Below are 72,089 nucleotides of genomic sequence, written 5' to 3'. Positions count from 1 at the left end.
CATTTGTTGGAATGGAGATGATCTCAGGCATATACCAGAATGACACTTTGAGTACAATTGGATTAAACCCAATTATTGTTATTCTGTTAATACAAATATATCCAATAAATCCAAAAACAATACAGTAGCTTACAGTTATGTCTAAGTTGTGGTCTTTCATATTAAGACCATTTAACTTCATGAAGAGAAACTTTATTCAATCACTATTTCCAGTTAAGGGGCACTGACTCTTTGCCCAACCACTTTGGCAAGTATTTTGGGAGGATTTAGTAAAGGTGAGGATATGCACACCCAAAAATTCAGCAACTTCTATTCAAAATATCTATTTTAATGAAATTCTGACATGTGACAAAAGAGAGAAGAATATGGATATACATTACAGCAGTGTTCCAGTAGAAATGTTAATTTAATTTAATTTTAATTACTGGGTACGGAATAAAAATTGATTATACCAAACTATATTATTTTTCACTGTCACTAGCAACACTTAACAAATCAAGTTGTTTCACTGGTATTTTAGCTATTTTAATTTTACCATTCTGGTGGGCCTGTATCTCATTGTGGCTGTTTGGGAAAATGGTATTTCTGGAAGGAAAAAAGGTTTTCTCTGAATTTTTCTTACATCATCTACTCAGTTCCTAAAAAACAATCCAGTGTCACAGTTTAGAAAATATTGTTTCCTCTCCTTGCCTCAAATATCACCAACTCGTTACTCTTCAGCTGCCTTTAACTTCAACTTTTCACTTGGAAGACCTCCACGCCACTAGTGTTATTCAGCGCTCTCCAGAGAAACAGAATCAATAGGATATGTAAGTGTTTGTGTGTGTATCTGTGTGTATTAATATTAAGCATGCTTTTTATGGAGATTGGCTCGCACAACCATGGAGATTGCCATGTCTGAATTCTGTAGTGCAGACTGCAAATTAGAGACTCTGATAAATGTGACATTGAGTTCCCAGGAGAAACAGGCTTGTGAAATTAAATATAGAAATTCCTGTTTGTGACTTCTGAAACCCCAGTTACCCTTTAAGGCCTCCAACTGATTGGATGAAAAAACACCTCACATTGCAGAAGGCTGTCTCCTCCATTGATTGCAAATGTAATCAGACAGGATGTAACCAATTGACTAATTATTGAAATCCATCTACAAAATACACTTACAGTGACAATCAGGCCAGTGCTTTCTTGACCAAACAGCTAGACACCATAACCTAGCCAATTTGACCCCTGAAATTAACCATCACAGTCCACCCCTGTTCATTTGGCAACCATAAACATCTTAAAACATGCTAATTCTAAATGAAGACAATAAAATAGAATTATCTAACATAATTTTCTTGTCCCATTCACTGACCCAAACCATCATTTCTGAAGTTTCTGGGCCATGAGTACTCTTGCTTGGATTTGGGTTGATTCAGTTTATGACTTTATTCATAGGGTATGGTAGAACTAGGAGACACCCTAAGGTATCTCTTATGTTCAGGCATACTCTTTACCTACAATGTGAAGTAGCACTCCTATGTACCCTTGGTAATCAGGACCACTCACCCCAGCCAGAACAATAATTTCCTTCTTGGCCTGTTGATGCTGAGGCATAGAAGCCCCAGCATGGGTGGGGGCAGGCTTGCATTCCAATCATAGGGAATCACTGTGTATCTCTTTGTGGAAACACTCCTCCTTTTTGAATGATTACCACTAGAGCAGCAGATGATAATGCCACAGAAATAGGAAGCCCCAAATTTTCTAGTGGATCACTGGAAGTAATAGTGCCACTTTCATTTTGAATCATTGACTCCTATATCTGTGAATCCTGGCTATGGAGATTAGGTTGGAGACTGAGTTAGAGCACATACAGCAACCTGGAGAACATTGTCCCTGTGACTAAAGTGGTACTGTAATTGAGGTTTTAAAGGGGCATTCTATAATTCTGTCAGCCTAGCTGCTTCAGAATAAAGAGAACATTTTAAGTTCTGTATATTCTGTGAGCATGGACCAAGTGTTGCCCTTTGATCAGAAGAAATGTTGTGTGCAATGACATGACACTGGATAAAGCTTTTGTAAGTCCACAGATGGTATTTTTAGCAGAAGCATGGCATACAAGGAAGGTAAATCCATATTAAGAGTGTCAATTTCAGTAAGAACAAAACAGTGTTCCTCCCATGATGGAAATGGTCCAATGAAGTTAATCTGCCACAAGGTAGCAGACTGGTCACCTGGGTATTACCGTGGGGACTCGTCGTGGGTCTCTGCAGCTGGCACATTGGGCACTCAGCAGTAGCCGTAGCCAGGTTGGCCTTGGTGAGTAGAAGTCCATGATGCTACGCACATGCATAAGCTCCATCCCTACCACCATGACCACTTTGTTCATGAGCCCATTGGGCAATGACAGGAGTGGCTGGGGAAAGAGCCTGATGAGTATCCACAGAATGAGTTATTAAAATCAACCACAGCTGAAATTTTCCTGTGATAAACATTCACATGGAATGCAAAAATTTTCATGTTTCCTGCTAGAAACACACATCTATGTACATCGCTCTCCTACACACCTCTTTGCCACCAATTTTCCAATCATATTCTTTCCAAGTCCTTGACCAAATAGTCAAATGTACTCCAGGTATTTATCCTTCTAAGCAAAATGAACAAAGTCACATTGCTCTCAGTTCAACTTAGTAAGATTTCCCTTCACCCCTCTCTTTCAGGGATGTCACAGAATTGGGTTCTAGCACTGCAGCTGTCCACTCATGGGTGTTCCCTGCATACAGTGCAGAATCATTTGTAAACCAAGCTGGAGTTTCCTTTTCCTCAGTCAACTAATTGTAGGCAATTAGTTGAAAGACAATAGCTGAAAGGCAATAGCTGTGGGCTGGAAGATAAAAGTTAATGTGGAAGGAGTAGGGGCCATGATCATTTAGATCATTTCCTTGTGTAGCTTACTTGGGCCATTAAGGTCTCCTTGAGCTCCAACTCATATACACCACCTCCAATTTATGATGCAGTACTCCTGTGCAAACCCGATTTATGGCTTGATGGGTCAGACAACACCCAGTTTATGATGGGAAACACAGGTCTCACGGTAACTTGGTGGCCCATGGTTAAATATTCTGTCTCTACTAAGGTGCAGTGGCAGGCCAAATCTGTTTCTCAGAATCAAAGTAGTTATCTGCTTTGTTTCAAAACCCTAAGGGCTCCAGAACCTGTAGGAACCCTCCAAAACCCTAAACTGCATCTCTATTAACCACTGACACTTCAAGAACCGTTGTATCAGCTAGATCATGAAGTCCAAAAGTCAGAGCAGCTGCATGGAATCCTGGGCCTGTTGCAGAGCCTTCTTTCATTCCAGTCCCCACTCAAAACTAGCAACTTTTTGGGTCATATGGTAAATAAACTGGAGCACAACCAAGTTATTAATATGTTGCTTCCAAATTTCAAATGAGTGCACTATGCAGCCTTTTTGTTTGTAGGTAGGCCAGATGCAACATGTTATTTTTCACCTTAAAAGGAATATCTTGACATGCCCCTGGATGTTTAGAAATTTCACTGTCCTAGAAGGCCCCTGAAGTTTTCTTAGATTTATCTCCTACCCTCTAACACACAAATGCCTTACCAATAAATTTTGAGTAGTTGTTACTTGCTGTTTACTAGTTTCAGTAAGTATGATGGCATCAATACAGTGGACCAGTGTCATGTCTTGTGGAAAGCAATAAGATCAAGGTACCTGCAGACTAGAGTCTGACAAAGGGCTGGAAAGTTGATATATTCCAGAGATAAGACAAAGAAGGAGTAACATTGGCCTTCCCAGCTGAATGCAAATTGTTTCTATTGGCCTTAACAAACAGGTATTAAGAAAAACACACATATCATATCAACAGCTGCATGCCACACACCAGAGGTTAGGTTTATTTGCCCAAGCAAAAGCACAACTATACGATGATACTGTGAACAACTGATTGTACACTTTGGGTGATTGCATGTTATGTGATTGTATCTCGATAAAATTGCATTAAAAAAGCAACAGGAAAAACAGACATCTTACCAACCATAGTTGGAGAGTTCAATACATCATTTTCATCAATGGATAACACATCCATATAGAAGATTAAGAAGGAAACAAAGAACTTGAATAATATGATAAATGAACTAAACTTAATAGAAATATAGAGAAGATTGTCTCAAAATAGCAGGATACAGATTCTTCTCCAGTGATATGGGTCATTCTCCAAGATAGACCACAGGTTGGGTCAAAAAAGTCTCAATAAATATTAAATGATTAAAATAATGCAAAGCACTTTCTCTGATCCTAATGGAATGAAGCTGGAAAACAATATCAGGCAGAGAACTAAAATATCCACAAAATATCAATGGGTCAAAGAAAAATTGCAAGAGAAACAAGTAAATATCTTGAAATGAATGAAATAGGGAACACAACATATCAAAACTTATGGGATGTGGTGAAAGCAAGAATGAGAGGAAAATGTATAGCCCTGAATATCTTTATTAAAAAAGAAAAAAATTGCTAAAATCAGAGACATAACTGCACATCTGGAGGAAATAGAAAAAGAACAGCAAATTAATGCCAAAGCAAGCAGAAGGAAAGAAATAACAAAACCAAAAGTTGGTTCTTTGAAGTGATCAATAAAACTGGCAAACCCTTAGCTAGAGAGACAAAGAAAAAAAGAGAGAACATGCAAATAAATAAATTAGAAATTAGAGAGGGGACATTACTACTGATACACAGAAATAAAAAGGATCATACGAGGATTCTATGAGCAACTGTATGCCAACAAATTTGACAACCTACATGAAATGGACAAATTCCAAGAAACACATGAATAACCTACACTGACTCTAGAAGAAATAGAAAGAATCAACAAACCAATTGCAAGTTAAGAGATTGAGTCAGTCATCAAAACCTCCCAACAAGTAAAGCCCAGGACCAGGTGGATTGACAAGTGGATTCTACCAATCATTCAAGGAAGAATTAATACCAATCCGGTTCAAATTCTTCCAAAAAATAGAACACCATATAACTCATTCTATGAGGCCAACATCACCCTAACACCAAAGCCAGATAAAGATACTTCAAGGAAATAAAATTACTAAAAAATTTCTCAAATGAATATAGAGAATAAAATACTTGCAAATCAAATCCAACAATGCAATAAAAGAATCACACAGCATGATCAAGTGGATTTTATGCCAGGTATGCAAGTATGGTTCAACATAGGAAAATCAATGAATGCAATACACCACATAAAAAAAAAACTACATTATCTCCATTGATGCAGAAAAGACATGTGACAAAATCCAGAATCCTTTCTTAATGGAAACACTTAGAAAAAAGGAATAGAAGGAAACTTCCTCAACATGATTAAGGTCATATATGAAAAACTGTCAGTTAACATAATACTCATTGGTGACAGACTGAAACCTTCCCCAATGATCTGGAACAAGGCAAGGATATCCACTGTTACCACTTTTATTCAACATTGTGCTAGAAGTTCTAGCTCGAGCAGTTAGGCAAGAAAAAGACACAAAGACATCTGAAATGGAAAGGAAGATGTAAAACTTTCATTTTTTGCAGATGACATGGTCCCTTATTTAGAAACTCCTGGAAAATCTACTACAACACTACTAGACCTGATAAACAAGTTCAGCAAAGTTGCAGGATACAAGATCAAAATGTAAAATTCAGTAGTATTTCCATGCACTAGTAATAAGCAATCTGAGGAGGAAATAAGAAAAAATTCTATTAAAAATTGCAGCTAAAAAAATCAAATGTCTAGGAATAAATTTATACAAGTATTTAAACACCTGTACAAGGACAACTATAAACATTGCTAAAAGAAGTCAAAGAAAGCCTAAACAAATGGAAGGTTATTCTGTTTCTATGGTTTGGAAGTATAAATATTATAATAATAACAATTCTACCCAAATTGATTTACAGGTTCAACAAAATCCAAATCAAAATTCCAACAGTCTACTTCAGACATGGAAAAGCCAACTATCAAATTTATTTGGAAGAGTAAAGGGCACTGAATAAACCAAAAACATCTTGAAAATGAAGAATGAAGTTGGAAGGTTCACATTTCCTGACTTTAAAGATATTATAAAGCCACTGGGTTCAAAACAACATGGTACTGGCATAAAGACAGATATATTGACAAATGGAGTTTAATTGAGTGTTCTGAAATGAACCTCATATCTATGTTCAACCGATTTTTGATAAGCTTACCAAGTCTACTTAATTGTGAAGGAATAATTTCTTCAATAAATGGTGCTTGGAAAACAGGATATCCATATGCAAAAGAATGAAAGAGCACCCCTTTCTCATGCCATAAACAAAATTTAATTCAAAATGGACCAAAGGCATAAATATAAGAACCAGGGGTATAAAACCCCTAGAAGGAATTGTGGGGATGTGTCTTCAAGATCTTCTGGTAGGCAATATTTTCTTAAACTTTACACCTAAAGTACAAGCAACAAAAGAAAAAAATAGACCACCCAAAGTACAAGCAATAAAAGAAAAAATAGATAAATGGGAATTCCTCAAAATTAAGAACTTTTTTGTAGCAAAGATCTTTGTCATGAAAACAAAAAGGCAAGCTACACAATGGCAGAAAATATTTGGAAACCATGTATCCTATATGATTTACCCAGAATTTATAAAGAAATTCTCCCACTAAACAATAGACAAACAACCTAATTTAAAAATGGGCAAAAGACTTGAGCAGATGTTTTTGCAAACAGGAAATAAAAACAGCTAAACAGCACATGAAAAGATGTTAAACAACACTAGATCTTAGGGAAATGCAAATCAAAGCCACAATAAGATATCATTTTACACCTGTTAGAATGGTCACTGTTAATAAAAAAGAAAACTGTTAGCTTTGGAGGGTATCACCCTGGGATAACTATTGCTTGAGCAGGGCTTTCTTCAACTGTCTTTCTTTGGTCTCTCTTTTAAGCTTCCTGCTTCTGTTGGAATGACACCCAGCTATTAGGTTGCACTAATTGCTAGCTGATTGCTTTGTTACTATTTTTTGATACTGGCTTGGCACATAAATTGTTCTACAGTCTGATCCAATTAAATGTGGGCCAAACTCACATGTACTTTTTGAGACCAATCTTTGAAGTTTGTGCTGATGCTAGGAGGGATTTTCTTAGCTGTCTCTTTCTCTGGTTCACCCTAGTACACTTGATGTCCTATAGTTAACTGTTGCTCTCATAGAAAAACAGACTTCTCTTAAAATGCTTAGCACTGAAATCTTCAATGCTTTCAAGAGAATTATTATTCTTGAACTTCCCAAAATTCTGTCCCAAATAAAGTAACTTCCATTTGGAAGACCTTTGATTCTGTCCTCTGCCTCTCTCTAAGGCAAAATGTCTGCATCTTTGCTCCAGAGGTTGGAGGACAGTGACCTGCTTGTCTTAGCGTGACCTCCTGACTTGTGTGCAAAATTCTCAGTGGGAGTGGTAGACTCTATTCCTCTTGGCTTTCCTCTCCCAGCATTGAGCCTCCACCTTATAAGTGACTGAAGTGAGAAAGATTAAGGCCTCAGTATTTGCAACCATGATTCTTTTTTAAAACCATTTGTGAAATGTGACTTAAGTAAACTTCTCATTTTCCTTAGAGACGTAATCAAAATAAAACTGCTCATTTTAGTTTTGCAAACAAACAGCAAAGAATACTAGACAGTGATTATTTTTCATAAAGGTTTCCAAGACCATTGCCTGCTTTGGGCTCTATGGTTAATTAAAGTCTGGGGAAAGAATCTGTTGAGACAGCCCTACTAGTTCCAAGGAAAACACCTCAATAGAAGTTAAAAAGACAGACACTTGCTCTGTTCCAGAAGATGTTACTGCACCCACACATACTAGTTTGATATTTGACCCAAGTGTGGAACAAAAACATAGTTTATCCATTTTCAGAGTTCTGAGATGTGAGAAATCAACTTTTTCACAAGAATTAGCTAAATTTATTCCAGGGCATCATGGAACTAAAAAGGATGGCTACAGTGTCTCAGGTTCAGCAGACAACAGGAACTGGGCATGGATGGCACCATTACTCTACCCATTCTTATTACTATAACAATCAGTTTACATGCTACAAATTAATTCTGACCTTTTGTCAGGTCTCACACCAGAAGGTGAAGCAGAAACCATGCAATAGTTTCATGTACCAATAGTGGTACATGAGTATGAAGTCTGTTTCTCACAGTAATTAAGAATGCTATTGAATGAATTCTACTGATATGTGAAGGAGGAGAAAGACAAACATTAACTCCAGGTGCTTTGCATTCATACAAATTGACAGAATTGTAAAAGATTGGTAAAGCCGATCTATGATACCTCAATTGGAAGAATGTTAACATGCTCTCCAGCAGCACATTTATTGGGTTTATTACCAACACGCAAATAACCGTACAGCAAGACTGTGCTCCTCTATGGCCACCATTTTTGAAAGTTTGTGCTGAAAAAAAGGGTTTAGGAGCATTGAGAGCAGTAGTCAGAGTTATGACTGGAAACAATTTGCCCATACTTTTCCAACAGGGGTTGTCTTTTGCAATTTACTCAAAAATCATTCTAGAGTGCTTCTTTTGATTTTTTGAGACCTCAAATTTAAACACGTGATTGGTAATGCAAGCCTATAGAGTTTTTGTTTCTTTAGTGCAATTTAATGGAGATATATTAACATACCATACAATCATCCAAAGTAAACAATCAATTGTTCACAGTTTACCATATAGTTGTGCCTTCATCATCACAATTTTTGAGCATTTTCATTACACCAAAAAAGAACAAAAATTAAAACAAAGGAACAAAGAACACCCAATATATCCCATATCCCTCACCCCCCCCATATTTTTCATTTACATTTTGACCCACTTTTTCTACTCATCTGTCCATACATTGGATAAAGAGCGAATAAGCCACAAGGTTTTAACAATCACACGGTCACACCATATAAGCTATATAGTTACACATTCATCTACAAGAATCAAGGCTACTGGGTTGCAGTTCAACAGTTTCAGCTAGTTATTCTAATACACTAATAACTAAGAAAGGGTATCTATAAAATGCATAATAATAAGCTCCAAAATGACCTCTCAACTCCATTTGAAATCTCTCAGCCACTGAAACTTTATTTTGTTTCTTTTCTTCTACCTTTTCTTCTACTTCTATTTTTGTTTCTTTTGTTTCTTTTCTTCTACTTTTTGGTCAAGAAGGCTTTCTCAATCCCACAATGTCAGGTCCAGGCTAATCTCTAGGAGTCATATCCAATGTTGCCAGGGAGATTTACACCCCTGGGAGTCATGTCCCACATAGGAGGGAGGGCAGCAAGTTCACCTGGTGAGTTGGTTTAGAGAGAGAGGCCACATCTGAGCAACAAAAGTTCTCTGGAGATGACTCTTAGGCAAAATTATAAGAAGGCTTAGCCTCTCCTTTGGAAAAACAAATTTCATAAGTGGCAAACCCCAAGATCAGGGGCTCATCCTTCCAAATTGGTAGTCCCCAGTGCTTTTGAAAATATCAGGAATTCCACAGGTGGGTAATTTTAAATTCTCCCCATTTTCCCCAGTCCCTTATAGGGGCATTGCATTTTTTTTTCTCTGCTTAAATTATCCTGGGCCATATCAGGATAATTAACTAACTAACTGTATAAACCAACCAGATCTCTCTTCCTATTCAAGGTTCCATATCATTATGGTGTTTGAATAAACTGAACATAAAAATTAAATTATATTGTGTTGTACAGAAAATATAGATTTGGCACCAAATAATCACCACCTCCTTTGGTCTCACGCAGAAGTTGAAGTTCTAAGACACAGTCAATATCATCCTTTACCCTTTAGTCTGATTTACCTTAGTCCTAACCAAGTATATTTGTTTGTATTTCTAATTGAAGTCTCATCAGCTTTTCAGCTTCTTTAACAGTTACTGTTGGGGTAATGTTGACATTCATGGCTGCAAAAATCAGTCTCTGATTCTCAGGTGTCAGATACCCAAATTTCTAGGGACTGACTGGTTTATATACAAAGGGATCAGTATCTCAGAGTTTAGAAATACCCATTACAACTCAGAATAGGTGTGACTGCTATAAGAACTTACAATTTAGGAACTTTGACAATAAACCTTCCCCTGATAACCTAAGCTCTCAGATTCAATTCTCAGAATTTGCATATTATAGTTAGTCTATATTAGTGGGGCATTATAATGTTTGTCTTTTTGTTTCTGACTAAATTCACTCAACATACTGTCCTCAGGTCATTTTACCTAGTTGCATACCTCACAACTTCATTCCTTTTTGCAGCCACACAGTATTCCATTTTATGTATACACTATAGTTCATCATTCCATTCATCAGTTGATGTACACTTAGGCCACCTCCATCCATTGAAAATCATAAAAATTCCATCATAAACATCAGTGTGCAAATGTACATGTGTGCTCCTGCAATTAGTTCTACTTACTCCAATAATGGGGTTGCAGGATGCTATGACAACCCCATATTGAGCTTCCTGTGGAACCACCGCAAAAGGCCTGCACCATTCTATTTCCCAACCAACAGTGAATAGGTACATCCCTATCTACACGTTTTCTCCAGCCCTTGCATCTCTCCGTTTATTTTTAAACGGTTTTATTCATACATCATACAATCTTTCCTAAGTAAACAATCAATGGTTTCCAGTATAATCATATAGTTATGCATTCAAAAGCAAAAATATATGATGAAATTTCCATTCTTCTACAAAGAAAGAGGAAGAAGAAAAAAAATAAGTGAAATATAAAAAAAAGGAAAAATAAAAATAAAATACAATAAAAAGGCCAGACATCTACAACACCTAAGGATCCCATAACACCATAATCCTCCTCTTATTGACATTTTGCTTTGGTATAATGCCTTTGTTGCAATTAATGGAAGCATATTACAATGTTACTGTTAACTATAGACTAGTTTGAATTGATAGTATTTTTTCCCCTAAAATGTCCCCTTTTCATTTCAACACCTTACAATGTTGACATTCGTATTTTCTCCCTCTTGTAAAAACATTCTTATATTTGTACATTTAACACCATCATTGACCAATCTGGGTTTTGCTAAGTTTTACCATCCCAGTTTTTATCTTCTATCTTTCCTTCTGGTGTCATACATGTCCCTAGCCTTCCTCTTTCAACTGTACTCACAATTATCTTTGTTCAGTGTACTTTCAATATTGTGCTACCCTCACACAGTATTGAACCATCCATTTCTGGATCTATACAATCAATCCCATTGAACATTATGTAATCCTTCAGCATCAAATAACTGATATTTATCCCTGCTCAATCTCTTGATAATCTGTGTTCTCAACTTTAATTCCTGATATTTGTTCATTGATGTTGGTTCATATTAGAACATACAGTATTTGTCCCTTTGTTTCTGGCTAATTGCACTCAACATAATGTCCTCAAGGTTCATCCACATTGTTGCATGCTTCATGACTTTATTCTGTCTCACTGGTGTGTAATATTCCATCATAGGTATATACAACAGTTTGTTTACCCACTCCTCCATTGATGGATATTTTGGCGATTTCCATCTACTGGCAATCATGTATAATGTCACAGGAAACATTGGTGTTCAAATGTCCATTTGGTGTCCCTGCTTTCACTTCCTACAAATAGATACCTAGTAATGGGGTTCCTGGATCATATGACAATTCTATAATTAGCCTCCTGAGGAACTACCAAACAGCTTTGTAGAGTGGTTGCACCATTCTACATTCCCACCAACAGTGAATAATGTGCTTCTTTCCCCACATCCTCCCCAGCATTTGTAATTCTGTTTTTATAATAATGGCCTTTCTAGTAGGTGTGAGATAATATCTCATTGTAGTTAGTGAAGTTGACTGTCTTTTCATATGTTTTTTATACATTTCTGTTTGCTCTTTGGAAAAGTGTCCATGATTTTTGCCCATTTATTAATTGGGTTGTTTGTCTTTTGGGTAGTTGAGATGTAGGATCTCTCTATATATTCTGGATGTTAGATCCTTATCTGATATGTGGTTTCTAAATATGGTCTCCCATTGTGTAGGCTGCCTTTTTATTTTTCTGATGAAGCCCTTTGATGCATAGAAGTGTTCAACTTTGAAGAGATCCCATTAATCTATTTCTTTTTTCATTGCTCGTGCTTTGGGTGTAAGGTTTAGAAAACCATCTCCTATCACAAGACCTTAAGATATTTCCCAACAAATTTTTCTCAAAATTTTATGTTCTTAGATCTAATGTTTAGGTCTATTTAGAGTTAATTTTTGTATAAGGTATGAGATAGGAGTCCTCTTTCATTCTTTTGGATATGGATATTCAGTTCTCAAAACACCATTTATTGAAGAGGTTGCTTTTTCCCAGTTGCATTAGGTTTACTGCATTATCCAAGACCAATTATCTGTAGATGAGGGGGCCTGTTTCTGCATAATCAGTTTGATTCCATTGGTCAGTGTATCTATCTTTATGCTAGTACCATGCTGTTTTGACCACTGTAGCTTTGTAATATGCCTTAAGGTCAGGTAGTGTGAGATTTCCCACTTCATTCCTCTTTCTCAAGATGTTATTTGGTATTCAGGGCACCTGCCCTTCCAAATAAATTTGGTTTTGGTTTTTCCTTTTATGCAAAGTAAGTTGGGATTTTAATTGGTATTGAATTGAATCTATAAATCAATTTAGGTAGAATCAACATCTTAACTACATTTAGTCTTCCAACCCTTGAATATGGTTTATCCTTCCATTTATACAGGACCAATTCGACTTCTTTCAGAAATTTTTGTAGTTCCTGTGTATAGGTCTTTTGTGACCTTTCTTAAATTTATTCATAAATATTGACTCTTGTAGTTACTGTTGTAAATGAAATTTTTCTCTTGATTGCCTTCTCATATTGCTACTTACTAGTGTATAGAAACAATATTGATTTTTGCTTATTGATCTTATACCCTGCCACTTTGTTGTATTCATTTGTTAGCTCTGGTAAGTTTGCTGTGGATTTGTTGGGATTTTCTACATGTGGTACAATGTAATCTGCAAACAGCAAAAGTTATACTTCTTCCTCTCCTATTTGTATGCCTTTTATTTCTTTTTCTTGCCTAATAGCTCTAGCTGGAACTTTCAACACAATGTTGAATAACAGTGGTGACAGTTGGCATCCTTGTCTTGTACCTGATCTTATAGGGAATACTTTCAGTCTTTTCCTATTGAGTATAATGTTAGCTGTGGGTGTTTCATATATTGCCTTTATCATATTGAGGAAGTTCACTTACATTGCTGTCCTTTTAGTGTTTTCATCAAGAAAGGATGTTGAATATTGTCAAATGCATTTTCTGTATCAATTGAGATGAAAATGTGGTTTTTATGCTTTGATTTATTGATGTGGTGTATTACATTAATTGAGTTTCTTCTGTTGAACCACCTTTGCATACCTGGAATAAATCCCATTTGGTCCTGGTGTATAATTCTTTTTAAATGCTGCTGGATATGATTTGTGAGTATTTTTTTAGGATTTTTGCATCTATATGATTAAAGAAATTGGTCTATAATTTTCTTGTTTTGTAATGTCTTTGTCTGACATTGGTATTAGGGAGATTTTAGCTTTGTAGAATAAGGTAGCCTTCACCCCTCTTCCATTTTTTTTTTTTTTTTGAAGAGTTTGAGAAGGATTGCTACTTTCTTCTTGATTACTTGGTAGAATTCACATGTGAAGCCATCTCGTCCAGGGCTTTTCTTTTTGGGAGCTTTTTGATGACTGACTCAATCATTTTATTGATTTTCTCAAAGAACCAACTTCTGGTTTTGTTGATTCTCTCAATTGTTTTCATGTACTCAATTTCATTTATTTCTGCTGTAATCTTTGTTATTTCTTTTCTTCTGTTTGCCTTGGGATTAGTTTGCTGTTCTTTCTCTAGTTCCTCCAGGTAAACAGTTAATTCCTTGATTTTTTCTCTTTCTTCTTTTGTAACATAGGCACTTATGGCAATAAATTTCCCACTCAGCACTGTCTTTGCTGCATCCCATAAGTTTTGATATATTGTGTTTCCATTTTCATTTGGTTCAAGATACTTACTAATTTCTCCCTTGAACTATTGGTTGTTTAAGAGTGTGTTGTTTAGCCTCCATATATTTGCGAGTTTTCTCAAAGAAAATTGATTTCTTTGAGAAAATCAATGAAATCAATGAAAACTTAGCTAGGCTAACAAAAAAAATGCAATTAAATAAAATCAGAAATGGGAGAGGGGACATAACCACTGGCTCCACTGAAATAAAGGAGAAAACTAGAGGAAGCTATGAACAACTATATTCTAATAAACTAGGCAACTTAGACAAAATGGACAACTTCCTAGAAAAGCATGAACACCCAACATTGACTTGAGAAGAAATAGATGACCTCAATGAACCAGTCACAAGTTTTCCTTTTGCCTATTTCCAACTTTATTCCATTATGATCTGAGGAAGCATTTTGCATAACATCAGTATTTTATAATTTATTGAGACTTACTTTCTGACCCAAAATGTGGTCTATCCTGGAGAATGATCCATGAGCACTTGAGAAAATTATGTATCCTGCTGTTGTGGGGTATAATGTTCTGTATGCATCTGTTAAGCCTATTTCATTTATCATACTATTCAACATCTCTGTTTTCTTATTGATCCTCTGTGTAGATACTCTATCCATTGATGAGACCAGTGTATTGAAGTCTCCAACAATTGTTGTAAAGGTGTCAACTTCTCCCTTCAGTGTTGTCAGTGTTTGCATCATTTATTTTGGGGCACTCTGGCTCAGTGCAAAATATTTATGGTCATTATGTCTTCTTGATGAATTGTCCCTTTTATTAATAGGTAGTGTCCTTCATTGTCTCTTTTAGTTGTTTTACATTGGAAGTCTGATTTGTCTGACATTGTATAGCTACCTTCATTCTTTCCTGCATTTTCTTTGTGTGAAATATAATTTTCCAAACTTTCACTTACAAATAATTTTTGCCCTTGTGTTTAAATTGTGTCTCTTGTAGACTGCAAATAAATGGGTTCTGCTTTTCAATCCATTCTGGCAGTCTATGTCTTTTTATTGGGGAGCTTAATCAATTAGCAGTAAATTCCTTCAAGTAGTATCTGTATATCATTGAGCCATAACTCTGTTCTCACCCCAAAAATGCTCTCCTGAGTTCTGGAGCCATATATCATCCATATGTTGTTTACCTGTGACTCTAATATTGACCACAAAGTGAGAAAAAGAAGGTACAGTCCTTAAGGAAGAAGCATGTGGCTTTCCTGTTTCTCTCTCCATAATGTCTACACTGGCTTGCTCAAGCATCCTAATATGGAAAGTAACCTTCTCCAATCTTTGCCCGAGTTCTGCCTTATAGCTGGAATGAAATTCCAGCAATTCCTATGTGTCTCACAAATTTGCTTCCTACAACTTTTTGCTCAAAATTCAACCTCACCATTTATATTAAATATGGACCCATAGTCCATGGGAACAGCCCTGCTTGGTATTTTCTTCTGCTAAAATTCCATTTTTCATAGATTTTCTTCATAGATTTTATTTTCTGTTTACAAATTTAGGCATTGGGAAAGCAGAGATTTTTAACTGTTGTGATGTTTGGTCCATCTTCAGCGTGTAGAAAAGTTCCTGAAACATAGTAGGTGCTAAGAAATTATTTGTTGAATGGATGTATATATGAATGAGTGAATGAATTGAGGAATAAAAGAAGTTGAGAGAGGCATTCATCTTTCCGGTGGAAGAGTTCTCCCGGGAGGGGAAGGTCACGTGAAAACCCTTGACTGGAAAGAATTAAAGTGAATGGTCATCCTTGAGGAAGAGTAGAAGGGAGAAGGAAAATAACACGAGAAGCGGTGGGAGATGGAGGCAAAAGTCAGATCATTTGTGGTCTGAAGGCTAAGATAAGATTGTCTGGCTTTTTCTACTTTAATCCATTCTCCAAAGAGCATCTAGATATTCATAAAAGTCTGTGAAATTGATCCTCACTTCCTGCCCTACTCCATTCAAACACTTCAATGCCTTGATACTCGTTTTCTGAATGGCAGGGCATCTGGTGTTGTTCACTGTTAGGGCTTCCACATGTCCAGCATATATTTGCATGGAGTAAGTATTTATTGCATCACGAGGCGCCATATGGTTTGGAAAGGCCACTGATTCCTCAAAAGGCAGTGGTTAGGGGCAGGGAGTCTAGAATCTAGGTGTTTGGGTTTGAAAACTTATTGGACCTCTTAATAGCAGCATAACCTTGTGCAAGTTTTCAAACCCATGGGATCTCAGTTAGACCAAATGTAGAACAGAGCTGATAATAATTGGGCTGTGAGAAATCAAAGATTTCTTTCATGTAGTGCCTGCTGCATGACAAGCACACTATTTAGCTATTGTTATTTTTTATTAAACACAGGAATAAATACCTAGCCAAGTGCTATACAAAAGCCTATTTGAAGTAATAGTTCTAAACAAGTGCACACTTGACACAGTTGGCTTGAAAAGGGAGAATATGGGAAACATTCATGAATGAACACAATTCCACACCAAACAAACAAGATAGTCCCTTGTGCTGATCTAATATGGATAAAGACTGAGAAGCTGTGCTCATGGAAAAGGGGAGTACAATTGAGAGTGCATTCCTGACATATTGATGGAAGGTAAATCCAGGTTGTGAATTTGTGTTGTCTGAGATCCTGAATATTTTAAGTTTGTCCCAAATGCTTGGAATTCTTTCCAGTAGTCATCACGATCTTCACAGTTCATGGAATAACACAGGCATTGGACAGGTGCATCAAGGCAAACCTTGAAGGGGATCTTTTATGTGTTAAATGAGGACATTTCCCTCCCCCACAGAGACTCAAATGAGGCCGTGAAAGAAAAATGCCTCTGACAGAGTAAATGCTCATTAACCAATCAGAATGTGATTATCATTATTTCATAATGATCACCAAGCCTAAGACTCTGTCTAAACATAAGAATTTATTGTGCTAGAAATGTGCTCATTGCTTATAAACTTATATTTATTTTCACATTTTTTAACTTTAATCTACAAAGGGTGACTGACTCAAAGGGATGGACTAGAGATTAATGTTATGAGAAAAGGAGTAGTGACATCACCAACCTGGTGATGTAAGACATCCCCTAGAACATCCTCCTCACAGAGATTCAGTTTGTCCTCTTGGAAAAATCCCACTTGCTTAGAACTCTGGAGGATGGTAGAGACTGGAAAAGGACTCCCCAAGTGCTGAATTGAAGAACAAGAAAATCATCAGTTGGGAAACTTCTGCCCCAGACCCACTGGTCCACTCCCCTCCCTCTCACATTGTCCTGAGCAGACTGAGAGCTGCTCACGGGCAGCAGTTCAGGGCCCTGCCACCATCAACACAGCATAGAGCCACTCAGAGCAATGAGTTAGAGCCCTGTACATGTCCATTGCTATAAAACATTGCTAAAAGAATTCAAAAAAGATCTAAATAAATGGAAAGAAATTCATGTTCATAGATTGGAATACTAAATATTTTTAAGATATCAATCCTACTCAGATTGATTAACAGATTAATGCAATCCCAACAGGCTACCTTGCAGACATGGAAAGCCAATTACCAAATTTATTTGGTATTGTATGGGGCTCCAAATAGCCGAAAAGATCTTGAAAAGAAGAATGAAGTTGGAGGACACACACTTCCAGATTTAAATTATATTACAAAGCTGCAGTTGTCCAAACAGCATGGTACTGGCACAAGGATAGATATAATGACCCTTGGAATAGAATTAAGGTTTCATAAATAGACCCTCGTGTGTATGGCCAATTGATTTTTGAGAAGGATGCCAATTCCACCCAACTGAAACAGAATTGTGTCTTCAAAAAATGATACTGGGAAAACTGGATATCCATATGCAAAAGAATGAACAAGCACCTCTTTCTCATACCTTGTATAAAAATTAAGTCATGATGGATCAAAGGACTTGTTTTGGTTTGGTAAAGCTGACAAAATGCAATATACCAAAAATGAGTTGGCTTTCACAATGGGAACTTATCAGCTTACAATTTACAGACTTAGGCCATGAAAATGTCCCATTAAGGCATCAACATGATGATACATTCTCTAAAGACCAGTTACCAGTGAACTTGGGCTCCTCTGTCAGGTAGCCAGGAACATAATGACATTTGCTGTTTCTTCTCTCCTGGGATCCATTGCTTCGGCTTCTGGCTTCTCTGTGGATTTTTTTCTAAACTTCTCTGGAGCTTTTTCTGTGACCTCCACTTAATTTCACCTGTTAGTTCCGTATGTGTTTTATCCTTTTATAAAGGAATCCAGTAAGAGAATTAAGACCCATGTTAAATTGGGAGGCTCACATTGCAATTGAAATAAGCTAATCACAAAGTCCCACCCACAGTAGGTCTGCACCCACAGGAATGGATCGAAAGAACATGACCTTTTCTGGGGTGCATACAACTTCAAACTGCCACACACCTAAATATAAGAACCAGGACCATAATACTCCTGGAAAAAAATGTCAGAGAGCCTCTTCAGGATCTTGCAGTAGGTAATGGCTTCTTGGAATTTACATCAAAGTACAAGCAGTAAAAGCTTATTTCATGTGTCTGGGTGATTGTGAAAACATTGTGGTTCACACTCCCTTTATCCAGTGTATGGACAGATGAGTAGAAAAATGGAGAAAAAAAGTAAATGAAAAATAGGGGGGATGGGATGTTTGGGTGTTCTTTTTTACTTTTATTTTTATTCTCATTTTTATTTTTTATGACTTTTTTGGAGTAATGAAAATGTTCAAAAATTCACTGTGGTGATGAATATGCAACTATATGATGACACTGTGAATAACTGACTGTACACTTTGGATGATTGTATGGTATATGACTATATCACAACAAAATTGCAAGAAAAAAATAGATAAAGGGGACCTCCTCCATATTAAAAAATTTTGTGCATCAAAGTTCATTGACATGAAAGTAAAAAGACAACCTATTCAATGGAAGAAAATATTTGGAAACCACATATCAGATAAGGGTTTAATATCCAGAATATATAAAGAAATCCTACATCTCAACAAGAAAAAGACAAAGAACTCAATTCAAAAATACACGAAAGACATGAAGGAGATACAAATGGCTAAAAAGCAAATAAAAAGACGTTTAGCATCACTAGCTATTAGGGAAATGCAAATCAAAACTACAATGAAATATCATTTCATACCCATTAGAATGGTGAATATTGAAAAAAATAAAGCTACAGATGTTGAAGAGGACGTGGAGAAATTGGAACACTAATTCATTGGGGGTGAAAATGGAAAATTGTACAGTCTGAGGAAGACATTTTGGCAGTTCCTCAGAAAGCTAAGTATAGAATTATCATATGATTCCACAATCCTGCTACTAGGTGTATACCCCGAAGAATTGAAAGCAGGGACTGGAACAGATATTTCACTCCAATGTTCATGACATTATTCACAATTGCCAAGAGATGGAAGCAACTCAAGTGTCATTCAACTGAAGAATGGATGAAGAAACTATGCATCCAGTAGCATATTATTCAGCCATAAAAATGAATGAAATTCTGATGCATGCAACAATGTGGATGAAACTTGAGGACATCATGCTAAGTGAAATAAGCCAGACCCAATAGGACAAATATTGCATGATCTCACTGATATGAACTAATAATATTAAGCAACCTTCTAGTGTTAGAATCTAGATTATGAGTTACTAGGGGATATATTGGGGTTGGAGAATGGGGAGTTGATGCTTAACTTGTGCAGAATTTCTATTTAGGGTGATTGTAAAGGTTTGGAAATGGATGGTGGTGAAGGTAGTACATCATTGTAAGTGTAATTATCTGTACTGAACTGCATATATGAATGTGGTTAAAAGGGGAAACATTAGGTCATAAACATTGTTGGAATAAAAATTAAAAGACCAAACATAGAACTGTATAACACAGTGAACCCTATTGTAGATAGTGGACTATAGTTAATAATACAACTATAAGAATGCTCTTTCATGAATTATAACAAATGAAACACTGATACAAGGTCTTAACATCAGGGTAGTATATGGGAAAATACACCTAATGCTAGCTATGAATGATAATTAATAGTACTATTTTAATAATCTTTCATCAATTTTAACAAAAATACCATCATAATGCAAAGTACCAACAATAGAGAAGTAAACGGGAATGCTATATTCTTTACATGATTTTTCTGTAAACCTACATCTCTTCTATCTTTCAAAAATAATAGGTAATAATAGGACGCATTGCCCAGGAATGTTTATAGGGTGGTTAGAATGAAGTAAATGATGCAAATTGTTTCACATAGTGTCTTCAACATAGAATCTCAAAATAAATGCTTTCTACTATGGTTTAATAAAGAGTAAAATTATAAAGAGTTCTACTGTTAATTGTAAAAAATGTTCCACACAATACAAGGTGTCAGTGGTGGGGTACTATATAGGAATCTTATGTTTTAATCATGATTGTCTTATAAACCCACAAATTCTCTAATAAAAAAAATAAAATAAAAGGAAAAGAAGAAAACATGAGCATAATCTCAAGTATGAGAAACTGTGTATGTGAGGGAGAAAAATTAATCTGAAATCTCCTCAAAGCCAACTCAGGGATTCAAGGGGTTACCTGGAGCACAGACATTTTTGGTGAAATGGCAACTAAAGTGAAGGTGGAGGCATTAATGGAGAAAGGACTAATTAGATCCCTTCCCACTTCAGTATGACACTTGCCCTGCTCTCAGCATTTTCCTCAGAGCCCCTGTGACATCTCTATTCCTGAGGCTGTAAATGATAGGGTTCAGCACAGGTGTAAGGATGGTGTAGAAGAAGGACACAATCATGTCCTTCTCAGGGGTGTGGTAGGAGCTGGGGAGCATGTAGTTGTAGATGCCAGCTCCGTAAAAGATGACAACAACCATAATGTGGGAGGAACAGGTGGCAAAGGCCTTCTTCCTGCCCTCTGTTGATTTCATCCTGTGGATGGTGAGGATGATGAAGTAGTAAGAGCCTGAAATGATTGTCACGGGGATGAGGAGCATGATGACACAGCAAAAATACATAAAGATCTCATAGAGTGAGGTGTTTGAGCAGGAGAGCTTCAACAGGGCAGGGACCTCACAGAAGAAGTGACGAATCTCCCGGGATCTGCAGAAGGGTAATGTCATGGTGATGGGAGTGAGCATGAGGCCGTCTACGGAACCAACGAGCCAGCAGCCCGATGCCAGGAGGGTACAGACCCTGTGGTTCATGAGGACAGAGTAGCGGAGAGGATGGCAGATGGCCACGTACCGGTCATAGGCCATGGCGCCCAAAAGGCAGTACTCCGCACCCCCCAACAGTAGGTAGAAGAACATCTGGGTCCCACACCCAAGGACGGAGATGGCTCTTACTTTGGCCAGCTGGTCCACCAGCATTTTGGGCACAGTGACAGAAATATACATCAGGTCCATGAGGGAGAGCTGGTTGATGAAGAAGTACATGGGAGTGTGCAGACAGGGCTCCATGTGGATCAGAAGGATCAAGATGATATTCCCAGCCACAGCCATCAAAAATATACCAAAGATGAGTGAGCAGAGCAGGCCAGGGTGTGAGCTTTGGCTGAAGATTCCCAACAGGAAAAAGTTACCACCCAGGGTCTGATTGGCGAGCCACATATTTGGGTGATAGATTGGAATGACTTTACCTGGATGACAAAATGAAGCTTTATTAAATTTGTACCCATGTGCACATAAACATACACTCCACATGGAATGGTTCTATGATCACATATATAATATACACATTTATGTACATGCATATCTATACACACTCGTACGTATATATACATGTTAAAAATATATATCATTCATACATGGTTAACATGGCATTTTTTTCTTGCCATCAGAGGGAATGCATGCCATAAGAGTTTATTTCTAGCAACAGGAATGAATTTTCACTGAAAAGAAGGCAGTCTATTAGAACGTGAATTGGATTCCCACTATGCCCTCTCAATTTCTCCAGAGCATGGGTGAATCAATTCTCCTCTCTTGTTTCTTTTCAAGTGAACATCACATCACTGACCAAAAATAAAGGGCAAATCAACTTAATGATAACTGATGATTAATAAATAACTAGAGAAATATTTGAGACTAACTTTTCTTGGAGCAGAAAATAATTTTCTAAGTATATATAGAAAAAATGAAGAATTGCTAACATTGTTCAAAAATCCCTTTACTAAATACCAAAAAGACAATGAGGCAACATCTAGAAATTCTGCAAGAAAAATTGGCGATCCAAGAGTGCTGTGTCTATCCAAAAGGAAAGCAGCATAGATATCATTTTCAGGTTTCCAAGTACTCAGAGACTACAGATAATCTGCTTCAAAAATTCAAATAAGATAGAAAACAAAATAATAAATGAAATAAGGTGAAATTCTTCAGACATCAGGAATAACATTGAGGGTATAAACAAAGAAAAAATATACATGCCCAAACAAATGAAAACCATCTATTGATATCCCGCAATGTCTCAAAGGAAAATCAGGACATAAGTTTGGGACAAGGACTGAAGGAAAGTAAACTGGGAAATTCCACAATGGATAGGAGAGAAGGAAGCACCACTTTGTGATTCCTTAGTGAATGAATGAAGCATGTTTTATGCATATCCACAAAGTGAAATCCATTTAGGGACAGTAATGGTGATAAAACTCATGCCTGTAAGTGCTTGGTAAGTGATGGTTTCTAACTGAGAACTCTGCCCAGATCAGAACAGTTGGTAGGTCATTTCTAAGTAGTGGGATTATGTAAACAATAATAAGACAGAAATGAGTTTTCAGGGTGACTATATCAAAGAATTACCCCTGAAGAGTGAAATCAAGTGGATGTTGCATTTCTTAGCTGCATGGTTCAATCTACAGAGTTGACTTGGTGGAAAGACGAGACAGAAAGACAAACAGAAGTTCTGTCTCCAAAATGCACCTCCCACAGACACTGAAACAAAGACACTCAGCCCAGAAAGATGCCCAGCAGAAACTTTCTTTAACCAATCAATGTACTTTTATAAGAAACAGATGGACAGGTATGGAGTATGGGTTGGGACTATGCAAAACAAATAAAGATAAGGAAACAATGATTAGGTCAATTTAAAAGCAATCAATTTGAATACTGATCCGATTATTTCCAAAAACCAAACTGCCCAGGAACAAACAGTCATAGGATTTGTCATGAATTTCAGATTAGAAACATCTATACTCTATGAAGGCAAGAAACCCCTTTCTCCAGTGGGCATATAATCTCCAAAATGATGAGCTGTGATTCAAGGAGGAAGCAGGTTTTGTTTCTCTCTCTCTGCTACCCTTGAGTTCTACCAACCATATCTCACATATTACTTTCCTCATTAGAGTCCCTGAGATCCATTTTAAATCAAAAGGAAGGAAAGGAATGGAAAGGAAAAACTTTGCCACATGAAAAATCATGCAAACTTTCAGAGGAAAAAAGTTAAAAATCATGTTTTTAAATCAGACTTTCCTGGAAAATGTTATTGATGGAACACATCGCCACCCAGAGGAAAATCCTCAAGTTCTGAAGTTAGTCATCACTTGGTTTTTCTCCCTTTTGTCCCTATCAAGGTACTTTGTGAGTCGCCTAAAACCATTGCATCTTTTCCTTCCTTATAAACAAGTAGAGATGCAGAATTTTTGTACAGCCTAATTAATCAGATGGCTGTCAGTTTCAGATATGAAAATATGTGTAACAGAACATTCTACATTATATCTTTGTGTCTAAACATAAGCTTGATATGATAATAATAAATATTAAGTTATTTTACAGGACATACATACCAGAAAATAAATTTTGCTTTCTTACCAGGCCAAAGGAAGGGATATATAATATTCCATTCGAGTAAGAACTGTTTCCATTAAGACATTACTCTTAGTGTCTTCTTACTGAATAAAGCCTTGTCCTTTTCATTTCCCTCCTAGGCTGTTACTGAAGCATTAGGTTGCTTATCTGCAAAGAGGAATACAATATTGTCCCACTTACAGGACCAGATAATTTTCCTGAAGAGCTGCAAATGTGGCTGGGTCCAGCATGAATGTTCTGGTGACAGTGAACTTGAAGGATGAGCTCTCCACCGTGAACCCCCACGGACTGTGGTGGCCTCCGTGGGCACTGGAGGACTCTGTCTTAGTCTTTGGTCAATTGCAGGACATGATTCTGTAGACATTTCTAATGACCCAACTCCTACTAACCTCTAAAGGAAGAAAAAGTTTCTACTAAGTGCCGACAATGACTTTTCTAGGAAGTTCCCCTGACAGTTTCGCTCTGATGAAAGGGAAATGGTAAACTGTGTCAGTCAAATCACTTTTCAAACACAAATTATCTCATCATCTTGTTGTAAGGGAAACTAGTGAAACTTAAACCAAAATGAGACAAGTGATAATAAGCTTAATAATTTGTACTCATTTATAAATGTTTCCAGATTTTATTAGTAACAACTGATCATTATTCAATATCGATTAAATGCAGTTGCAAAAAGAAAATAATCCACACTTCAGAATTCCAAAGTTAGCTAATAGTTTGGGGTTTTCTCCTTTTAGCTGTTTTTATGCCATTAACATAATTAATATCACTTTCTTTATAGAATTTTGTGCCTCTGTTTCACTTGACTTTGACACTGTTGTTTTATGACCACATCTTAATCCAATGTATGGTTGTATCTGAGTTTAGAACTTTCAGATTATTCTGAAATAAATAACAGATACAGCACATTACCTGGCAAACCATAAATTATGTGACTTTCCTGAGGAGTTAAACCATCAGGGTGTTTCTCAAATTTTCCTAATATGAATTATGCTGCAGTGAGCAGCTCTGTTCTACATCTTTTTTGGGTTGAGTTACAAATCTTAACTTCCAAGCAAGCTCTCTTAAAACATTCCATTAAATTACTTCAAATATTTTACCATTATTAAATATATTATAATATTTCTGAATCCAAAAACAATTATTTTCATTGTAGAAAATTTGTAAACACACAATTTTTAATTGAGAACAAATGCACAGAAATTGAAAACACAATTGAATAGTCTGATTTTTTAGACTGGAATTAGGATCATAAACAATTGTTATGCCACTAGTTTTAAAAAGCCAGCCTCAATCAAATGTGTGTCTGTGTGTGCATAGCAGGAGCAGGTATGTTCCAAGCACTTGACATTTGTTACATGATTGATCCTTTCTGCAGCTATGTAGGGAAAGTGCTAACATTCCCTGAATAGTTTGCTATAGCTGCTTAACAAATTACCACAGATTTAATAACTTAATACAACTCAAATTAATTCTCTTACAGTTTGGGTGGCACAGATTTGAAATCCGTTTCACTGGTCTAAAGTCAATGCGTTGGCAGGGATGTTTCCTTCTGGAGGCTCTAGGAGTGTCCCTTTCCTTGTGTTTTCCTGCTCTTAATGGTTCCCATACTCCTTGGCTTGTGGACCCTTCCTCTGACTCTGAGTCCTCCTGTCTCCCTTGTGTGAGGACCCTTGTAATTATGTTGGACCCTGAACATTCCATAATAATCTTCCCCATCTCAAAATCCTGAATTGACCCACATCTGCAAAGTCTCTTTTGCTATACAAGGTAGCATGACAGGTTCTGGGGATTAGGACATGCTCATCATTTGGGGCCAATTTTTGGCTTATCACTCTACCCTAAAGACCAGATAAAGAAAGGGAGGCACAGAATGTTTAAGTAACGTCCTCAACAATCGGGGAGATGAGCAACCAGACTGTAGGTTCCAGGATGGGGCCCAGAACCACACTCTGCACTAACTCTCTGTGGTTGCAATTCCTGTGCAGCTTTAGTAAATACTGTTAAACTGTTTTCCGGATGACATGCATCATTTATACTCACATAACCTGCTGCTTACCTGTTTTATATCCTCCTAACTATACTGATAGATGTGCTTGTTATCTCTACGTGGTTTTAAAGTTGGTTTTCTTGATGACAAGCCAAGCTGATAGTCTCTTCATACATATATTGGAAACATGGCTATTTTTTTCTGTGAAGTTTCTGATCAAGTCTGTTACTTATTTTTGTCTTGGGTTTCCTGCCTCTTTTTTATTGATTGGTAGGAATGCTTTATACATTCTTGATAAGAACACTTCATAGATGTATACATTGCAAATATCTTCCAGGTTGTGCGGTTGCCTTTTCACAATATTAAATCTATGTTTTCATAAATTTCAATTTGCATGCAGCCCAGTTTATCATGTTTTCCTTTGTGGTTAGCACTATCTGTCTTATTTAATAAATGATTTCTTACCCCAATATCATGAAGATATTCCCTTATATTTTCTCCTAAAACCTTATTTTACCTTACTCATTTTTATATGCACTCATTCTACAATGGATATTTGTGATTGTGATGCAAAGTAGGATTCAAGAGTAATTTTATCCATGTTGATATATATATATATATAATATAATCAGAATGATTTATTGAGAAGACCCTCCTTTCTTCATTGACTGAAGGGTCACCATTTTTATAAAACAAAGGTACATATAAGTATGGGGGAAAAAAAGGCACAATATGTATGAGTGCCAAAAAGTCGGTATGCTTAATATATGAAATGCTTTTGCAAACAAGCATGAAAAATTAAATCCCAAATTTGAAAACAAGCAAAGAATATGAAAAGGAAGTTGCATCAAACATATAGCAGAAAGAACACAAATCACAATAAACACCTGTAAAGTTAGGAATTCTATTTAAATCAACAATGAGATAATATTTTCTCTAATGTAATGTTAAACACATTTTAAATTTATTTACCCAATGATTGCATTTATAAATTGCACTTATAAGATATACATACCAGCTTGCTACTGAAATTACAAAAATTGACAACATATTGTATTCTTAAAGCTATGCATAAACTTTGATCCACAATTCTACTTCTAGAAATGCGTTTTAAGAAAACATTTTGAGAGAGTTAATGAAAATGTATTTTCAAAGATATTCATCACTCAGTATCATTTAGCAAAGAGTGAGGAATAATTTAAAATATCCAGCTCCCAGAGACATTAATGATTTTTTAAAAATTGTGTTTTTACAAAGAACAATAATGGCATGGAAATTAGCATTGTCTTTGCATTTAGAAATGAATGTTAGAATCACTACATAATGTTCCTCTGCAGGTATCTAAGTAGAAAGTCAAGGCAAAGGGTCCTAATGACAGTGAAATCATGTATCAAAGGTTGAGGTATAGATTAAATAATAGTCATCATGGATAGTGCGTTAACTTTCACACTGCAAATTATATGGCTACACATGTATCCTACCATAAATGTTCTAACAAATTCAGTTTCCAGTAACAAATATTTAGAGTCAAAAAATACAATTTCCTATGACCAATAGATAAACAGTTTTGCAGTATACAAAGCGCAAAGAAATAGTTACATTGACTAGAAGATAAAAAGTAGATATGTATGGACATTTAAAAGGAAAAAATGGAGAACAATTTATCTTCAGCACACAAACAAACAGCACAAAAATACTGCATCATGGTCCCAAACGGCAAGGAACACACAACAGTCACTCAAACTAGGCTTTCACGTCACCAGGCTGATAGAATTCATTCTTTCTGCTCATTGATAATTGCTTTGCAAATAATACAAAGCATAAGGGCAAGCCATTACTCTAGAATTTTAAAAGCACTTCAAGTTCACAATTTCAATTACAATTTTATCAAAGTCTGGATCAAAATATCTGGGGTTCACCATATTATTCACTCATCCTGCACATTCACCAAAACTGATGGGGAAAGATATTATTTATTAGAACAATATGATTCCCACAGTGGGAAACTGTGAGAAACAGTGAAAGACAGCAAGAAAGAGAAACAAAATTGGAAGAATAATAACCAAAAAGTAACTAGAAGGTTTTCCTATGTGGAAAACTGAAGGGTGATTTTTCCTTCCTCCCTTTTCTGCAGATATTCTCTGGTAAGCAGAATAATCTGTAAATTAACTAAAACATAAACACATGGGATGGGAATTGTGGGAAGATGGAGGAGTAAGAATCTCCAGGAATCAGTTGCTAACTAGAAAAACAATAAAACAGTCAGCAGTTGTGTGAATCAACTATTTTGAAACCCCTGAATCTAATAGAACACTGAGCTGCAAACAGGGAGAAGCAAGAGGAAGAGGCTGGCATATGGGGTAACTGTGAGTGAGTTGTTTTCCCTGCACAGTGGGTACCATCCCCCATCCTCCAACCTCACAGCAGGCAGCAGAGTGGTACTGAATCCCTGCCCCTGGTGCAGCTTCCTGATTGTTTGTTTGCTTTCGGGATATAAAGACCTAATTTCACAATATCTCACCTCCAGTTGCTGAGCACTGCTTTTGATTAGCTACTTCAGAATGCTGGGCGTAAAACTGTAAGGCAGCCAGTGTTTGAAACTACCCCAGGCAATAGAGGCAGAGGAGACTCAAAGACAGTACACTTTTTCAAAACTATAGGAAAGTGTTAAAGGGCTGCATTTTTTGGAGAAGTGCCCAATAAAGAAAATTCAGAAAAGGCAGCTTCAAAGATCCCTAAGAGAAACTTCTGGCACCCTTGCTGGCCACTCCTTCATCTGCTCCCTAGGGCAGTTTGGAGGGAGCTGAAACTCCCTTTGTGGATCCCTGGCTTTGTTCAGCCTGAGAAAGACTGACTTGGGAAATTCCTCTCGGGTGAGCTGCTCCTCCCAGAATTTGCCTTCCAGGCAAAAACAAATGGAAACACAGAAAGCATTACAACAAGCAATTGAGTCAGGCAGTCTTGGGAAAAGGCTTACCTGCTTTAAGTCCTGCTGTGGGGAACCCAAAAGATGAGAAGGTCTGTTTCCTGAGGAGTAGAGGAAGAATTCAAATTTTATAAATAGGGGAGCTCCTAAGGCCACTAGCCAGCACAGATCCAGGACATGACAGAGGCCTGTAAAACACAGGGTGGACACTGAACTTTTAACTTGAATTAGGCTGACTTTCTAGATAGAAAGGCTGAACACTAAAAGTAAGCACCAGCCAATGTAAAGCCAAGTTGTCAAGACAGCAAAAGATATTTTTACATTCGTGTACTGGGTGTGTTAGCTCCTGTCACTCAAGAAAATCTCTGTCATATCATTAACTGGATGCAAACTCAAGAAACAGCTCAGGGACTAAATCTCAGAGCTAACATTTTAAAATATTAAAATTTAGAGTGTGCAACAGAAAAACTGCAAGACAAAAAAAAAAAAACAGGCACAAAAAGAAGAGGATAAAAATCCATAAAATATCAAGAGAGAAATCCAGAATGCGGACATACTGGACAAAGACTTTTTTTTTTTAATTTCTATATGCTCAAAGAGATGAAGAAATTGCCAACAAAAAACTAAAGGATATCAGGAAAACAATAAATAAGCAAAATGAGAACTTCAATAAAGATGCAAAAAATTTTAAAAACAGCCAAACAGAACTACTGGAATTGAAGACCACAATAACTGTAAAAAAAAAAAAAATACCCAGGAGGGTTGTAACATTAGATAGGAGATGGCAGAAGAAAGAACCACAAAACTTGAAGACAAGACAATTGAAATGAGGCAGGTTGAGTAACAGAAAGAGAAAAGAAATTAGAGAAAGTGAAAATAGCACATTGAAATTTCAGGAAAAAAGACAGAAAACATCCCAAATTTGGGAAAGGCATGAATATGCACATCCAAGAAACCCATTGAGCACCAAACAAGGTAAATTTGAAGAAACCCACTCTCAGATGTATGATGATCAAACTGGCAGACACAAAGGGCAAAGGGAGAGTTCTGAAAGTGGGAAGAGAAAAGTAAAATAATACATACAAGGGAGTCCCAATGAGATTAGGGGGCAATTTTGCAAGAAAAATTGGAAGCAAGGAGGTATGGATTTGTTTGAGTTTCCTGGGCTGCACAAGAAAATCCCGTGAAATGGTTAAGCTAAAAGAAAGGGAATGTATTCACTACTGGTTTGAGGTGGGGAAAAAAGCCCATATCAAGGCACAATCAAGGTGATGCTGTCTTTTCAAAGTCTGTGTTCTGGGGCCGGCTTCTGGAGATCCTTGATTCTTAGTTTATAACATTGCAAGCACATGGTAGCATAAATGGGTCTCTCCCTTCTCTTCTGGATTCTACTGATATCCAGTTTCTGGCTGCTACCTCTGTGGCTTTTTTCTCACTGTCTGGACTCCATTTTCTTATAAAGAACTCCCGTAATAGAATTAAGACATTCATGATTGAGGTAGATCACACGTTCACTGAAGTAACCTCAAGAATGTAGTAAGTTAAGGAACATATTTTTCTAGGGCACATATTGCTTGAAATGACAACAGGGTCAAGTGCTGAGAGAAAACAATTGCCAACCAAAAATTTTGTGTCTGGCAAGACTTTCTTTCACAAATGAGGGAGAGATTAAAACATTCCCTGATAAAGAAAATTGAGGGACTTCATTAAAACTAGACCTGGTGTATGAGCAATTTTAAGGAAAGCTTCAGACTGAAAGGAAAGGATAATGTACAGTGGATCAAAGCAGCATGAAGAAATAAAGTTCTCCATTAAAGGAAGCTAGTTGCGTAACTATGAATGCCAGTAATATTGTATTGTATTTGTTGGTATGGAATTCTGCTTCCTACTTCTTACAGATGCTAAAATGCAAATACATAAAAAATAATGCTAAATCTATGTTTTGGGATAAAAGTGTTCAAAGATATAGCAAGTGCAATAGAAAGGAGATGGTTGGTATTGTATAGGAATGTTGTAAGTGTATGCTATTGAAGTTGTTGGTATCAAATAAAAATGATTGTTTTTAGTTAGGATAATAAATTTTAAATCCTGGTAATAATAAAGAAAATATATGAAAACATATCTTGAAGGGAATAACAAAAATTAGAGTGGACAGAAATGAAATGAAATAAAGAATAAAAACCAACAGTGAGAACCAACAAAATGAATAGTTGTTTCTTTGAAAACATCTGTAAGTTTGACAAAGTTAGTCTGACAAAGAACAAAAAAGAGGATACAAATAACTAAAATTGGAAATGAAAAGGGATACATAACTACTGACCCAAAAGAAATTTTTGAAAAGCATAATATGATACTATAAACAACTATATACCAAAAAAATTAATTAAATGGCATGACATGGGCAAATTCCTAGAAACACACAAATTACCTAAACTGATTCAAGGGGAAATAGAAGATCTCAATAAACCAATAATTACTAAAGAGATTGAATAGTAATAAAAACCACCCAAAAAGTAAAGCTTAGGATCAGATGGTTTCGCAGGGAAATTCAACCAAATATCCCAGGGACAATTAACACCAATACTGCTCTAATTCTTAAAAATTTGAAGAAACATTTCCTAATTCACTCTACGAGGCTAACATCACCCTCAATTCTAAGGCAATGGTTTTCTTAGACTTGAAAACCAAAGCACAAGCAACAAAAGAAAAATAAGATAAATGGGAACTAATCAATATTAAATGCTTTTGTGAATCAAAAGACTTTGTCAGGAAAGTAAAGTGACAACCTACACATCAGAGAAAATATTTGGAAACCACATATCTAATAAGGTTTTAATATCCAGATATATAAAGAAATTCTACAACTCAACAGCAAAAAGAGAAGCAACACAATTTAAAAATGGGTAAAAGATTTGAATAGGCATTCCCCCAAAGAAGATATACAAATGGGGAAAAAAAAAAAAAAAAAAAAAAAAACATGAAAAGGTGCTCAGTTTCATCAGACATTAGGGAAATGCAAATCAAAACCACAAAAAGTGATGCTATTAACATGGCAATGTAAGACATTCCCTGGAAACATCCACCCTCAGAATACCCTAAAAGAAGAAATCTCACTTGCTTGTAACTCAGAAGTATGATAGAGATTAGAGAAGAATTCCACAAATGCTTGACTGAAGAAAATTAAAAAAAAAAAAAAAAAAAAAAAAAAAAAACACCAAAATCAGGTAAGAACTTTCAATCTGTGCCCTCCAGTTAGACACCTACCCTTCACTTAGTCCCACACAGGATGGGAGTCACACAAAAGCTTCAAAGCCTGGGTCTCTCCTGTCGTAGATACAGATCATAGAGCTGATCACAGCAGCAGGTTAGAACCCAAACATATCCAGACAAAAGAACTCAACTCCACAAAGACCCAGGTTTGAAAACAAGCACCTGAGGAGTACCAAATACTAAAGTCTGCCCATGTGAAAAAAGAGACATGGCAGAACTACTGGCAAGAGGAACATACACTCAAGCCAGCCTCTGTATGATTTAATTTATATGAAATATCTTGAATAGAGACAGAAAGCAGAGGATCTTTCTGAGGTGGTGTGGGAGTGCAGAGTCACTGCTTAATGGATGCAGAGTTCCTGTTTTGGGAGACAGAAAGGTTTTGGTCATGGGTAGTGGTTATGGGGTCACAACATAATAACGTGAATCCAATTAATATCAAAATTGCAAAAGTTGTATGTATGTTACAAAATAAAATAAAAAATAAATGTATTTAAAAGCAAACAAAAAAGCCATGTGGTCACAGTTGTTTATAAAGGTATTGTCAAGTGAAAGTTTATAATGACTGGCTGACCATTAATGTTCCTTTATGCATACGAGTGTCTCACAATGCAGAAAAAAGATATACATTGGAATGATACTCTTATCCATTCTGATAAACTATTTATAATAGACAGTACCTCCTTGTCATGTGTTGCTTACTGCAACTTTGTATACTGCATTCCGTTTCCTTGGAAAGCCCCCGTGGTCAATTGTCTTTCTCTTCTGTAAGGTCCCTATCATCTTTCAGACAAGGATCACACCTGGCACTGCTGAATGAAGGTGGCTATTTTATTTTACTAAACAATTTCTAATTACAGGCATTTTGATTGGATGGGATTTTTTAAATCCTCATTTATGAGAGTGACCTATTTTTAAATTTGGCCTTACCTGTCTAAAGAAAGGGTTCTGACAAAAATATAAACATATTTTACTGAAGCACCATATCCCCTGTTATGTTATTTGGCCTCTGTAGATTTTCAGTTCTAATAGATCTTCTGAATGAAAACATGGACCAAAAGAATGAAACCTCAACTGACTTCATCCTCCTGGGGCTCTTCCCCAGGTTCAGACACCCCCACCTCCTCATCCTCATCATCCTCCTCGTCTACACCATCACCTTCACTGGAAACTGTCTCCTGATTCTCCTCATCCGGCTGGACTCCCGTCTCCACACTCTCATGTCCCTCCTGCTCCATCAGCTCTCCCTCATTGACCTGGCTTACATCTCCAGCACCGTCCCCAAGATGGTAACCAACTACTTCGCAGGGAAAAAGAACATTTCCTATCTGGCATGTACAGCTCAGCTGTTTTTCTTTCTTACACTTGGAATTGCTGAGAGTGTCCTGCTAACCCTCATGGCCTATGACCGCTACGTGGCTGTCTGCAATCCCCTGAGGTACACCGTCCTCATGAGTCCCAGGGTCTCTCTGCAGATGGCAGCTGCAGCCTGGATGGGGGAGCCCTTGCCACGCTTGTCCACACCATCTACCCAATGCATTTCTCTGTTTTCTGCTCCCAGGAGATGAACCATAATTTCATGAGATGCCTGCCATCAAGAGACTCTCTTGTGTGGATTCATCAGCCTATGGAGATGGTGCAACTTGTGTCAACAACTGTGATTCTTCTTGTCCCATTTGTTTTCATACTGGCATCCTACACACCCATCTTCTTAACTACCCTCGGGATGAACCCTTGCAAAGGGAGGAACAAAGCCCTGGCAGCCTGCCCATCCCATCTGACTGTGGTGTGTCTCTATTTTGGTGAAGCCATCTTCATCTACATGATGCCCACCTCTTCCCACACCCTGAACTAGAAGAGCTGGTAGGTTTGTTAGCAACCACGGTGACCCCCATGCTCAACTCCATCATCTACAGTCTGAGGAACAAAGAAGTATTGAGGCTTCAGATGAACATGATGAGACAAAACACAGCTGCGAAAATAGTGTTTTTATAAATTGCTCTTCTCAACAAAAGTGCCATTTTCATATTTCAAATAGGTCATAATCCATCAAATCAGTTAGAAATTTCGTTGTCAGACTAGAAAAATAATGCTAATTTTGAAAAGAGGAGAATTCAGGCTCATACATTTTAAAAATAATTGGTTGGAATAGAGGTGATCCCAGGCATATACCAGAAACACAACTTGAATATGATTTTAATGTTTTATTAATGATAATGATGAGGATAAGGATGATCATTACCAAGGCATGCTCTGGTTAACCCCAACTATTATTATTGTTATTGCAAATATATACAGTATATCCTTAAACAAGATATAACATAGAGTCATCTCAAAGATATGCCCTTTCAGGTTAAGATTAAATTATCATAACTTTAGGAAGGGAACCTTTATTTCAACATCTATTGCAGCTTAAGTGTCATTCCTTTGCACAAAAACATGACATATCATTTTTAGAATCCAGAAAATATGAAAATACACACACCTTCAAATTAAACAAATTTAATTCATCATATCAATCCTAGAAAAATTCTCACTGATTTGCTCAAACAGACATTAATATGGCTATCCATTACAGGGGTATTTCACTAGAAAAAATCAAGAAAATGTTATTTTAATTAAATTGGTATGGAACAAAAATAATTATATTTACAGTAATTTAATGAAAGATTATAACCATTTAAATTAAAAAACCAGGGATACTTTATCACCATGAGCCAATATCAAAAACAAATTGAGATAGAAAGGCAAGTTACCAAAAGATATGTACAATATAAGAACACATACATTGGTAAAATACAGTGTATAACTTATAGACATATTTATACACAGTTGACTAAAAGAATACATTCCTGCTTTAACAAAGTAATAACCTAGAGGTAAGAAAGGAAACTTGGAAATGTTCTGAAGATGGATAAAATGGGTCTCCAATGGTATCAGTGATTTTTCTATCATTCATAAAATATTTGAAGTGTGTAACAATATGCTATGAACTGTTATATTTACGTTATGTGTTGATCGTATTAATTTTGTCCCTCTTTGAAAGAATTCTTAGTTAAAATATTATTAAACAATTGTGTGCATGAATAGAATATATATATTATGTTTTTTCCTTTTTTAAATTTCTTAGATGTTAAAGAAAATTTAGGGAATAGCAATTCATTATCATTTGGGTTTAAATACTTTATTTCCATTATAATTTCCTCTGTTTTAAAATAGGGTATATTATACAGATGTCCCACGGTGATTGTTGCTCTGTGCATGACTTCTTTCCCTTTCCCTTCTCAGTTTTCTGTGACCACCACTTCCACTCTGCTCCTCCCAGAGAGACCTACTCCAAAGTGCTATGTGCTTGCAGATGCACCTGCTCTTAAACATATATAACTTGGAATTGGATGTTGGTGTTTTCCCTTTCCTAGGAACATACTGTTTTCTTTTTTTTTTTTTTTTTTTTTTTTTTTTGGCTACTCACTCAAGATGTGGATGATGGTTCAAAGATCAATGCAGACTCTTTTGCATAAATTATTGCCAGATTATATAGCACAATGTCTGCACCTGTTTACCCACCTCACATAGCTTTCGGGTCTCCAGGTTTCTCATATCCTCTCATAGACGTTGTTATAAATGTGGTTCAATTGTGCCAATGAGATGGCAGTAACTGGTAACTTATTCTTCTAATTTTCATTTCTTATATTGCATATACCATTGTGTGCATCTTCATATAATTTTTGAGCTATGTGTCTCCCTAATATGAAATGCTCATTTCATCACAATTAATTTGTTAATTTCCAGTTGTTCCTGTAGTCTATATATGTTCAGTATTTTCCTTCAGCCTGGAAAGCATCTATAAACTTCATAATAAAGCATTGCTGCAAGAAAGATCTATTTTTGCTGTAGTCAAACTCATCACATTTTAAAACTTTTAATGTGTATTACAATGGTTTTGGAAAGAAGTTTCCTAAGTTCAAGACCAAAAAATATATTTGTCAAATATTTCCTGTACTTACCTTTATATTTTTAAATATTTCTGAAGTTCAAGTTTATATATTGTCTGATATAAGTACCCAATGTTATTCTCTCTGTATTGAAAGCATAATCTATAAACTACTTTTGTCCCTGAATGGAGTATCATAGGATAATATCCCTACTGAGGAATCCAATAATAAGGATGCTGATTCCTTCTTTCTATGCTGCTCACATAGTTTCTGCTCTAACAGTAAAGAACCAGTTATTCTGTCTGATATAGAGGCATATTTAACAGAACTATAATAACCAGAACAGATAATTTGTACCCTTCAAGTCCCATATTAGAAAATTATACTGAAGTAGAAGCTGAACAGTTAAAAAGGCTATGGATATTTTAAAGAAAGCAGAAAAGCCCTCTCAACCTTCTTAGATATAGATAATATGTAATCACTTGGTCCTCTGTGGAAACAGGATGGACTGCAGCTATTAATTTAATGATAGAGAAGTTGTAAATAATGTAGCAAAGTTGAATACATCCTAATCAAATGTATGTTTATCAATATGCTGAAATGGCTAAACTAATCATAAAATAAAATGAGAAAACTATATTAACAAGTTGAAGACAAGTAATAGTAATCTGTTTTCTGATTTTTAGTCTTTATACAAGCAAAAATATGTTATATTGCACTCACAAAAATCACAGCTTAACTAGTAAAAATACTGTCCGTAGAGTTTTACCAGCATTCAGGCTAAGATGCTGATAATACAGATACCTTCCTTTGATCTTGAATCACTCATGGATCAAGGCGCTTCACTTCATGAGACATTCATGTTCATAAAATATCATTTAATTTAAATATAGAACATCATTTGATTGAATGAAAATCAAAAGTGCTATAAATTCTCTGTAATGCAGACAAGGGGGAGCTGTCTGATCTCATGTCCAGCTGTGTCTGGAGGAACAGGGGCTCCCAGGCTTGGCAATGTATCAATTAACTTTTACGTTGTAAACTTGTTCCTTTTACCTTAATTGCTCCTTTAGTAAAAATGTGTTAAAGGTGAATTCTTGTCTTCGGTGCTGTTTACGTTTAAACTATTGTCTGTCTCTATATTCTTAATTGAATGGGAGGTTATTGATGAAGCCCAAACCCATTAAATCATGACCTGATTAGCCTCATGCCTTTTCTAACAGAGATCATAGGTTTGAGGTGTAGAGATGAACCCATGACAGGAGATATACCTTTTATCATGTTAGAAGTGCTTTAGCTTTCTATTATTTTCACTCACCCATGTCAGACCATGATTCAGCATCACACTTTGTACTAATATAAAGCTGCTGAGTTATACCTACAACACTTGTAGTTTAAACCCTTCTCATTATTCATCTTTGTCAAATTTTATTTATTCTTTAAGGTGGTTTAGCCATAAAAATTAGAGAATAAGCCTGTTACATGATTGGAAAAATTGATGAAATATCATTAGTATTTTATTAAACTAATGGACTAATTTGGGAAAAATAGAAATATCTACAAAATTGTAAACCATTCCATTTATGATTATAGTATATCTCCTTATTCTCTTCTTGAGGGTTTTATGAATTTATCATTAGGTGTACTCTAAATATCTTATGCCTTGTTGCTTTTTAGAATATCTTATTATTTTTATATCCACAATTGTTTTTTTCTCATCTAAAGAAGCACTACTAACTTTTTTTTTCTTTTTTTTTTTCTTTTTTATTGAGATTGTTCAGATACCATACAATTATCCAAAGATCCAAAGTGTACAATCACTTGCCCCTGGGTACCCTCATACAGCTGTGCATCCATCACACTTAATTTTTGTTCAATTTTTAGAAACTTTTCATTACTCCAGACAAATAAAGTGAAAGATGAAAAAAGAAAAAAAGAAAAGGAAACTCTAATCCTCCCCTATCCCTAACCAACCCCCCTCAATTGTTGACTCATAGTATTGATATAGTATATTTGTTACTGTTTATGAAAAAATGTAATAGGTATATAGTTCTTCCCTATATGCCCCTCTATTATTAACTTCTAATTGTATTGTCATACATTTGTTCTGGTTCATGGAAGTGATTTCTAGTATTTGTACAGTTGATCATGGACATTGCCCACCACAGGATTCAGTTTTATACATTCCCATCTTTTGGCCTCCAACTTTCCTTCTGGTAACATATATGACTCTGAGCTTCCCATTTCCACCTCATTCACACACCATTCAGCGCTGTTAGTTATTCTCACATCTTGCTACCAACACCCCTGTTCATTTCCAAACATTTAAGTTCATCCTAATTGAACATTCTGCTCATACTAAGCAACCACTCCCCATTCTTAAGCCTCGCCCTATATCTTGGTACCTTATATTTCATGTCTATGAGTTTACATATTATAATTAGTTCCTATCAGTGAGACCCTGAATTGTCCTAATGTGTCTGGCTTATTTCACTCAGTATATTGCCCTCGAGGTTTTGTCATCAACCCATTTTTTTTTTAATATGGTTTTGTTCACTCACCATACATTCCATCCCAAGTAAATAATTGATGGTTTTCTGCATGGTCATATATTTATGTGTTCACCACCTTCACCACTATCTATATAAGGGCATCTACATTTCTTCCACAAGGCAGGAGGGAGAGTCAAAGAAGGTAGAGAGGCAAAAGAAAGAGGAAAAAATAATGACAGCTAGGAAGCAGCAAAAGGAAAAATAACCTTAAATCAAAGTAGAATAAAGAATCAGACAATACCACCAATGTCAAGTGTCTAACATGCCTCCCCTATCCCCCCCTCTTATCTGCATTCACCTTGGTATATCACCTTTGTTACATTAAAGGAAGCATAATACAATGATTCATTATCATTAGTTACAGTCTCTAGTTTATGCTGATTGCATCCCTCCCCCAATGCCTCCCCATTTTTAACACCTTGCAAGGTTGACATTTGCTTGTTCTCCCTCGTAAAAGAACATATTTGTACATTTTATCACAATTGTTGAATACTCTAGATTTCACCAAGTTACACAGTCCCAGTCGTTATCTTTCCTCCTTTCTTGTGGTGTCTCACATGCTCCCCACCTTCCTCTCTCAACCGTATTCATAGTTACCTTTGTTCAGTGTACTTACATTGTTGTGCTACCATCTCCCAAAATTGTGTTCCAAACCACACACTCCTGTCTTCTATCACCCTGTAGTGCTCCCTTTAGTATTTCCTGTAGGACAGGTGTCTTGTTCACAAAGTCTCTCATTGTCTGTTTGTCAGAAAATATTTTGAGCTCTCCCTCATATTTGAAGGACAGCTTTGCTGGATACAGGATTCTTGGTTGGCGGTTTTTCTCTTTCAGTATCTTAACTATATCATACCACTTCCTTCTTGCCTCCATGGTTTCTGCTGAGAGATCCGCACATAGTCTTATTAAGCTGCCTTTGTATGTAATGGATTGCTTTTCTCTTGCTGCTTTCAGGATTCTCTCTTTGTCTTTGACATTTAATAATCTGATTATTAAGTGTCTTGGTGTAGGCCTATTCATATCTCTTCTGTTTGGAGTACGCTGCGCTTCTTGGATGTGTAATTTTATGTCTTTCATAAGAGATGGGAAATTTTCATTAATTATTTCCTCTATTATTGCTTCTGCCCCCTTTCCCTTCTCTTCTCCTTCTGGGACACCACTGATACGTACATTAATGTACTTTGTTTCATCCTTGAGTTCCTGGAGACGTTGCTCATATTTTTTCATTCTTTTCTCCATCTGCTCCTTTGCATGTAGGCTTTCAGGTGTTTTGTTCTCCAGTTCCTGAGTGTTTTCTTTTGCCTCTTGAGATCTGCTGTTGTATGTTTCCATTGTGTCTTTCATCTCTTGTGTTGTGCCTTTCATTTCCATAGATTCTACTAGTTGTTTTTTTGAACTTTTGATTTCTGCCGTATACATGCTCAGTGCTTCCTTTACAGCCTCTATCTCTTTTGCAATATCTTCTCTCAACTTTTTGAATTGATGTAGCATTAGTTGTTTAAATTCCTGTATCTCAGTTGAAGTGTACGTTTGTTCCTTTGACTGGGCCATAACTTTGTTTTTCTTAGTGTAGGTTGTAATTTTCTGTTGTCTAGGCATGGTTTCCTTGGCTATCCAACTCAGGTTTTCCCAGACCAGAACAGGCTCAGGTCCCAGAGGGAAGAAATATTCCGTATCTGGTTTCCTTGTGGGTGTGTCTTAGAAAATTACTCCACCCTTTGATGTCTTGTGTCACTGTGCTTTTCTGCCCAGCAGGTGATCCCTGTTAGCCTATGGTTCTTGACTGGTGTGAGGAGGTGTGGCCGTGTTCCCCTAGGCTCTGGGGTCTGGTTCTGAATGGAAAGGGCCCCACCCCTTTCCTCCTAGAGAAGACAGAGCCCCCAGGTGGAGGTCATTAGCATTTCAATGGTCTCACTCTCTGCTTGTGTTGTCTCCACCCTTCCAAGAGTCACAGCCCTGGAAACTGAATATGACTGGGGCTTTCTCCACTGAGCCAAAAAAGAAACAGATAGTCCCCTTCAGACCCAGTCCAAGGCGACCCTCTGGCTCTCCCAGGTCACTCGTCACCCAAAGCCTCTGTCTGTTTTTTGGGGCTGCGTACCTGTAGTGAGCAGTTCACACTCACTACTTAAAACCCCAGTTGGAGCTCAGCTGAGCTATATTCGCTTGCTGGGAGAGAGCTTCTCTCTGGCACCACGAGGCTTTGCAGCTCGGGCTATGGGGGAGGGGGTCTCCCGACCTGGTTCCACAGGTTTTACTTACAGATTTTATGCTGTGTTCTCAGGCATTCCTCCCAATTCAGGTTGGTGTATGATGAGTGGATGGTCTCGTTTGTCCCCCCGCAGTTATTCTGGATTATTTACTAGTTGTTTCTGTTTTTTTGTAGTTGTTCCAGGGGGACTACTTAGCTTCCATGCCTCTTTATGCCGCCATTTTGCCCCTTTCCCACTATTAACTTTTTGTTTTATTTGTTTTATTAGAGAAGCTTTAGGTTTACAGAAAAATCATGTAAAAATACCATATTCCCATATAATCCCCTATTATTGACAGATTGCATTAGTGTGGCACCTTTGTTACAATTGAGGAAAGAATATTCAAATGTCATGATTAACTATGGTCCCTAATTTACATTAGGTGTATTTTCCCATATACCATCCTATTATTAACACCTTGTAGTAGAGTCATACATTTTTTATCTAATTCATGAAAGAACATAAATATGCTTGCACTATTAACTCCAGTCTATCATCCAAAACAGCATTCACTGTGTTATACACTCCAATGTTTCATATTTTAACTTTCATTCTGGTAACATACACAACCCGAAACTTTCAACATTCACATATGTAATTCAAGTGCTGTTATTTACACAAAAATATAGAACACTACACAAATTTGCATTTCATGCTTGTAAAGAAGTACTATTAGTTCTTTGAAAAAGAGCTTAAATATTTGAAACTAAATAAATTAAAATTTCAGGATATTTTTTAAAAGATGTATGAAATATTAATATATATGAAAATGAACACATAATCACAAGTATACAACTTAATGAATTTTCACAAGATGAACTTACCTGTTTAACTATCAACCACATGTGGAATGGAATATTACCAACCTCCTATATGCCATGCTTTTGCCTCCTCCACAAATCATACTTCTATCTTAACTTTGAACATTAGAGCTTTTTGCACTATTTTTATAATTTATATAAATGGAATCATCTTGTGTGTATTCTTTCAAGACTGCCTTCTTAGCTCAATATTTTATTAGTGAAAGTCATCTATGCTCCTGAACATAGCAGTGTTTTATTTTTGTTGCCATACATTACATTTTATTAACATATACTTTTTCCTGGATTTTTTTTTATTATGACAACTCTAATATGTAACATGTCTTTGGTACTTATTCATGTGCATTTCTTTTGGGAATATATCTAGAAGGGTAAATGCTGGATTTTAGATTGTAAAACCATATAAATTTTCATCAAAACTATGATACTTAAGAGTGATATAAGGAGAGAAAGGATGCTGGGAAAGAGGTGTAAACTGGGATATAGTATCTCTGCCAGTAATATGGTATACATCTATTCAACATTAGTAGATACTGCTAACATATTGCAGCTTACACTACCACCAGCAATATTTGAAAGTTCAACTTGTTTCATGGTTATTTTCTGCCATTTTAATTTTTCCAATCTGTTGGGTCTGTAATAGCATCTCACCATAACTTTATTTTCTATTTCTCAATTTATGTAGTTGAGCATCATGTTATATGTTTAATGGTCTTGAGGAGACTTGTTCTTACCTCCCTTTCCTTGCCATGCTTTCTTCCCTACCCCATTGACTTTAGACTAGGACATTATCTGACTTGCATTCACCCATTGATTATGGGTATATATAATATCTGTCATTTCTGACTGTCAGCTTTAAAGGTATAATTGACTTGTTTAATTTCCCTGCATGATGAAAAGAACATTCCCTGGGTAGGGTAGCTGCTACATGGCAACTCATGGAACAAAATTGAACACAAGTTCTCCCTAAGCAGGATGGCCCCAGCCACCCTGAAGATGCAATAAATAAACATATATGGATAGATGTAAAAACAGATACATATATGTGTATAAATCTATTTCCAAGCTCTCTACACAGAGAATGAGAAGCACTGACATCCTAGCAACAATGCGCACTCCTGGTGTCCACATTTTGGTTTCCAAATTCCATGCTTTCATCAAAGACATCAGCCTTTTGTCTTTCCCTAAGCCACCATGGTTTGTATTTAATTGTCCTTCTACATAATGCTGGATTTTGTCTCTAATATTATTTTATGAATTTTGCATGAAAGTTCATGGGAAAGAGTGGTCTTTAATTATCCTTTCCTGTGATGCTGTTTCACATTTTGGAACTGAGTTATTCTGAAAATGTTTTCTCTATTCTCTAGAAAATGTTATCATTGATGTGATTTCTTCCTTAAATATTTGGAAGAGTTAAATGTTGAAGCTCTCAGGTTGTGGGGGTACTTTGGTAAGAAAGACTCTAATAACAACTTTGATTTTCCATATAAATAGTAGTACTCAGGTTTTAGGGTGAGTTTTTCAATTGTGTTTTTCAAAGACTTTCTTCTTTCCAACCAAATAGGCAAAATAATGTCATAAAGTGGCTTATGATATATTAGAACCATTGACTATATTTCTAATAATCTAATTGTATATTTATTTGATACAGTCCAAAATTGGAGCTTTAATTTTCAGTGAATGGCGAAAAATACTAGGTGTTTAGGAGGACAATTTCTGGATATTGTTGGTCAGATAACCTAAAGCTCATAAGCATCTAATATATTATAACTCTATTTTGGATGTCATTAAAATCTATACTGCTGTCTTGTTTTCATTCCTAATGTTGAAAAGTTGGGCTTTCTCTCTTTTTTTTCTACATCAATATTGTTAGGAAAAGGGAGTGCATTTGAGAGCACATTCCTGAAATATTGCTGGAAGAAAAATCCAAGTTGTAAATCTATGTTGTCTGAGATCCTGACTGTTTTAAATTTGTCCCAAATGCTGGGAATTCTTGCCATTAGTCAACAGGCTGGTCCCAATGTATAAGATGCCCTGTGGTCTGAATTGATCCCTAGACCTGGAGGAGCCCATGCATTGAGCAGGTGCATCAACGCAAGCCTTTACGTCTGTTTTGTTACCTGTGAAATGAGAGCAACCTTAGCTTCCCCACGGAAGAACAAATGAGGTAGTGAATGAAGTGTTTAGCACAGAGCAAATGCTCAGAACCAATCACAAAATGTGGTGATCACTATTTCATAATGATCACTGAGCCCATGATGCTGTCTAAACTTAAACATCTACTGTAATGGAAAAGTGCTCAAGGATCATAAGCACACACTTATTTTCACATTTAAGTTTAATCTACTAAAAGAGATTGACTAAAGGGGATGGTATAAAGTTTAACACTGTGAGAAAAGGGATATATGTGAGCATAATCTAAACATGAGAAACTGATAATGTGAGAGAGGAAAATTAGCCTGAAATCATCTCAAGTACAACTCGCAGAGCCAGATGCCACCTGGAGAGGCTGGTTGTTTCATGGAATGGCACCTAAAGTTAAGATGGAGGCATTAAGGGAGAAAGGACTAATTAGATCCCTTCCCACTTCAGTATGACACTTGCCCTGCTCTCAGCATTTTCCTCAGAGCCCCTGTGACATCTTTATTCCTGAGGCTGTAAATGATAGGGTTCAGCACAGGTGTAAGGATGGTGTAGAAGAAGGACACGATCATGTCCTTCTCAGGGGTGTGGCAGGAGCTGGGGAGCATGTAGGTGTAGATGCCAGCTCCGTAAAAGAGGATGACAACTGTAATGTGGGAGGAACAGGTGGCAAAGGCCTTCTTCCTGCCCTCTGTTGATTTCATCCTGTGGATGGTGAGGATGATGAAGTAGTAAGAGCCTGAAATGATTGTCACGGGGATGAGGAGCATGATGACACAGCAAAAATACATAGATAGCTCATAGAGTGAGGTGTTTAAGCAGGAGAGCTTCAACAGGGCAGGCACCTCACAGAAGAAGTGACGAATCTCCCGGGATCTGCAGAAGGGTAATGTCATGGTGATCGGAGTGAGCATGAGGCCGTCTATGGAACCAACGAGCCAGCAGCCCGATGCCAGGAGGATACAGACCCTGTGGTTCATGAGGACAGAGTAGCGGAGAGGATGGCAGATGGCCACATACCGGTCATAGGCCATGGCGCCCAACAGGCAGCACTCTGCACCCCCCAACAGTAGGTAGAAGAACATCTGGGTCCCACACCCAAGGACGGAGATGGCTCTTACTTTGGCCAGCTGGTTCACCAGCATTTTGGGCACAGTGACAGAAATATACATCAGGTCCATGAGGGAGAGCTGGTTGATGAAGAAGTACATGGGAGTGTGCAGACAGGGCTCCATGTGGATCAGAAGGATCAAGATGATATTCCCAGTCACAGCCATCAAAAATATACCAAAGATGAGTGAGCAGAGCAGGCCAGCATGTGAGCTTTGGCTGAAGATTCCCAACAGGTAAAAGTTACCACCCAGGGTCTGATTGGCGAGCCACATATTTGGGTGATAGATTGGAAGGACTTTACCTGGATGACAAAATGAAGCTTTATTAAATATGCACACACGTGCACATATTCACACATACTGCATGAAATGGTTCCCTGATCATATATATAATATACACATTTATGTGCATGTATATATATACATATATATATGCATATTATAAATATATATCATTCATACATAGTTAACATGGCATTTTCTTTCCTGCCATCAGAGGCAATCCATGCCATAAGAGTTTATTTCTAGCATCAAGAATGAATTTTCACTGAAAAACGTCTGTGTATTAGTACATGAATTGGATTCCCACTATACCCTCTAAATTGCTCGAGAGCATGGGTGAATCAATTCTCCTCTCTTGATTCTTTCAAATAATCACCACAGCACTGGCCAAAAATAAAGGGCAGATCAACTTAAATGATAACTGATCATTAATAAATAACTAGAGCAGTATTTAAGAGACTAACTTTCCTTGGAACAGAAAATAATTTTCTAAGTAGATAAAGAAAAAATAAAGAATTCTCAACCTTCTTCAAAATCCCTTTAGTGAATTCCAAAAGACAGTGAAGCAACATCCAGAAATCCTGAAAGAAAAATTGGAGACCCAGAGTGCTAACACATCCAAAAGGAAGGCAGCAAAGAGGCCTTCTCAGATATCCAAGTACTCAGAAAGTAGACTACAGACACTGCTTCAAAAATTCAAATAAGAAAGAAAAGAAAATAGCAAATGAAATAATGTGAAATTCATCAGACATCAGGAATAATGTTGAGGGCATTAACAGAAAATATATATGTGCCCAAACAAATGAAACCCATCTATTGATATACCACAATGTCTCAAACGAAAATCAGGAAGTAAGTTTTGGACAAGGGTGGAAGGAAAATAAACTCTGGGTAATTCCACAATGTATAGAACAGGAGGCACTACTTTGTGATTCCTTAGTGAATGAATGAAGTATATTTTATGCATACCAATGAAGTGAAACCACTTTAGGGACAGTAATGGTGAAAGACTCCTGCCTGTGAGTGCTTGGTAAGTGAGAGTTTGCAACTGAGAACTCTGTCCAGAGCAGAACAGTTGGCAGGTCATTTCCAAGTAGTGTGATCATGTAAACAGTAGTCAGATAGAAATGAGTTTTCAGGGTGACTCTATCGAAGAATTACCCCTGGAGAGTGAAATCAATAGTGGATGTTGCATTTCTTAGCCGTATAGTTCAATCTACAGAGATGACTTGGTAGAAAGACTAGATAGAAAGACAAACAGAAGTTCAGTCTCCATAAGGCACCTCCCATAGACACTGCAACAAAGACACTCAGCCCGTAAAGATGCCAGCAGAAACTTTCTTTAACCAAATCAATGTTGTAATTTTATAGGAAACGGGTGGCACAGATATTGAGTACCAATGGGCCTATGTAAGACAAACAAAAATTTAAAAAACTGATTAGGTCACTTGAAAAGCAATCAATTTAAATGGTGGTCTGATATTTTCAAAACCAAACTGTCCCGGAACAAACAGCCATAGGATTTGTCATGAATTTCAGATTATAAATGTTTACACTATATGAAGGCAAGGAACCCATTTCTCCAGTGAGCATATAGCATCCAAAATGATGAGCTGTGCTTCGTGAAAGAAGCAGGTTTTGTTTCTCTCTCTCTGCTACACTTAAGTTCTACCAAACATATCTCATGTATCACTTTCCTGATTGAGAGCATCTGAGATTCATTTTAACCAAAAAGAAAAAGGAAGGAAAGGAAAGGAATAGAAAAGAAAAACCTTGCCATGTGTAAAATCTCTCTATTTTTCAGAGGAAAAAAGTTTTTTCCTTTAAATCACATTTTAAATCAGACTTTCCTGGAAAATGTTATTGATGGAACACATCGCCACCCAGAGGAAAATCCTCAAGGTCTGAAGTTAGTCATCACTTGGTTTTTCTCCCTTCCGTCCCTTTCAAGGTACTTCACGAGTCACCTCAAACCATAGTCTTTTATTTCCACATGAACAAGTAGAGATGCAGAATTTTTGTACATCCTAATTAATCAAGTGGCTGTCAGTTTCAGATATGATAATATGTGTAACAAGAACATTCTCTATTGTATCCTTGAGTCTAAAAATTAGCTTAGATATGAAAACAATAAATATTAACTTATTTTATAGGATATATATATCAGAAAATAAATTTTGCTTTCTTACCAGGCCACAGAAAGATGTATATATAATACTCCATTCAAGAAGGAACTCTATTCCAGTAAGACACTTCTTTTAGAGTCTTCTCACTGAATTAAAGGCTTGTCCTTCTCATTTCCCTCCTAGGTTCATACTGAAGCACCAGGTTGCTTTTCTGCAGAAAGGAACACAAACTGTATCACTTACAGGACCCGATGACTTTTCCTGAAGAGCAGCAGATGTAGCTGAGTCTAGCATGTATGTTCTGGTGACAGCGAACTTGAAGGATGAGCTCTCCACCATGAACCCCTCAAGGACTGGGGTGGCCTCCGTGGGCACAATCCTGGAGGACTCTGTCTTTAGTCTTTGATCAATTGCAACATGTGATTCTGTAGACATTCCTAATTACCTAAATCACATTAACTCCAAAGGAAGAAAAGGTTTCTACTAATCGCCAGCGATGACTTCTCCAGGAAGTTCCCCTGATAGTTTGATGAAACAGAAATGGTAACCATTTTCAAACACATAGAAATTATATCATCATCTTGTTGTAAGAGAAACGAGTGCAACTTAAAACAAAATGAGGCTCAGAGAAGATAAGGGAGAAACTCCCAGAGGCATTTTGGGGAGTCATTTTGAAACCAGAACCCAGGAGAGAAGGGCCAGCAAATGTTGCCATGTGCCTTCCCATGTGACAGAGGAACCCTGGATGCCATCGGCCTTTCTTCAGAGAAGGTATCATCCTGTTGATGCCTTAACTGGGACATTTTCATGGCCTTAGAACTGTAGAATTTGTGAACTAATAAACCCCCATTATAAAAGTCAATCCGGAGGCGGGGCAAGATGGCAGACTGGTGAGCTGTATGTTTTAGTTACTCCTCCAGGAAAGTAGGTAAAAAGCCAGGAACTGCGTGGACTGGACACCACAGAGCAATCTGTCTTTGGGCATACTTCATACAACACTCATGAAAACGTGGAACTGCTGAGATCAGCGAAATCTGTAAGTTTTTGCGGCCAGGGGACCCGCGCCCCTCCCTGCCAGGCTCAGTCCCGGGGGAGGAGGGGCTGTCAGCTCCAGGAAGGAGAAGGGAGAATTGCAGTGGCTGCTCTCATCGGAAACTCATTCTACTGATTCAAACTCCAACCATAGATAGACTGAGGCCAGACACCAGAGACTCTGAGAGCAGCCAGCCCAGCAGAGAGGAGACGGGCATAGAAGGAAAACAACACGAGAAGCTCCAAAGTAAAAGCAGAGGATTTTTGGAGTTCTGGTGAACACAGAAAGGGGAAGGGCGGAGATCAGGCCTTGAGGCGCATATGCAAATCCCGAAGCAAGGCTGATCTCTCTGCCCAGGGCACCTTTCCTTAATGGCCCTGGTTGCTTTGTCTATTAGCATTTCAATAACCCATTAGATCTCTGAGGAGGGCCGTTTTTTTTTTTGTTTTTTTTTTTGTTTTTTTTTTTTGTTTTTTTTTAAATCCTTTTTGCTTTTTCTAAAACAATTACTCTAAGAAGCTCAATACAGAAAGCTTCAAAGAATTGAAATTTGGGCACGTCAAGTCAAGAGCAGAAATAAGAGAGCTCTGAGACAAAAGGCAATAATCCAGTGGATGAGAAAATTCACTAAACAACACAACTTCCCAAGAAAAGGGGGGTGTCCACTCACAGCCACCATCCTGGTGGACAGGAAACACTCCTGCCCATCGCCAGCCCCATAGCCCAGAGCTGCCCCAGACAACCCAGTGTGACGGAAGTGCTTCAAATAACAGGCACACACCACAAAACTGGGCGTGGACAATAGCCTTCCCTGCAACCTCAGCTGAATGTCCCAGAGCTGGGAAGGGGGAGCAGTGTGAATTAACAGAGCCCCATTCAGCCATCATTTGAGCAGACTGGGAGCCTCCCAACACAGCCCAGCAGCCCAGAACTGCCCTGGGGGGACGGCACTCACCTGTGACATAGCACAGTCATCCCTCAACAGAGGACCCGGGGTGCACAGCCTGGAAGAGGGGCCCACTTGCAAGTCTCAGGAGCCATACGCCAATACCAAAGACTTGTGGGTCAGTGGCAGAGACAAACTGTGGCAGGACTGAACTGAAGGATTAGACTATTGCAGTAGCTTTAAAACTCTAGGATCATCAGGGAGATTTGATTGTTAGGGCCACCCCCCTCCCCGACTGCCCAGAAACACGCCCCACATACAGGGCAGGCAACACCAACTACACACGCAAGCTTGGGACACCAATTGGGCCCCACAAGACTCACTCCCCCACTCACCAAAAAGGCTAAGCAGGGGAGATCTGGCTTGTGGAGAACAGGTGGCTCGTGGACGCCACCTGCTGGTTAGTTAGAGAAAGTGTACTCCACGAAGCTGTAGATCTGATAAACTAGAGATAAGGACTTCAACTGGTCTACAAACCCTAAAAGATCCCTATCAAGGACAGCAAATGCCACGAGGCCAAAAACAACAGAAAATTATAAAGCATATGAAAAAACCAGACGATATGGATAACCCAAGCCCAAGCACCCAAATCAAAAGACCAGAAGAGACACACCTAGAGCAGCTACTCAAAGAACTAAAGATGAACAATGAGACCCTAGTACGGGATATGAAGGAAATCAAGAAGACCCTAGAAGAGCATAAAGAAGACATTGCAAGACTAAATAAAAAAATGGATGATCTTATGGAAATTAAAGAAACTGTTGACCAAATTAAAAAGATTCTGGACACTCATAGTACAAGACTAGAGGAAGTTGAACAACGAATCAGTGACCTGGAAGATGACAGAATGGAAAATGAAAGCATAAAAGAAAGAATGGGGAAAAAAATTGAAAAACTCGAAATGGACCTCAGGGATATGATAGATAATATGAAGCATCCGAATATAAGACTCATTGGTGTCCCAGAAGGGGAAGAAAAGGGTAAAGGTCTAGGAAGAGTATTCAAAGAAATTGTTGGGGAAAACTTCCCAAATCTTCTAAACAACATAAATACACAAATCATAAATGCTCAGCGAACTCCAAATAGAATAAATCCAAAAAAACCCACTCCGAGACATATACTGATCACACTGTCAAACATAGAAGAGAAGGAGCAAGTTCTGAAAGCAGCAAGAGAAAAGCAATTCACCACATACAAAGGAAACAGCATAAGACTAAGTAGTGACTACTCAGCAGCCACCATGGAGGCGAGAAGGCAATGGCACGATATATTTAAAATTCTGAGAGAGAGGAATTTCCAGCCAAGAATACTTTATCCAGCAAAGCTCTCCTTCAAATTTGAGGGAGAGCTTAAATTTTTCACAGACAAAGAAATGCTGAGAGAATTTGCTAACAAGAGACCTGCCCTACTGGAGATACTAAAGGGAGCCCTACAGACAGAGAAACAAAGACAGGACAGAGAGACTTGGAGAAAGGTTCAGTACTAAAGACATTCGGTATGGGTACAATAAAGGATATTAATAGAGAGAGGGAAAAATATGGCAAACATAACCCAAAGGATAAGATGGCCGATTCAAGAAATGCCTTCACGGTTTTAACGTTGAATGCAAATGGATTAAACTCCCCAATTAAAAGATATAGATTCGCAGAATGGATCAAAAAAAATGAACCATCAATATGTTGCATACAAGAGACTCATCTTAGACACAGGGACACAAAGAAATTGAAAGTGAAAGGATGGAAAAAAATATTTCATGCAAGCTAAAGCCAAAAGAAAGCAGGTGTAGCAATATTAATCTCAGATAAAATAGACTTCAAATGCAGGGATGTTTTGAGAGACAAAGAAGGCCACTACATACTAATAAAAGGGGCAATTCAGCAAGAAGAAATAACAATCGTAAATGTCTATGCACCCAATCAAGGTGCCACAAAATACATGAGAGAAACATTGGCAAAACTAAAGGAAGCAATTGATGTTTCCACAATAATTGTGGGAGACTTCAACACATCACTCTCTCCTATAGATAGATCAACCAGACAGAAGACCAATAAGGAAATTGAAAACCTAAACAATCTGATAAATGAATTAGATTTAACAGACATCTACAGGACATTACATCCCAAATCACCAGGATACACATACTTTTCTAGTGCTCACGGAACTTTCTCCAGAATAGATCATATGCTGGGACATAAAACAAGCCTCAATAAATTTAAAAAGATTGAAATTATTCAAAGCACATTCTCTGACCACAATGGAATACAATTAGAAGTCAATAACCATCAGAGACTTAGAAAATTCACAAATACCTGGAGGTTAAACAACACACTCCTAAACAATCAGTGGGTTAAAGAAGAAATAGCAAGAGAAATTGCTAAATATATAGAGACGAATGAAAATGAGAACACAACATACCAAAACCTATGGGATGCAGCAAAAGCAGTGCTAAGGGGGAAATTTATAGCACTAAACGCATATATTAAAAAGGAAGAAAGAGCCAAAATCAAAGAACTAATGGATCAACTGAAGAAGCTAGAAAATGAACAGCAAACCAATCCTAAACCAAGTAGAAGAAAAGAAATAACAAGGATTAAAGCAGAAATAAATGACATAGAGAACAAAAAAACAATAGAAAGGATAAATATCACCAAAAGTTGGTTCTTTGAGAAGATCAACAAGATTGACAAGCCCCTAGCTAGACTGACAAAATCAAAAAGAGAGAAGACCCATATAAACAAAATAATGAATGAAAAAGGTGACATAACTGCAGATCCTGAAGAAATTAAAAAAATTATAAGAGGATATTATGAACAACTGTATGGCAACAAACTGGATAATGTAGAAGAAATGGACAATTTCCTGGAAACATATGAACAACCTAGACTGACCAGAGAAGAAATAGAAGACCTCAACCAACCCATCACAAGCAAAGAGATCCAATCAGTCATCAAAAATCTTCCCACAAATAAATGCCCAGGGCCAGATGGCTTCACAGGGGAATTCTACCAAACTTTCCAGAAAGAACTGACACCAATCTTACTCAAACTCTTTCAAAACATTGAAAAAAATGGAACACTACCTAACTCATTTTATGAAGCTAACATCAATCTAATACCAAAACCAGGCAAAGATGCTACAAAAAAGGAAAACTACCGGCCAATCTCCCTAATGAATATAGATGCAAAAATCCTCAACAAAATACTTGCAAATCGAATCCAAAGACACATTAAAAAAATCATACACCATGACCAAGTGGGGTTCATTCCAGGCATGCAAGGATGGTTCAACATCAGAAAAACAATCAATGTATTACAACACATTAAAAACTCGAAAGGGAAAAATCAATTGATCATCTCAATAGATGCTGAAAAAGCATTTGACAAAATCCAACATCCCTTTTTGATAAAAACACTTCAAAAGGTAGGAATTGAAGGAAACTTCCTCAACATGATAAAGAGCATATATGAAAAACCCACAGCCAGCATAGTACTCAATGGTGAGAGACTGAAAGCCTTCCCTCTAAGATCAGGAACAAGACAAGGATGCCCGCTGTCACCACTGTTATTCAACATTGTGCTGGAAGTGCTAGCCAGGGCAATCCGGCAAGACAAAGAAATAAAAGGCATCCAAATTGGAAAAGAAGAAGTAAAACTGTCATTGTTTGCAGATGATATGATCTTATATCTAGAAAACCCTGAGAAATCAACGATACACCTACTAGAGCTAATAAACAAATTTAGCAAAGTAGCGGGATACAAGATTAATGCACATAAGTCAGTAATGTTTCTATATGCTAGAAATGAACAAACTGAAGAGACACTCAAGAAAAAGATACCATTTTCAATAGCAACTAAAAAAATCAAGTACCTAGGAATCAACTTAACCAAAGATGTAAAAGACCTATACAAAGAAAACTACATAACTCTACTAAAAGAAATAGAAGGGGACCTTAAAAGATGGAAAAATATTCCATGTTCATGGATAGGAAGGCTAAATGTCATTAAGATGTCAATTCTACCCAAACTCATCTACAGATTCAATGCAATCCCAATCAAAATTCCAACAACCTACTTTGCAGACTTGGAAAAGCTAGTTATCAAATTTATTTGGAAAGGGAAGATGCCTCGAATTGCTAAAGACACTCTAAAAAAGAAAAACGAAGTGGGAGGACTTACACTCCCTGACTTTGAAGCTTATTATAAAGCCACAGTTGCCAAGACAGCATGGTACTGGCACAAAGATAGACATATAGATCAATGGAATCGAATTGAGAATTCAGAGATAGACCCTCAGATCTATGGCCGACTGATCTTTGATAAGGCCCCCAAAGTCACCGAACTGAGCCATAATGGTCTTTTCAACAAATGGGGCTGGGAGAGTTGGTTATCCATATCCAAAAGAATGAAAGAGGACCCCTACCTCACCCCCTACACAAAAATTAACTCAAAATGGACCAAAGATCTCAATATAAAAGAAAGTACCATAAAACTCCTAGAAGATAATGTAGGAAAACATCTTCAAGACCTTGTATTAGGAGGCCACTTCCTAGACTTTACACCCAAAGCACAAGCAACAAAAGAGAAAATAGATAAATGGGAACTCCTCAAGCTTAGAAGTTTCTGCACCTCAAAGGAATTTCTCAAAAAGGTAAAGAGGCAGCCAACTCAATGGGAAAAAATTTTTGGAAACCATGTATCTGACAAAAGACTGATATCTTGCATATACAAAGAAATCCTACAACTCAATGACAATAGTACAGACAGCCCAATTATAAAATGGGCAAAAGATATGAAAAGACAGTTCTCTGAAGAGGAAATACAAATGACCAAGAAACACATGAAAAAATGTTCAGCTTCACTAGCTATTAGAGAGATGCAAATTAAGACCACAATGAGATACCATCTAACACCGGTTAGAATGGCTGCCATTAAACAAACAGGAAACTACAAATGCTGGAGGGGATGTGGAGAAATTGGAACTCTTATTCATTGTTGGTGGGACTGTATAATGGTTCAGCCACTCTGGAAGTCAGTCTGGCAGTTCCTTAGAAAACTAGATATAGAGCTACCATTCGATCCAGCGATTGCACTCCTCGGTATATACCCGGAAGATCGGAAAGCAGTGACACGAACAGATATCTGCACGCCAATGTTCATAGCAGCATTATTCACAATTGCCAAGAGATGGAAACAACCCAAATGTCCTTCAACAGATGAGTGGATAAATAAAATGTGGTATATACACACGATGGAATACTACGCGGCAGTAAGAAGGAACGATCTGGTGAAACATATGACAACATGGATGAACCTTGAAGACATAATGCTGAGCGAAATAAGCCAGGCACAAAAAGAGAAATATTATATGCTACCACTAATGTGAACTTTGAAAAATGTAAAACAAATGGTTTATAATGTAGAATGTAGGGGAACTAGCAGTAGAGAGCAATTAAGGAAGGGGGAACAATAATCCAGGAAGAACAGATAAGCTATTTAACGTTCTGGGGATGCCCAGAAATGACTATGGTCTGTTAATTTCTGATGGTTGTAGTAGGAACAAGTTCACTGAAATGTTGCTATATTATGTAACTTTCTTGGGGTAAAGTAGGAACATGTTGGAAGTTAAGCAGTTATCTTAGGTTAGTTGTCTTTTTCTTACTCCCTTGCTATGGTCTCTTTGAAATGCTCTTTTATTGTATGTTTGTTTTCTTTTTAACTTTTTTTTTCATACAGGTGATTTGAAAAAAGAAGGGAAAGTTAAAAAAAAAAAAAAAAAAAAAAAAAAGTCAATCCATTTCTGGTATATTGCATTTCAGCAGCTTTAGCAACTGGAAGAGTCATCTTTTGTGATTGCTAGAGTACCAACTCACTATACCACAAAATGATAAATAGAGAAAGAGTCATGCAGTTTACCTCCCTTTCACATAAAAACTCTATTTCAAGGTAACCAAAAGTTTACAAGGAGAAATTCTTCATAGAATTCCAGCTAATAAATGCAGAAGGAATGATAGAATCTGAAAAGTCCCCCTTTCATGACTCAAGGGATTTAAGTTATAATCATTAGTGGATGCTAAAACCATTAGAAAGATTGATGAAAATTTTAGAAGGAAGAGGTCAAGTAGATTCCACATGACCCCCTGCTCAATCTCAGCCTCACTAAAAGCCAAACAATTAGATATTATGACCCTCATGTTGTAATTCAAAAGAAAGTACCCAATGATCCTCATTTTGAACCTGACTCTACATTGAACCTAAATCTAATTATACTACAGGAAAACAATAATCCATATCTAAAATAATGGGCATTCTAAAACTCAAATGATCTAGTTGCTCCAACAAAACAATCTAACTATTTTAAAAACTTTTTAAAAGGGGGTATTGTTAGAAAAATAAAAGAGAACTTAAGAGGCATGACAACCTAATGCAGTATGTGGACCCAGGTTTGGATCCCAGTTCTAACTAACTGTAAAACAACAATGTTGAGATAGAAAAATTCTGTATATAGACTGAGCATTAGATGGTATTAAAGAATTACCATTAATTCTGTTAGGTGTAAAATGGCATGATGACTACATAAAAGGAAAAAAGTTCTCATCAGTTAGAGATGCATACCAAAATATTTATGAAATGACAGACCAAAAAGATTAAGAGAAAACAAAAGGAGTAGAGGGCATGTACAGCAAAATTGATCACTGTTGTAGCTGGGTGATGGATAAATGGGTATTCTATGTCTCTGTATGTTTGACATTTTCCATAGTACATATGTATTTTTAATGCATGTATCCTTTCCCTAAGATTTACCCAATGGATGTACTTTAAAATGCACAAAAATTTTAATTCAACACTGTAGTAAAAATCTGATGTAAACCAAGTTGCCCTTCAAAAGTAGAAGGTTAAAAGAGAAATTAAAATAAATATCCAACAAAAAGAAAAAAAAAAAAAAAAAAAAAAAAAAAAACAAAATGAGACAAGTGATAATAAGCTTAATAAATTGTACTCATTTATAAATGTTTCCAGAGTTTATGAGTAACACAGATCGTTATTCAATAGAGATTAAATGCAATTACAAAAAGAAAATAATCCATATTTCAGAATTCCAAAGTTAACTAATAGTTTGGGGTTTTCCCCTTTTAGCCATCTTTATGCAATTAACATAATTAATATCACTTTCTTTATAGAATTTTGTATCTCTGTTTCACTTGGCTTTGACACTGTTATATTATGACCACATCTTAATTCAATGTATGGTTATATTTGAATATTGAAATTTCAAATTTTTCTGAAATAATTAATATGCAGTGGACATTACCTGGCAAACCATAAATTATGTGACTTCCCTGAGGAATTAAACCATCAGGGTGTTTCTCAAATTTGGCTGATTTAAGTTATGCTGCAGTGAGCAGCTCTGTTCTACATCTTTTTTCGGGTTGAGTTACAAATCTTAAATTCCAAGCAAGCTCTCTTAAAATATTCCATTAAGTTTCTTCAAAGATTTTACCACTATTAAAAATCTTACAATATTTCTGGATCCAAAAACAATTTATTTTCATTGTAGAAAATTTGTAAATACACAATTTTTAATTGAGAACAAATGCACAGAAATTGAATATACAATTGAATAGTCTGATTTTTTAGACTGGAAGTAGGATCATAAACAATTGTTATGCCACTAGTTTTAAAAAGCTAGCCTCAATCAAATGTGTGTCTTTGCACAGCAGGAGCAGGTATGTACCAAGCATTTGACATTTGTTACGTGATTGATCCTTTCTGCAGCTATGTAGGGAAAGTGCTAACATTCCCTGAATAGTTTGCTATAGCTGCTTAACAAATTACCACAGATTTAGTAATTTAATACAACTCAAATAATTCTCTTACAGTTTGGGTGGCACAGATTTGAATCATTTCACTGGTCTAAAGTCAAGGTATTGGCAGGGATGTTTCCTTCTGGAGGCTCTAGGAGTGTCCCTTTCCTTGTGTTTTCCTGCTCCTAATGGTCCCATACTCCTTGGCTTGTGGACCCTTCCTCTGACTCTGAGTCCTCCAGTCTCCCTTGTGTGAGGAACCTCATGATTACATTGGACCCCTGGACATTCCATAATAATCTTCCCCAGCTCAAGATCCTGAACTTAACCACATCTGCACAGATTCTTTCACCACACAAGGTAGCACTGACAGGTTCTGGGAATTAGGACATGCTCATCATTTGGAGTCAATTTTCGGCTTACCACTCTACTCTATAAAGCAGATAAAGAAAGGGAGGCACAGAATGTTTAAGCAACATCCTCAGCAATCGGGGAGATGAGCAACTGGGCAGTGGGCTCCAGAATGGGGCCCAGAACCACACTCTGCACTAACTCTCTGTGGTTGCAATTCCTGGTAATGGCCTAAGGATGCTCCTTAATTATACTGTTGAAGCTTTTTTCGTACACTTTTCAATGACTTAAACATGGATAAAGAAAATGAAAAAAATCATCCATGTACACCTCAAAGAGATTTGAGAAACTGAACTTGCCTGAAGTCTGACCACAGATACACCCCCCCAGATGATGGCACCCCAGGAGTCCCCGCATTCTGCCACCCATTCATGACACCCTCCCACAAAGTAACTTTTACTATGATTTTTTATATCACAGACTAGTTTTGGCCTGGCTTTGAAAGTTACATAAATGGAGTCACAAAATATGCACCCACTTGTCCCTGGCTTCCTAAGATTCATCCATGTTGACAGGTAGTTGTGTTTTTTGGTTTGTTCACTTTCACGTTGCATAATATTTCATTAAATGAATAGAAATCAATTTACTATCTATTGCACCATTGATGGACTTTAATTGTTTTCCATTTTTCAACATATAAATGCCACCCTAGGATCAGACTTAACATGTATTTTAGAAAACTTGTGTTTACATTTCTGTTGGATATATGAACAGGAATGGAATATCTATAGCATAGAAGGGGCACCCGTGCAGCTTTAGTTCGTACTGTCAAACCATTTTCCAGATGATTTGTATCATTTATGCTCACATAACCTGTGGCTTATCTGTTTTATACCCTCATAATTATACTGATAGATGTGCTTTTTATCTCTATGTGGTTTTTAGTTGGTTTTCTTGATGACTAGCCAAGTTGATAGACTCTTCATACATATATTGGAACATGGCTATTTTTTTCTGTGAAGTTTCTGTTCAAATCTCTTACTTATTTTTGTCTTGGGTTTCCTGTGTCTTTCTTATTGATTGGTAGGAATGCTTTATACATTCTTTAAAACAACACTTCATAGATGTATTTAAGTAGAAAGTCAAGGCAAAGGGCCTTAATGACAGTGAAATCATTTACCAAACAGTTGAGTTACAGATTAAATAATAGTCATCAATGACAATGTGTTAACTTTCACATTGCAAATTAGATGGCTACACATGTTTCCTGCAACAAACATTCTAACAAATTCAGTTTCCAATAACAAACATTTAGAGTCAAGAAATACAATTTCCCATGACCAACAGATAAACAGTTTTGCGTACACAGCTGCAAAGAAATAGAATTTCATTGAAAAGAAATAGAAATACATAAAAGAGAAGATAAAAAGTAAATATGTATGGGCATTTAAAAGTAAAAATTGGAGAGCAATTTATCTTCAGCAAACAAACAGCTCATGAACACCACATCATGGTCCCAAAATACAAAGAACACACAGCAATGACTCAAACTAGACCTTCACATCACCAGGCTGATAGAATTCATTCTCTCTGCTCATTGATAATTGTTTTGCAAATATGACAAAGGATAATGGCAAGCCATTGCTCCAGAATTTTAAAAGTATTTCAATTTCACAATTTCAATTACAATTATATCAAAGTCTGGATCAAAATATCTGGGGTTCATCACATTATCCACTCACACTGTACATTCATCTAAACTGATGTGGAAAGACGTTGTTTGTTAGAACAATATGATCCCCACAGTGGGAAACTGTGAGAAACAGTGAAAGACAGCAAGAGAGAGAAAGAAAATAGGAACAAAGACTGGAAGAATAATGACAAAAAAGTAACTGGAAGGTTTTCCCATGTAGAAAACTGAAGGGTGATTTTTCCTTCCTCCCTTTTCTGCAGGTATTCTATGGTAAGCAGAATAATCTGTAAATTAACTAAAACTAAAAACATATGGGATGGGAATTCTGGGAAGATGGAGGAGTAGGGAGCTCCAAGAATCAGTTGCTAACTAGAGCAATAAAACAGTCAGCAACTGTGTGCATCAACTATTTTGAAACCCCTGAACCTAATAGAACACTGAGCCACAACCAGGGAGAAGCAAGAGGAAGAGGCTGGTATATGGGGTAACTGTGAGTGAGTTGTTTTCCCTGCACAGTGGGTACCATCCCCCATCCTCCAACCTCACAGCAGGCAGCAGAGTGGCACTGAATGCCTGCCCCTGGTGCAGCTTCCTGCTGCCAGTGTGGGATATAAAGACCTCATTTCACAATATCTCACCTCCAGTTGTGCAGCACTGCTTTTGATTAGCTACTTTGGAATGCTGGGTGTAAAGCTCTAAGGAAGCTGTTCTAGTTTGCTAATGCTGCAGAATGCGAAACACCAGAGATGGGTAGGCTTTTATAAAATGGGGGTTTATTTCACTACACAGTTACAGTCTTAAGGCCATAAAATGTCCAAGGTAACACATCAGCAATCGGGTACCTTCACTGGAGGATGGCCAATGGCGTCCAGAAAACCTCTGTTAGCTGGGAAGGCATGTGGCCAGTGTCTGCTCCAAAGTTCTGGTTTCAAAATGGCTTTCTCCCAGGACGTTCCTCTCTAGCAAGCTTGCTCCTCTTCAAAATGTCACTCACAGCTGCACTCCGTTCCATCTCTTTGAGTCAGCATGTTTATATGGCTCCACTGATCAAGGCCCACCCTGAATGGGTGGGGCCATGCCTCAATGGAAATATCTTATCATCTACAGTTGAGTGGGGTGCATCTCCACGCAAACAACCTAATTCAAACATTCCAACTTAATCCCCACTATTCTGTCTGCCCCACAAGATTGCATCAAAGAATATGGCTTTTTCTGGGGGACATAATACATTCAAACCGGCACAGCAGCCAATGTTTGAACCTGCCCCAGGCAAGAGTGTCAGAGGAGACTCAAAGACAGTATGCTTTTTCAAAACTATGGGAAAGTGTTAAAGGGCTGCATTTTTTGAAGAAGTGCCCAATAAAGAAAATTCAGAAAAGGCAGCTTCAAAAGTCCCTAAGAGAAACTTCTGGCACCCTTCCTGGCCCCCTCCTTCATGTGCTCCCTAGGGCAGTTTGGAGGGAGTTGAAACTCCCCTTGTGGATCCCTGGCCTGGTTCAGCCTGAGAAAGACTGACTTGGGAAATTCCTCTCAGGTGAGCTGCTTCTCCCAGAATCTGCCTTCCAGGCAAAAACAACTGGAGACAGGGAAAGCAGTGCAACATGAATTGAGTCAGGCAGCCTGGGGAAAAGGCTTACCTGCTTTAAGTCCTGCTGTGGAGAACCAAAAAGGTGAGAATCTCTGTTTCCTGGGGAGTAGAGGAAGCATTCAAACTTTTGTAAATAGGGGAGCTCCTAAGGCCACCAGCAAGCACAGATCCAGGACATGACAGAGGCCTGTAAAACACAGGGTTGACACTGGACTTTGAATTTGAATTAGGCTGACCTTCTAGATAGAAATGCCAAACACTGAAAGTAAGCACCAGCCAATGCAAAGCCAAGTTGTCAAGACAGCAAAAGTTATTTTTACATTCGTTTATTGGGTGTGTTAGCTCCTGTCACTCAAGAAAATCTTTATCATATCATTAACTGGATACAAACTCAAGAAACAGTCAGCTCAGAGACTGAATCTCAGAGTTAACATTTTTAAATATTAAAATTTACAGTACGCAACAGAACACTACAAGACAAAAACAAACAGGTATTGATGACCCACAAAAAGAAGAGGATAAAAATCCATAAATTATCAAGAAAGAAGTTCAGTGGTAAACTTCTTTCTTCATGAAAGAAGTTTCATGATGGACCAAAGCAGCATGAAGAAATAAAGATCTCCATTAAAGGAAACTATTTGGGTAACTACAAATGCTAGTAATATTATATTCTATTTGTTGGTATGTAATTCTTCTTCCTACTTCTTACAGGTGCTAAAATGCAAATACATAAAAGTTAATGCTAAATCTATAGTTTGGGATGAAAAGTGTTCACAGATACAGCAAGTGCAATAAGGAAGGAGAGGGGTTAGAGTAGTATGAGAATGTATAGTAGAGTAGTACAGGTAGTATAGTAGTATACGATGATATTGACTGTGTTTTAAAACTTCAAATTCTGTGTATGACCAAAAGAAAAGATGTTTATTTGGTACAAAATGTATATTTTCTGTGGCACACTATATAATTTAACTTGTATGATCAGTTTAAACAAACAACATAATTACATGGATCCTTTAATAGGTAGTGAGATCTGGTTGGTTTGTACAAATTCCTAGAAACACACAAAACACCTGAACTGATTGTAGAAGAAACAGAAGATCTCAACAGACAAATTACAAGAAAAGAGATTGACTCAGTCATCAAAAACCTCCCACAAAAGGAAAGCCCAGGACCACATGGCTTCACACATGAATTTTACCAAATATTCCAAGGATAATTAATACCAGTCCTACTCAAACTCTTCCCAAAATTGAAGAGTAGGGAACATTATATAACTCATTCTATGAGGCCAACATCACCATAATGACAAAGCCAAATAAAAACAATATGAGAGAAGAAAATTGCAGACCAATTTCTGTCATGAATATAGGTACAAAACTCCTCAATAAAATTGTAGCATGTTGAATCAAATAGCACATTTAAAGAATTATACACCATGGTCAAGTAGTATTTATCCCAAGTATTCAAGGATTGCTCAACATAAAAAAAATCAATTAATGTAATATGCAAATTAACAAATAAAAGGGAAACATATATTATAATCTCAATTGATACAGAAAAGGCATTTGACCAAATGTAGCACCCCTTCTTGGTTTAAAAAAAAAAAAAACTTAAAAATAGGAATAGAAGGAAACTTATCCTAATAAAGGCATATATGACAAACTCACTGTTAACATCATACTCAAGGGTACAAGCCTGTAATTTTTCCCTCTAAGATATGAAATAAAGACAGGGAAACCACTGGCACCAATGTTATTCATCATCGTACTGCCAGTTCTAGCCAGAGCATTTAGTCAAGAAAAAGAAATAAAAGTCATCTGAATTGAAAATGAAGAGTTAAAATGTGCTCACTTTGCAGATGATGTGATTATATATGTAAAAAAGAAGTCCTGAAAAATATATAACAAAGATACCAGAGCTAAGATAAGAGTCCATTAAACTGTCAGAATTAAGATCCACACACAAAAATTAATAGTGTTTCCATATACTAGTAATGAGCAATCTGAGGAGGAACTCAAGAAAATAATTAAACTTACAATAACAACTATAGGAATCAAATATCTAGAAGTAAATTCAACCAAGGATTTAAAGGACTTATACTTAGAATACTACAAAAAAAGAATATCCAAATAAATGGAAGAATATTTAATGTTCATGTATTGGAAGAATAAATATTATTGCCATGTCAATTCTACCCAAAATACTTTATAGAATCAATGCATTACCTAGCAACATTACAACAGCCTAATTTTAGAAATGGAAAAGCCAATTATCAAATTTATTTGGAAGGGTGAAGAGCCCCAAATAGTAAAAACCACCTTGAGAAGGAAGAACGAGCTTGGATCACTCACATTTTCTGACCATAATGCTTATTATAAAGCTACATTGATCACAACAGAGTGCTACTGGCACAAAGATATATATATATATATATATATATATATATATATATATATATATATATATATATATATATATATATATATGGATAGGATTAAAAGTTCAGAAATAGACGCTCACATCTATGGCCAATTGATTTTAGACAAGGTTGCCAATTACAATCAATTAGGAAAGAATTGTATTTTCAACAAATGGTGCCAGGAGAATTGGCTATCCATATGCCAAAGATTGAAGAAGGACCCCTATCTCACAACATATACAAAAATTAACTCAAAATGACCAAAGACCTAAATATAAGAACCAGGAATATAAAACTCCTAGAAGAAAACATAGGAAAGCATCTTTAAGACCTTGTGTTAGATGATGATTGCTTAGACTTCCAATCCAAAGCAAAGCAACCAAAGAAAAAATAGATAAATGGGACTTCATCAAAATTATAAAGCAATTGCTCATCAAAGGACTTTCTCGAAAAATGAAAAGATAACTTTCTGAATTGAAGAAAATATTTGGAAACCATGTAGGAAATAAGGATTTAAGATCCATAACATTTAAAAAAATCGTACAACTCATCAAAATAACAACCCCCCAAAAATGGGCAAAAGACATAAATAGACATTTCTCCAAAGAGGATATACAAATGGCTAAACAGCACAGGAAAAGATGCACAACATTATTAGCTATTAGTTAAGTGATCAAAACCACAATGAGGTACCATTTCACACTAACTAGAATGGCCACTATGAAATAAACAGATATTATAAGTGTTGGAAAGGATGTGATGATATTGGAACACTCATTCATTATTGGAGGGAATGTAAAATGGTGCAGCTGCTATATAAGATAGTTTGGCAGTTCCTCAAAAAGTTAAATATACCATTGCCACATGACTGGCAATCCCACTTCTAGGTATATATCCAAAGGTATTTAAAGCAGAGACTTGAAAAGATATTGGAACACTTATATTCCTAACAGCATTAGTCACAATTGCCAAAAATAGAAACAACCTACCTACCCAACAACTGATGAAAAGATAAATTAAAATGCATTATATGTGCACAATAGAATATTATTCAGCCTTTAAAAGGAATGAAGTTCTATTTCATGTGTGCTGGTTTGTATATATTATGCTCCCCAGGAAAAGCCATATACTTTAATGCAATCTTGTGGGGGCAAATGTATTAGTGTTGATTAGGTTGGAATCTTTGGATTGGGCTGTTTCCATGGAGATATGACCCACCCATCTGTGAGTGACAACTTTGATTAGGGTGTGACCGCTTGATTGAATGTTTCCATGGAAATGTGGCCCCACCCATTCAGGGTGGGTCTTGATTAGCTCACTGGAGTCCCATATAAAAAGCAGGTAAGTGTGATATTTTGGAGAGCAACTGAGTGATGTTTTGAAGAGGAGCTGCAGCTAAGAGAGGACAAAATGCCCCAAGAGCAACATTTTGGAGAATGCCATTTTAAAACACAACCCAGGAGCAAGTGGATGCCAGCCACATGCCTTCCAAGCTAACAGAAGTGTTTCAGACACCATTGACCTTTCTTCAGTGAAGATATCCTCTAGTTGATGCCATAGTTTGGATGCTTTATGGCCTTAGAAATCTAAATGTGTAACCAAATAAACCCCCTTTATAAAAGCCAATCCATTTCTGGTATTTTGCATAACAGCAGCATTAGAAAACCGGAACAACATGCAATAACATGGATAAACCTTTAAGACATCATGTTGAGTGATGTTAAGCCAGGCCAAATGGGACAAATATTTTATGATTTCCCTCATATGAAATAATTAGAATAAGAAAATTCAGAGCCTCAAAATAGAATTTAAGCTACCAAGCACTGATGTGGGGCAGGAAATGGGGAATTAATGCTGACATTGTACAGAGTTTACATTTCAGATGATGAAAAAATTTGGGTAATAGACGGTGGCAATGGTAGCACAAAATTGTAAACCTAATTAACAGCACTGAAATATATATTTGAGAATGGTAAAAGGAGAAATTTGGGGTTTATATATGTTATTAGAATATATATTTAAAAAATTTGTACAACTGTACAATACAGTGAACCCTAAGATAAATCATGGACTATAGTTAATGGTATAATTATAAAACAATTTTTTATCAATTGCCAAAAATTTACCACACAAATGCAAGAGGTTAATAGGATAATAGTGTGTTATGTGGGAGCACTGCATCTTATGTATGATTTTTCTGTAAACCTACAACTTCTCTAATAAAAAAGAAATAAAAGGGATAATATTAGCCTTTTCCAGATATGATTTACAAGATTTGTTCCACTTACTCCCAAGCTAAAATAATTTGCCAAGGATATAAATGGTGTATTAGGGTTCTCCAGGGAAACCAACAAAAGGATATATATATATATATTTGTAAATATTGCATAAATATTACGAGATCTATTAGAGGATTAGCAAGTCCAAATTCCATGAGGTAGGCCACGAGCTGGGAATGCCAATGAAGATTTTCAATGAATTCCACAGGAGAAGCTGGCTGCCTTGTGCAGAGATGGAAATTCTCCCTTTTGAGTGCAGAAATCATCAGTTCTCCCTTTAAGGCATGGGTTGTCATGCATCAAGGATTTGCAGAGGCACTCTCCTATTTCTCTCCGGTCATCAGTCAGGATCTTCAAGGCTTAAATTTCCTGCAAGAGTCTACTGTAATCCAGTATGTTCATGGCCTGTTACTCCATTCTAAGACTAAGGAGGTTTGTGAGGAAGATTTCGTTTACTTACTAGAGGCACTAACCACAAAGGGACACAAGATATCCAGGGATGAACTGCAATTATATCAAAGGACTGCACATTATTTACATCATAACCTATCTGAAGAATGAAAAACACTAACTCCCAACAGGCTCACTGCTGTTCTACACTTCCCTAGACCAAACCTGAAAAGACAACTTTGGGGGTTCTTTAGATGGGCTGTCTATTGTCAGCAATGGATAGCTATTCTCTACTATAGCAGCCCCAATCCATGACCTTACTAAAATTAGGATTCTGGAACCCCTTCCCTGGACTGATGAAGAAAAGGCATTTGTCCAACTGGAATGGGTTTATCCCAGCCATCTTCTCTGGTACTTCCAAATTATGCTAAGGATTTTTTTTCTGTTTATACATGAAAAAATGGACATTCCTTGGGAGTCCCAACCCAGAAGCATGGAGATTAGTGCAGAACTATTGCTTATTATAACTTAAACCTGGACCTGGAAGCTAAGTTCTACCCACCCGGTCTTAGTGCTGTCTTCAGTGCCACCAAATTGTCCAAGGCCTTATAGTTTTAGGCTCCCTACATCCAATGGTCCCTCATGCTTTATAGACAGTCCTTCTAAATGAAAACACCCAACATTTTTCTGTTAGGAGATTGAACTCATATGAAATCCTTATACTTATCCTTCAGCATATAACTATCCATTGTGTAATTCCCTTAATTCAGCCACATTCTTTCCTTTCCCAGAGGAGGGTGAGACCGATGTCTGCTTGCCAACCATCTATGAAGTGTCAACCCCTGGATTTGACTTCCAATATACTCCTCTCCAAAATTCTGACTTACTTCTTTTTGTATGTGTATTTTATCTTAAATTGGAAAGGGTGTATCTAAGATAGCTGCATATAGAGGAGTGGAAGCTAGTTAGTCCCCCTGGAACAACTAATAAACACCCAGGAACAACTAGTAAATAATCCAGAATAACTGCAGGGGTACAAACATGACCATCCACTCATCATACACTGAACTGAATTGGGAGGAATGTCTGAGATCACAGCATAAAATCTATAAGTATAAACTGGGGATCCAAGTCAGGAGCCCCCTCTCCCCATGGCCTGAACTGTAAAGCCTCATGGAGCTAGAGAGCAGCTCTCTCCAAGAAAGTGAATATAGCTCAGCTGAGCTCCAACTGGGGTTTTAATTAAGAAGCATGGACTGCTCAATACGAATCCCCAACAAGCAGACAGAGGCTTTGGGTGAAGACTGATCTTTGAGAGCCAGAGGGTGGGTACAGACTGGCCCTGAAGTGGGCTTTTTGTCCCTGTTTCAGCTCAGTTGAGAAAGCCTCAGCCATTTTCAGTTCCCAGTGCTCTGACCCAGACAAGTGTGAAGATAGGATAGGCAGAGAGAGACATTGAAATGCTAATGACCTCTTCCTAGGGGGTCTAACTTCCCTAAGAGGAAAGGGGTGGGACCCAGCTCTACTACCTGCTTTCCATTTAGAACCAGGCCCCAGAGCCTGGGGGAAAACAGCTATGGGCCACACCTCCTTACACCAGTCTGGAGCTACAGGCTGACAGGTGCCACCTGCTGGGCAGAAAAGCAGAGTGACCTGAGGCCTCACAGGGTGTACCAATTTTCTAAGACACACCCTCAGGGAAACTGGATACTGAATAGATCTTCTTTCTGGGACTGGAGCCCATTTTGGTCTGAGAAAACCTGATTGGGGTAACCAAGTAAACCATGCCTAGACAACAGAAAACTACAACCTACACTAAGGAAAACAAAGTTATGGCCCAGTCAAAGGAGCAAAGTTACACTTCAACTGAGATACAGGAATTTAAGCAACTATTACTAAGTCAATTCAAAAAGTTTAGGGAAGATATGGCAAACGAGATGAACCATAAAATGAAAACACTGGGTGTACATAAGGTAGAAATTGAAAGTCTGTAAAACCAACTGGCAGAATCTATGGAAATGAAAGGCACAACACAAGAGATGAAAGACACAATGGAAACACACAGCAGCAGATCTCAAAAGGCAGAAGAAAACACTCAGGAACTGGAGAACAAGGCACCTGAAAGCCTACACACAAAAGAACAGACAGAGAAATGAATGTAAAAATACAAGCAACGTCTCCAGGAACTTAAGGACAAAATGAAAATCAGGAATGTATGTGTCATTTGTTCCCAGAAAGTGAAGAGAAGGGAAAAGGGGCAGAAGCAATAATAGAGGAAATAATCAATGAAAATTTCCCATCTCTTATGAAAGACATAAAATTATGAATCCAAGAAGCACAGTGTATTAGTTAGGGTTCTCTAAGCAAACAGAATCAATGAGAGATCTCTATGAATATAAGCTGTATAAAAGTGATTCATGCAACTGTGGGTATGCACAAGTCCGAATTCCGTAGGGCAGTCAGCAAACTGGCAACTCCAATGAAGATGTCCGATGAACTCCTCAGGAAACGAACTGGCAACTTCAATGAACTCCTCAGGAAACGCTTCACTGGTCAGCTAAAGAAGAAGTGAAGGTCCTCTATCTGTCTCGCTTAAAAGTGTTCAACTGATTGGATTAAATCCAGCAAACTGCATTCTCTAATTGTGGAAGACACGCCCTTCGTTGAGTCATCAGTCACAGCTGCAGCCAATTGACTGATGATTTAACAAACCAGTCTATTGGTTTATTAACCAGCCACAAATGTCCTCACAGCAATGGTTAGGCCAATGCTTGCTTGACCAGACAGCTGGGTATCAACACCTGGCCAAGTTGACACATGAACCTAACCATCACAGTCCACCCGTTGTCAACTTATCACCTAAAACCATACTTTATCTCTAAGTAGAGAACAATAACAGACATATATTTCACCTAACAATACTCCTCTGTGCAGCGTACAACTGGAAATGCACTGAATCTCTCCAAAATAGGGTGCAAGCCCTTGGGTGACATTAACTCTTAAAATTGATTTCCTTTAGCTTAAATACAGCAAAATGAACAGTACAGCTTATGCCATATGATAAGGGGATAAGACAGAGAAGAAAGCAAAAATATTTGCTTTACAGACAAATACAAACATACTTATAACAAAACAAGGAGGAAATGTTCATGCCATCATAGTCCTCATTTCTGTAACTGGTCATGTGGCCGTACTTCATATTTATCACGACCTTCTTCCACTACCCATTCCATGTTCCCTTTACCCTCAGCAAGCACTTCAGCTGGCCGTGGTTCTTTGCCTGGTGGGGTGACCCAAATCTTCATTCCTGAAGTTTCTTGGCCATTGGTAATTCTGCCTGGATTCAGTTGTTGCAGTTTTCCATTGACTTTAATCACAGGGCTTGGTAGTACTAAGAGAAGTCCTAGGGGATCTCCCATATTCCAGGAAAACTCTTCTTTACTTCCATTGTGTAGTTGCAGTGCTATTTCCCCTTGATAGGATCAATCACCCCAGCCAGTACAGTAATCCCCTTCCTTGCCTGTTGATTCAGAGGCAAAAGAAGCCCTAAGTGGCCAGGTGGCAGTCTGAACTTCCAGTTCAATGGGATTATTGTTGTGTTTCCTGGCTGAAGCACTCCTCCTTTTGTAACAAAGACTTGTAGACCAACGGAGCTTAAGCTTGCAGGGACAGGAAGCAAAAATTTTCCTAGTGGATCACTAGGAGTGATAGTGAGTGGTGCCACTCCTGTTTCCACCCCTTGATTCCTGGACCCATGAATCCTGGCTATGGGAGAAACAGCGCCATAGAGTGGATGCTGATTCAGAGCACACACAGCCTCCTGGAGAGCACTGCCCCAGCCCTGCAAAGTATTGCCACCTAGTTGGAGCCATAATTGAATCTTCAGCAAGCCATTCCATCATTCTATCAAACCAGCTGCCTGTGAATGATGGGGAACATGGTAAGACCAGAAAATTCCATGAGCATGTGCCCATCCCCTCACTTCGTTTGCTGTGAAGTGGGTTCCTTGGTCAGAAGCAATGCTGTGTGGAATACCATGACGGTGGATGAGGCATTCTGTAAGTCCATGGGTGGTAGTTTTGGCAGAAGCATGTCGTGCAGGGACGGCAAACCCATATCCGGAGTATGTGTCTATTCCAGTAAGAACAAATCACTGCCCCTTCCGTGATGGAAGTGGTCCAATGTAATCAGCCTGCCACCAGGTAGCAGGCTGATCACCCCGAGGAATGGTACCATATCGGGGCTGAATGTGGGTCTCTGCTGCTGGCAGATTGGGCACTCAGCAGTGGCTGTGGCCAGGTCAGCCTTGGTGAGTGGAAGTCCATGTTGCTGAGCCCATGCATAACCTCCATCCCTACCACAATGACAACTTTGTTCATGAGTCCATTGGACAATGACAGGAGTTGCTGGGGAAAGAGGCTGATTGGCAGCTGCAGCCTGGATGGGGGAACCCTTGCCACGCTTGTCCACACCATCTACCCAATGCATTTCCATGTCTGTGGATCCAGGGAGATTGACCATCACTTTTGTGAGATGCCTGCCATCATGAGACTGTCTTGCGTGGATACATCAGCCTATGAGATGGTGAAATTTGTGACACTATTGTGTTTCTCCTGATTCCCTTTATTCTCATCCTGGCATCTTACACCGTCATCTTCCTGACGGTCCTCAGGATGAACTCCCACAAGGGGAGGAGCAAAGCCCTGGACACCTGCTCCTCCCACCTGACTGTGGTGAGTCTCTACTTTGGTCAGGCCATCTTCATCTACATGAATCTCTACTTTGGTCAGGCCATCTTCATCTACATGAAGTCCACCTCTTCCCACGCCCCTGAGCAAGGCCAGATTGTATCCGTGTTTGGCACCACAGTGACCCCCATGCTCAGCCCCATCATCTACAGTCTGAGGGACAAAGAAGTGGTGGGGCTCTGAGGAAGGTGATGGGAAGATGTTGCAGCTGTGGAAACACCCTGTGTCTACAGTTCACTGTTGGAAATGTTCCATCCTCCATTTTCTAAGTATCCATAGTCAAATCAAATCCTAAAGTGTTTATTCTACTGGGATCTATAGCAACATGAGAGAGAGCTAAGGTATTAGAACTCATGTTATTGATATTTTTTTTTTGTCAGGACACAGGTGTTCCATAGTGGTGACTTCAACTAAGTACAACCTTTATAAGTGTTATTTTTCACTAGGATTTTGGGAAATCCCATGTGTTTTGATGCTACCATTTATAAGGTATAAATGCTCTTCATCTCCTGATCAGTTGCAGTATACTGGGTTGCATAGTCCAAAATTGATTTTCAATTTTTGAACTAAATCCTTAGGTGATGTTTCCAATTTTCCAAATCATCTTGTGTTTGTTCTAATTCATCTATTCACCCTTCATGGCCATAGCTCTATCTCCATTGTCCAAGAGATCACATCTTTCATGAAAACTTTCTACTTAGCCCTTTCTTTCTTCAAACTCCTACTTGTACTTATATATCACTTTCATATATTTCAGATATTATTTTTCCTTCTAAATTAAAAGAAATAGATGGCCGTATGTGAACACAGAAAAAATTTTAAGGGGAGATATAGTAATTACTTTTCAGCCTTTTCTCTGTGGGATTTCCTCAGTTTTCAGTTTTCATTGGTGCAGTCAACATTTTATTTATCACACTAATTAAGAGTCTTATTTTATAATTTTATAATCATATTAACAGTGGCTTCTGAGGCTGTATCTTAAAATAATTAGAGAGGACTGGATTTTCATAAATCATTTGTAAATGATTCCTTTAAAAATCATTTTAGTAAAACAAGCACTAATAAAATCTGAAATTACAAAATTGTGATTCAGTTCTACAGGTTACCTTTCAACCTCCTTATTGTTATCAGTGTTATTATCCTCATCACTATCATGCCTTCCTAAAATATTCATTCTTTTTACAATTTGAAAGTACATATGCTATTTCATTCTTAAGTATAAAATGAAGTAAATCAGTATCAAATCTTAGCATCTTATCATGTTTAAGATACTTTTTTAAAACATTACAGATAGAATTGAAAAACCATGAGGATGCCTATTGATCCCATTCCCCTTGCAGCTCCCCCAGTACCCATCACTTTCCTGGGTCCATGTACCTCACTCTTCAGGCTATTTACATGTTGTCACAATGGTGTGTGAAGACAGATAATCACACCCCAGATGACATCCACAAGGTGGGGTGGGTTCGACTGAGGAGGACTTTAATTAAAACTCTATTTTAATTAAGAGACATTACTTTACATTTAGGAATACTTATGAAGTAAATCGATT

The 72,089-nt window shown here is 37.4% G+C and overlaps 3 protein-coding genes and 1 pseudogene across 3 annotated transcripts in view; 2 read left to right on the top strand and 2 right to left on the bottom strand.

The window, feature by feature from the left end:
* Nucleotides 1–2,278, top strand: part of LOC119519793 (olfactory receptor 2T27-like) — a 5,538-nt gene extending 3,260 nt beyond the window's left edge. Inside the window, 1 exon segment of the mRNA XM_037817523.1 lies at nt 2,136–2,278. Coding sequence (XP_037673451.1) covers nt 2,136–2,278 — 143 coding nt within the window.
* Nucleotides 2,279–14,674: 12,396 nt separating this feature from the next.
* On the bottom strand, nt 14,675–21,694 carry LOC119520046 (olfactory receptor 2T10-like; the record flags this gene model as incomplete). The annotated part of the gene is made up of 2 exons (XM_037817797.1): nt 20,766–21,694; nt 14,675–14,693 (listed from the first exon to the last, which is right to left on the bottom strand). Coding segments are annotated over exons 1-2 (948 nt in total), but the record flags the coding sequence as incomplete, so codon positions are not given.
* Nucleotides 21,695–33,116: 11,422 nt separating this feature from the next.
* Nucleotides 33,117–70,806, top strand: LOC119519792 (annotated as a pseudogene).
* LOC119519697 (olfactory receptor 2T10-like) lies at nt 44,216–45,154 on the bottom strand. The gene has a single exon (XM_037817455.1). The coding sequence runs from the start codon at nt 45,152–45,154 to the stop codon at nt 44,216–44,218; it is 939 nt and encodes a 312-aa protein (XP_037673383.1).
* Nucleotides 70,807–72,089: the final 1,283 nt, after the last annotated feature.

Source organism: Choloepus didactylus, chromosome 24, assembly GCF_015220235.1.
Source record: "Choloepus didactylus isolate mChoDid1 chromosome 24, mChoDid1.pri, whole genome shotgun sequence".
Taxonomy (NCBI): Eukaryota; Metazoa; Chordata; class Mammalia; order Pilosa; family Megalonychidae; genus Choloepus; species Choloepus didactylus.
This window is presented reverse-complemented; position numbering and strand designations above follow the sequence as displayed.

Excerpts from the sequence above, each read along its gene's own strand:
- LOC119519697 (XM_037817455.1), bottom strand. The coding sequence starts at position 45,154 with ATGTGGCTCGCCAATCAGACCCTGGGTGGTAACTTTTACCTGTTGGGA.